General features: G+C 36.4%; 1 pseudogene; it reads left to right on the top strand.

Moving 5' to 3' along the window:
• The first annotated feature begins 36,873 nt into the window (after positions 1-36,873).
• LOC131401044 (CKLF-like MARVEL transmembrane domain-containing protein 3) lies at positions 36,874-64,475 on the top strand (annotated as a pseudogene).
• The last annotated feature ends 7,614 nt before the right edge of the window (positions 64,476-72,089 follow it).

Below are 72,089 nucleotides of genomic sequence, written 5' to 3'. Positions count from 1 at the left end.
AATGCATTGCACAGGCTTCTATCCCAGGCCTGGTGTAACTTTGGAGCCCTGTTGTGTTCCTGGTGGGCTGCACTAGGAAATGAGACCCAGTTACTTCTGCACTTGGATTCCCCCAAATGTATCTGTTGATGTTGGTGGTGGTGGTGGTGGTGAGGGTGGTGGTGGTATTTCTTGCAACGTTTCTTTCTTTGAGGAACACACTCATGTCTAATATCCTTGCTTCTCGGTCACCTTACATCCTCTATCCAGTCCATGAAAATATTATCTAGACTCAGAGATGGGGAAAATGGCTTAGATGTTTCACTTTCTTTTACAAATATATTTTCAATGCCTGAACTTCACGTTTTGAAAAATCAGGATTTTGACTATTTCCGTAAGGGTATAAGCATGGGACACTGTCCCTATTGTCTGGTTAGGGATAGTGGGGCAGGGTTTCAGCATAACAAAAAGTATTTTAGGGAAAAATATTGGTTAATATCTCAAAATATTGTCCCATCATGTAGAAATTAAGAGAATATTGTCCCATCATGTAGAAATTAAGAGATGACTTATTTTCAAGAGCCCAAGGGACCCATCTGAAAATACTTTATGTTCAGGTTGAAATTGAAACGCTGATTGGCTTATGTCTTAGCTTGACTACATTGTTAAGCTTGCTTCTGTTAAGAAAAATGCTCTTTTTTTCACAGGTGATTCACTCCCCTACAAAAGTAGCTGAAACATCAAGGAGGGGAAGAATTGAGAGAGAGAATTTTGGTTTCTTCTTAGAAACAATGATTTTCACCAAAAACTTTTCTCCCAAGTGATTGGAAATTTAAATATTGTTTTATTTCATTTAACATTATTATTTCCACAAATAGCCAAATAGAAACTTAAAAAAAATCCTGGGGTTATGTGAACAAAATTAAAATAAAAAACTTGAGGGCCGGCCCCATGGCCTAGTGGTTAAGTTTGGAGTGCTTTGCTTTGGCAGCCCGGGTTTGATTCCTGGGCATGGGCCTACACACTCATCAGCCATGCTATGGTGGTGACCCACATACAAATTGGAGGAAGATTGACACAGGTGTTAGCTCAGGGCAAATCTTCCTCAGCAAAAACTTGAAACTTGGATGGTAATTGGAAGTTTATGTGTAGAATGTATTTTTTCACCTGATCTTAGAAATTATCGGGAAAGTGTAGGTACTGGGTTAAGCAACCAACGAAATGAAAACACTTCTGATATTGCAAAAATGCATTCAAAGTAAACAGAAAATACATAAGACTTTTGTCACTCTACTTTCATTGGATTATTGTCCAGCACTGAGATTTTCCACTAAGTGGGGAAAATGAGTGGGGATTTGTATGTAAAACTCAAAAGATTCTTGGAAAGTGACTTGTAGCTATAGATCTTGTTGACTTGGTAGGCAATTTTAGTCTAGATGAGGTATGAAAAGAGATCAATGTAAACAGATATATGCAATGCCAAAATATCTGTGTTTTCAGAAAGGAACATTTCCCTTTGGTTTGTTATTTTAAGTTTTTCATCTAAATTTGTCACTTAGCTAAGAGTTTGAGTCCTTTTAAGGTGCCACAAAACAGTAATTTTGTAATTACTTTTGTACATTTGTAAATTTAGAATATTTTAAATACACTATTCTTCTTAAACACCTGCATGCTACAATTGATTTAGTAATATCAATTTTTAAGTAAGATATAACATTTACATTTGGTGACAATTTGAGGAATGTGTTCATATATATTTAGCTGAAATGGTTATATGCAAGTGGATAAAGCACTTTTATTTGTGGATTGAATGGGAAGGTGGAAAAGAAGGCTAATAACCACATGTGAAAAATATTAGTCTGCAACACTGATCATTTTCTTCAATATCCAATCATGTTTACATGCATTTTGGGAAAAATGTAAAAGTTTAATACAGATCTTCCTTGACTTACGATGAGATTACATCCTGATAAACTCATTAAGTTGAAAGTATCTAAGTCAAAAATGCATTTAATATGCCTAACCTACCAAACATCGTAGCTTAGCCTAGACTACCTTATGCGTGCTCAGAACACTTACATTAGCCTACAGTTGGGAAAATCATCTAACACAAAGCCTATTGTATAATAATTTGAAGTATGGTTTCTATTGAGCTCATATCACTTTTGCACCATCGTAAAGTCGAACCATCGTAAAGTCGAACCATTGTTAAGTCAGGAACCAGCTTATTTAAAATTATTGAAGTACAATATTTTTCTCATTGTAAAGGTGAAATAATTGGTTTCTCCAGTAATGGTTTGAATTGTTACCTTTTCAACTAATTTCAGTTGGCAATTTCTTAGTGCTGATTGGATGAGAAAAGTTAATCTACATTCTAGGAATATGTAGGAGCAGGGCTGTTGACCTGTAGAAGTTAAATGGAAGCAGGAGAAGGCAATAAACAACCAGGATTTTTACATTTGATATTAAAAAATGTGTGGTTTATTTTTGATAAACTTGTAAGTAATAAAAGTGAGACATTTATTATTAAAAATTGATTTTATTTATTTTTTATTTTTTTATTTTTTTTAATTTTTTGTTTATTGCAGTAACATTGGCTTATAACATTGTAAAAATTTCAGGTGTACATCATTATACTTCTATTTCTGCATAGATTACATCATGTTCACCACCCAAATACTAATTAAAACCCATCACCACACACATGTACCGAATTATCCCTTTCACCCTCCTCCCTCCCCCCTTCCCCTCTGGTAACCACCAATCCAATCTCTGTCCCTATGTGTTTGTTTATTGTTGTTATTATTAAAAATTGAGTGAGAGGAAGTACAAGAAGATAAAACACAAAATCAACCATATTCTCACTTCCCAAGGAAAGCAATCATTGCTATTTTGGCATATTTGGTCAGGCATCTTTCTATGTGAAATTAATTTTTTCTCTCTTTATTTTCTTATTTGTTTATTTAGCTAGATAATGCTATTATTTATAACTTCTTATCCTTTTTATTTACTATCACTCACCTACTTTATCAGAGACTCACTCTAAATGGTTACACAATATCCCATTATATGGACGTGTCATGATTTATCAAAAAATTCCACTAAGGTCAGATGTTTAGATTATTTTTATTTCTTTACTATCTTAATTCAGCTGACCATTTGTTGCGTTTCCTTTGGACAACTTCTAGGACTTGAAATTATTAGATCAAATGATATTAACTTTTTTTAAAAAAAAGATCTTCATAATGTTGATATTTTTACCTCTTCCCATGAATCATGAATGTTCTTAATAGCATCTAGAATAGTGACTCTTTTCCAGAAAGTTTTCAATTTGCTTTGTCCAGATCCATCAGAGGAATTACTGTCTATGGGAACTATAGCCTTACAAAATGTATTTCTTAAGTAGTAAGACTTGAAATTCAAAATGACTCCTTGATCCATGGGCTACAGAATGGATGTTGTGTTAGTAGGCATGAAAATGACATTACTCTTGTTAGATCAGAGCTCTTGGGTGACCAAGTACTTTGTCAGTGGGCAGTAATATTTTGAAAGGAATCTTTTTTTCTGAGCAGTAGGTCTCAACAGTGGGCTTAAAATGGTCAGTAAACCATGTTGTAAACAGATGTGCTGTCATCCAGGCTTTATTGTTTCATTTATGGAGCACAGGCAGAGTAGATTTAGCATAATTCCTAAGGGCCCTCAGATTTTCAGAATGGTAAATGAGCATTGGCTTCAACTGAAAGTCAACGGCTGCATTAGCCCCAAACAAGACTCAGCCTGTCCTTTGAAGCTCTGAATCCAGGCATTGACTTCTCCTCTCTAGCTATGAAAGGCCTAGATGGCATCTTCTAATAGAAGACTGTTTCGTCTACATCGAAAATCTGTTGTGTAGTATAGCCAGCTTCATTAATTATCTTAGCTAGGTCTCCTGGATAACTTGCTGCAGCTTCTACATCAGCACTTGCTGCTTCATCTTGCACTCTTATGTTATGGAAACAGCTTCTTTCCTTAAACCTCATGAACCAACCTCTGCTAGCTTCAGACTTTTCTTCTGCAGCTTCCTCACCTCTCTCAGCCTTCACAGAATTGAAGAGAGTTAGGGCCTTGCTCTGGATTAGGCTTTGGCCTTAGGGAATGTCGTGGCTGGTTTGATCTTCTATCCAGACCACTAAAACTTTCTCCATATCAGCAATAAGGCTGTTTCCTTTTCTTTTCATTCGTGTGTTCCTTGGAGTAGCACTTTGAATTTCTTTTAAGAACTTTTCCTTTGCATTCACACCTTGGCTAATTGTTTGGCACAAGAGGCCTAGCTTTTGGCTTATCTCAGCTTTCGACATGCCTTCCTCACTAAGCTTAATTATTTCTAGCTTTTGATTTAAAGTGAGAGATGTGTGACTCTTCCTTTCACTTGAACACTTTAGAGGCCATTGTAGGGTTATTAACTGGCCTAATTTCCATATTGTTGTGTCTCAGGGAATAGGGAGGCCTGAGGAGAGGGAGAGAGATGGGGGAATGGCCAGTGAGGGGAGTAGTCAGAACACACACAACATTTATTGATTAAGTTTGCCATTTTATATGGGCGCAGTCCATGGTGCCCCAAAACAATTACGATAGTAACATCAAAGATCACTGACCACAGATCACCATAACAAATATAATAATAATGAAAAAGTTTGAAATATTGCAAGAATTATGAAAATGTGACACAGAGACACGAAGTGAGCAAATGCCCTTGGAAAAATGGTGCTGGTAGACTTGCTCGACTCGGGGTTGCCACAAACCTTCAATTTGTTAAAAAATGCAGTATCTGTGAAGTGCAATAAAGCAAAGCTCAATAAAACAATGTATACCTGTAGAATATTTTATTCTAAACCCTCAATTTTTATTTCCACATTCTGTCTAATGTATCAGACAGACAATATGATGTTTTTGTTTTACAATTCCTCGATAGGGGAATCACAACACATTTACATTTCTGTGTTGGTTCCTTTCATTTAACAAAACTTTCTAGTTTTTAATTAATAATGTTGACTTTCACATAAATTTTTAAAAGCAGTCTAATTGCTTTAGCTTAATGTTGTTTGCATGAGTTTTGGTAATAACACAATTAGTTATACCAGTGATTTATCTCCTGAATCATCTGAAAAAGTAATTTGTATATTTTCTTTATATTTATATACAATTGGGGAGTTTAATATTTATGAAAATAATGATTGACTGTTGGTTTTTCCAGTTTCTTTTAAAAACCTTAGGCTTTGCAGTTATCAGTGGTGCAGTTCTGAGATGCGAAGTCATAAACTTACCTTCTCTCCTCTTTAGTAGTCTGACTATTTTGCATACAGCCATAGGAAGCAGCCTGAAACCTCTAATCGAAAGCAAAGGTTACACCACAGGGGTGCAATATCTCTAATTTGTCTTGGAATGATGCAGTAGCTTCCCTTGACTGCTGTGATTAAATTCATTCTAGTTTGTTCAGTTGATGAGAATAGCATATCTTAACCCATAGAAGATATTCCCTTTTTTATGGCCCCATGACTCTGAGCAGATTAGCATCATTATCAAGAAATAATATTTAGTGAATGAATGCATGTGAGTGGCACTAGGCTAGGATCCCTACAAATCAAGTGACAAGAGCATAAAGAACATATTCCTTGACCTTCAGCTTATGACTTTCCAATACACAGCAGTTGCTCAAGCATGTATATAAATACATTAAATATGCACCACAAAACTAAAGGACAACCTGAAATTAAGGGGCAACAAAAAGATTTTGTCCTTGCCACTCAACTGGAGACAAAGTTAGTCAACATCGTGAAAAGATGCAAAGCCGGTAGTGATAGATACATTACCCCTGTTTGGTGGGTTTAATGATTATTTTCACACTTTTTTGCACTTGTAATTCTAAGGTGGTGAGTCAATTAAAAGAATGGTTTCTTTCTAGGGGCTGGCCTGGTGTCATAGCAGTTAAGTTCGCATGCTCCACTTTGGCAGTCTGGAGTTCGCAGGTTCGGATCCCGGGCGCAGACCTATGTACCGCTTAGCAAGCCATGCTGTGGCAGCGTCCCATATAAAGTAGAGGAAGATGGGCATGGATGTTAGCCCAGGGCCAGTCTTCCTCAGCAAAAAAAGAGGATTGGCAACAGATGTTAGCTCAGGGCTAATCTTCCTCAAAAAAAAAAAAAAGAATGATTTCTTATTAGAATTTTAAAGCTAGTGTATTCCGTGGTAGTAGACTGAGGAGAAAAAGTATACAAGACATGAGTTCCAAGGTGTGTTGGTGGAGTTTAGAGTTGTAAGAGTGGAGTGTAGTTCCGTAGACAATTGACCAAGCTATGGTACCATGTGGACCTGGTTCAAATTCTGGCAACATCACTCTCAGTTTTAGGACTTTGGGCAAATTATTCAAATTTTCCTTCAGACCTCTCATCTTTAAAATGTGTTGATAAATATCACTGTCTTCTTGAAAGTGTTTTGGTGAATTTTAAATGAGATAATGTATGTAAAGTGCCAGGCGCATAGTAAGGATTCAGTAAAGATACCTATGATGAGCTTTAATTATACAATTTATTGATTATTAGTTATTATATTGATTAATTAATTATATATTTTCATGCCACTCAACTGTCACCTGACATCTCTCCCTTGTTTTCTAATTACCTAATTGGGAATCATTAGGTTGAATGTGTATAGAATTGTCACTGGGTCTGCTGTGTTCCCTGGATGGTGTGTCTGCAAAGGTTGAATCACTAAAGAAAGTCTCTTGAGCTGAGTCACTTCCCTATATGCCCCTGCTAAATTCTGGACCAAGAATCTCATGGCTTTTCCTAGCCCTGTCTCTCTTCCCACACCTGCATTACCAAGAATGCAATGCCCTCTTTTATTCCTAACTCCCTGGTTTTACATATGAGGATTGGTATAGTCAGGGTGCAGATGACAAAGGGATGGTCATACCCAGAGGATACAAATGCAGATCGGGGGAGATTCCAAGAGAAGGAAGAAATCTAGGTAGGCGAGCAGTTGCTGAGGCAATAACTCAGAAGGAGACAAGTGCAGCCTCTAGCAGGTGAGGAAACACAAAATCAGGGGTGAAATAAGGAACAATTGGTCAGAGTAAAGTACTCTATACCGAGGATTCCAGTAGCAGGTAATAGGAGAACCAGCCATCGGCATTGGATTCGAGATTTTACTCTAGACTTTGAAAGGCATTGACGAAGCAACAGAGGGCTTTGGAACAAAAACACGATGGTTACAATTAAGCTATCAGCTGAGTTTCATTTATCCATCCAAACATGCAAACAACCTCTGCTGATCACCTTCAAGAGGTGGCCAGGCACTGAACCACCACCAAATGGTGGAATTAAAGCAGTGAACAAGACAGACAACGTCTTTGCCCTCTTTGTGGAACTTAATTCTAAAGACTTTGGTTAAGGTTCCCAGTCTTAGAGGTGGGAGTACATTGAGTACAACGAGTAAAGCTGTATCATAAAATGAGGGCAAGAGTCTAGTTTAAGCAATGGGCTGCTGGACCAGTAGCAATTTGGCCTTGACCTCAACTTACAAATATAAAGGAGTGAGGAACTTCAAATTCCTTCAGGTTGGGGCCAAGGTTAGTCCTGGAGTAGGGGATAGTGGGGACAGTGGGGACAGTGTGTTTAAGTAGCTTTATATGCAATGGTCAAAGACAAACAGATACAAGGAGTACAGCAGGTCACAACCAAAAAACTATGTAGTTCTCTTATTTCCTTCTTTATTAGATATGCTGAATTTCTCTCAAGTGCCTCTACAGAAAAGTAATATTGGAAATATCATGAAAATGGATAACTTTTTGAGAGTATCAATTTAAGATACAATGGAGGCTATTTTCCAACAGCAAATTTAATTTGTAAAAGCTAGTAGCATATTAACTGTAGAATGGTGATTTTTAAAAGGAAATTTTCATAGTTAAAGTAAAAATTGTTGAAATGGTGCCAGCTAGTATCAGGAATTATGCTTTAGAAATGCACAAGAAAGAGGCAATTACTGGTGTCCAAATAAGAGATGACAGTAATAGAAAATTCAGATTTCAGTGTATTGTAAATTTAATAAATAAGTTATAAAATTGCCATTCTGACTAAAATTGATTTTTGACATCAAACTTCAAGCGTGGTATATATAATGTAAGAACAACTTTCTAAGTAGAATTATCCTTTTAGATTTGTTCAGATCCCCTCAGTTCTTTAATTTGTTTGACTGAGACAGTGTGGGTAGGTTCACATTGCAGGAGACTCAATTTATGTGCTAACTTGAGGACTACACGATCCTGTTTATTCTTTACAACAAGCATGTTTATTAAAAGTATTATGATGGAATATGTTTAGTTTTAAGACACAATGCAGAAAACCCTGCAGGTAAGCGAAACTCTTTGGAGCTTAGCTTAGAAGCAGGAAGGTTTGCGTGTTAGGAAAGCTGCATACATGCTTACTTTTCGTTCTTTGAGCTTAGCTCAGTGGTTCCTATACTTTGGTGTGCAGGAGATGACTGTATAGGATTTAAAATCCAACCATGTATATAATATGGGTGATATAGGGATTTTCCAGGCTCATTCTGACCATATTTTATTTTTACTATTCATGCTGCCTTTGAAAAATAATTACAGTGCAAGATTCCATTCAACTCTCTATGGATGGAAAAAAATGTTTGATTATAGTGTAACTGAGTCTCATCTACAGAGGGAATACATTTACACATATGGCTGTCCAGATGCTTAAATATCGCTATACTAATAATAGAATCATTAATGTATTTATATTATGAAAATAGTAGAAAACAATACTGGAATGTAACATAAACTTAAATGACATTTGAAAGAATATGAGAAATTCATCTTACCCATTAAATTCAGACCCAAAACTTGTTCTCTGTTTCCATTGTGATATTCACAAGTTTTTGGGAACGTGTGTCAGTCAGGGTCCAATTAACAGAGAGATATCACTCCAGTTATTTCAACAGAAGAGAATTTAACATAAGGAATTGTGACTTAGGTATTGGAAAACCAAACAGAGGTAGCAACTGTACAAAGTAGCTAGCACTCCTAGCACTGAGAAAACAAAGAGAAACGGCTGGAATTACTAAAACTTAGCAGCTTAGAGGATTTGGACTTTACTGTGCCGGAACTCAGACCTCCAAGGAGGTGTCACTGATTGGCTGGTGCTGCTGTCTCTGGGATAAGAGAAGGGGCCCAATAGGACTGAGTCCCAGACCTCTGCCAGCCAGTTGCTGCTGGTATTTCTACCGCAGAGGTGCAATGAAGCTGATTCTGTAAGTATTGGGGGAAAAAAAAAAAAACTCAAGCTGGATTTAACAGCTGTTACTGAAAATGAGTACTGCTGTAGGCATGAAGAAGCAAATCGGGGGTACTGCTAATCGGAACAGTGAGTCCACAGGAAGTGAGTAGGAATGAGTAAGTCCTTTCTCCCCCCAGTCTTCCTATAATGCTCCCTATTGCCAGATGCTAACAGGTAGTCAGCCAGCAAAGTGGAAATATGGCTTGCAGAGTCAGCCTCAGCATTACAAAGCAGAGTATAAAAGGGTGAGTGGGTGTGAATCTGAGGAAAAAAAATAAATAACCAGCACAGATGGTAATATTTCTCTGATAAGAAATTAGGAAAAGAAAGTAATTAAAATATTACTAAATTAGTAATTATTAAATAATTAGTAATAATTAAAATATTTTCACTGAATTTCAAGGATTAAAAAACGAACAAGCACAATGTTTAAAATAGGGCAACATGTAAACGTCTCGTATTTCCATTAAAGTGTGATTTTCATTATAGCTCCTTCACTTTTGCAAAATTAATTTGCTCTCTTGAAAAAGTATTTTTCAAAGATGTGAATTATGACCTAATAAGTAATAATTACTGCCTACTATTGAATATTTGGACATTGTAGAACTGACATTATACAATATTTAACATTTTCCACTGAGAGTGCTCAAGACGTCCTTGCTAGTGATGATATAGGATATTTATTTATTACTTTTACAAGAGCAATAGTATAAATATTGAACATCAAATTGTTTTAAAGATAGTATTGTCCTAACATTTAATATTTAACTTATTCATAAATGGACTCAGAAATAGTGATTATGTTCTCTCTACCAAAAAACAACTCAGTTCAGAATGCTTCAAGAACTATTTGGAATGTTAACTTCAAAATACTATAGAGCCAAGGTAAAGCCAGTGAGATAAAATTCCTTTTGCTTCAATTGTATTATTTAGAACTAGCTTCAAAGAAGAAGAGTTTTAGTAAGTGCACAGAGTGTCTAATAGGCTCTCTTAGCTCATACAGTTCAAAGAAGTAGACTGACAGTGGCGTCTACCATTCCTAGCTGTACTTATTCTAATTTGTTTTGCCAATTTCCTTCATGATTTCAGCTTTATACCAGTTTGTATTCATAAGTAATTCACTCTAAGATCTTTAGCTTTTTGAAAAAAAATTGCTTAGAACTATCAGATTTCAGGGTTGAAAGGAATGTTAGTTTATTTAACTCAACCAAATTTGACTGGGATTCTACCATGTACCTAGCACCCTTGAGTTAGAAGGAGATGACATTTGAATGGGAAAAATATATATGTAAAAATCAATTGCAAGACTATGTAATATGTACTACTACAGGGGTCTGTACAATGTGCTGTGGGGACAGAAGGAGGAAGAGACCACCTTTGCTTGGCCTAGGATGAGTTAGAGTTTGAATTGACATTGACTTTGGCCTTGAAAATAAAAGGATTTTGCATGCTAACATGGGTATGACAGGGCATTCAGGTCTAGCTGTCTCCACACATTTGTCAAACTCTTGTTATATGCAGACAATCTGTTAGATGCTGAAAATACTAAGCTGAAAAAGACATGTTTTTGCCCTGTTGGAGTTTTCAGCCTATTGGCTGATAAGGCAAATGCCAGGTAGTGTGAAGTCATGAACCAGTTGTGGTCAGGAACCAGTGAGTACTTTGGTATGACTATAGTGTAGATTTTAGGGGATTGGCAAGAATTTGAAGAAGAAGCAGGAAAGATGGACTGGTGATAGACATGGACGGACGATATGCCACTCAATTGAGATGAATGATTTTTTTGTTTTTTTGGTGAGGAAGATTGTCGCTGAGCTAACATATGTGCCAATCTTCCTCTATTTTGTATGTGGGATGCCACAACAGCCTGGCTTGATGATGATGGTGTGTAGGTCTGCATCCAGGATCCAAACCCATGAACCCCGGGCCGCCAAAGTGGAGTGTACAAACTTAACCACTGTGCCACTTGGCAGCAATGAATGTGTTTTAAAAAATAAAACGATATATTTAGATTTACTTTTTGCATTTGGGAAGACACAGTATGTAGTGTGGAATGTGGATGGGGAGAATACAGGTGAGAAGGTCACCTATGAGGCTAATGTCTGTTCAGACAGGAGAAGAGGAATGCCTAAACAAAGGTATTGATTGCTGGGATACATGCAAGAGCATACTGACATTCTTTCTATCTTTCTGTAGATGTGGAAATGAAGCCCTCTAAGAGTTAAATGGCAAGATGACATTGCTATTTGGTAGTGGAAACAGAAATAGGAACTAGGGTCTTGATTTCCAGTCGAGCATTCCTTTGATGGTGCCACACTTCTTGTCCAGCCTGTTGAACTGGAAAAGATTATTCATACAAGGAATTAAGAAACCAAAAATAAAGCAAAGATGAAAACACTGAGTTTCATCAAATCATAATTTTCTTTCTAAATATGGAAAACATATCAATTTATAGTAAATTAAAATGTGAGAGGCTCTTTAAACCCACTGCCATTCATTCATTCTTTCATTCAATAAATATTTGTTGAATGAACTTCTATCAGTTGTTACTAACTGGTATCAATAAAAGAGATTAGTAATGACTATCTTTACATAGGAATTTCATATAAGGGGAAGCAAGAAAAGTGATAATAATTTTGGGAGGGCAGCAGAGGTTGTCTAACTTTTTGGTAAGCTCATAGTTAAACTGGTGAATTACAAACTGTCATGAGGGTCATGTGTCCATATGTAAATGGTGACCCTACCTCCCCCAATATTCTTTCTTTGTCACCACATTTTCCCCCAGGCCCAAGATAAGTCTGCCACAGTCACTGGCATTAAGGTATATTCTTTCTACCCTCATGCTCCTCTGATCTTAAAATTTTTACCAAGAGGAAGGTAACCGACTTTCAGTTATCCCTCTGGCTACAGGAAGTATAGGGAGAATAGCTGTAAGATGTGCAGGCGTTAAGAGACTTGATACACATGGATAACATGACATAAGGGATAGATTCAGGAGTTTATATCAAATACAAATATTGCAGATTTATCCTGCCTCTGCCTCACCGCTTTTCTTTCATTATTAGAGATGAAAACTAGCTTTTGATATTAAATTATTTAAAAAGCAATAAGATTCTATCATCTAATCGAACCATTGGTGTGATAACTCAAAACTTTATTAGAGATTTCCTAGAGTAATGGATAGAGATACTCATGTTTGTTTTGTGATCCCGCTCCAGGAAAACCATAATATGCTCTGTAATACTATTTTAGTAATTTATTGTCTGAATGGATTATAACACTAATAAAAATCTCCATAGAGCTACAGTTGTGCACCCTAACATTTTGTTGAAGTTAAAGATTCACTTAATCCTTTTAACATGGCATTATTAAAAACATAATGCAATAAATCTCATAATTAAATCCTATTACTAAAATGATTTATTTCTTGATCATTTTTAGTGTATTGCTATTAAATGTGCTATTAAGTTCAAAAGTCTAATTAAATTGAACCCAAGCTTACTTTAATTATCTCACATTCATTAAGTATCCTATTTAAATTATGGGCCAGTAATGATAGCTTTTTTAAACACACTTTCACCAATCATATAAAATAAACGCTACATTTATCACATGGGAAAATGTCATTTTGGAAGCTTTTACTCCTCTAGTCAAATGTTCTTTCTATATCAAAATGGCCCCATCTCTGATCATCATGGATGAAAGCAAAGCCAGAGAAGGAAGTAGGTAAGTTGAAGGGTGACTTCAAATCATGGACAATAGGAAGAACATTATTGCTTATTTACACAAAGATCGTTCACAAGGTTCACAAAGATGGTGGGAGGTGGGTGATTCTATCTCCCTGGTAGCATTTGGAAATATGTGTAGGCATTTTTTTGGGTTGTCACAATGATTGGATGTGAGGAAATGCTATGTATATCTAGTGAGGAGAGTGAGGTATGTTAAATATCCTGCCATGTAAAGTATAGTCTTGCACAAAAAAATCCCTTTGAAAATACTGAAAGTGACTCATGGAGAAATGCTGAGCCTACTTAGAGAGGAAACAGTAGAGATATGACATAGAATTTACGTCTTCTCTGTCCCCGATAGATATTCTTTTTCATTATCCTCAGGTAATACACAGAAGGTATTAGCCAAGAAAAAGAATAGTAAACTATTAAGGAAAATTGAATTCAAGGAGGAGGCGAGGAGGAGAAAGTCATACAGCTGGGAGCTCAATAGTAGAGAGTGAGTGCTGGATGCCTTACAGGAACGGACTGTTTCTAAGTGTGAGAGCAGGAAGGGGAAGCTGGTTGCCTTAGTAAATTCCCATCACCACTCGCTGGTGTGTTCTACCCCATTACTGTATGTCTAGTGTGTTGAAATAGAAATCTGATGCCATTATTACTATAATTGAGGGAATGCCTATTTCAGATTGGGTTTTCCTGAAGCCCGTCTGGAAATGAGGATTTGCACGTAAGTCATTTATTAAGGAAATGCTCCCAGGGATGACAGGTAAGCAAGCAAAGGAAGCGGAACAGCACTAGGGAAGAAGTCATGCAAGAGGCAGTTGCAGGCAAAGTCCCAGCCTCAGGCTGATCCAGTGGGAATGCTCTGGGCCTAAATTATGCTTCAGAGTTTGTTCCAACTTGAAGTAGAGGAGCTGGGCTTTTGTATTCCCGTACTAGTCAGTTATGGGCTTAAGATTACCCTCAGGTAACATAAGCACCAGGGCACTGCCAGTTCTCTGGTCTTTTGGGCAAAGCAGCTTTAAAAGACTGAAGACAGTCATCCAAAGAAATGCAGGTGCACATTCTGGAAAAGCAAAACCCACAAAAGCCAGGGATGGGCACACAGAAATGTTAGTGGAATCTTAGTGGACTCGGATAAAGAACCCATAGTTTTTTTGCTATAACCTTTAAACTTCTAACTTTCGGAAGATTACATTCACCCAAACAAAGCTGAGGTCATTATCTGAATAATTAATTTTAAAATATCTCTAATTGTACTATAGCTACAGTTAAAAGAGAAAAATATATTTCCTAATATAAACAGGACTGATTCAGAATTACAACTTTATTAAAGACGCTGTTTGTTCAAATGTTATTGTACTTCTTAGTTTTACATTTTTCTATGACAAAATAGTTTTCCAAAGAGGATATTTAATCGTATGTGCAAATGAGCTGTAAATGGTAACCACAGGGCTCTCAGGCAAGGGATCTTTTAAATTTTGAGTTCCTCTCAGTCAGACATATTAATCCATTTGAATTTCCCAACTAGGGATGTCGGAAGTGTAGTTGAGTTGATTATAGTTTGTAATGATATTTCTCTGCTTACATCTGGCTGCAAGAATCTCCTAAGACTGATTCTACAGCGGAACAATCGCTAGAGGGGAAATGGACGCTGTGATTACCAAATATCACCATTATCTACTGGCATCCCCTTGTATTTCTCTTAGTTGAAGCTTCTATGGCATTTATGTGTATCTTAATTATTAGATTTTAATTGGCAATGTTATTGATTATAAATCATTTTGACAGAAAGCACCTTTAATCTTAAAGTTTAAATGTACCTAGAGGCTACTAAGAGATGCCTGTGTTCAATGAAAACATTAAAGTAATAGTGTAAGTGGTTGAAATGTGTCCCATTTGGTACAAATTAGTTTCCCTCATGGTACAGCTCAGTCAAAAAAATGAATGTAGCTGAAAATTGATCAACTGTTCAACAGCTTCAAATTCAACAAATGTGTATTGAGCATTCACTGTGTGCAATATACAGTGGTAATTGTAGTAGGGGATAAAAAGTTAAAATAATAACTGATTTCTGCCAGCTGGGAGTTCATAATATAATGGGGACACACACACACACACACACACACACACACACACACACACACACTAACTTTAGTTCAAGTAAGATAATGATCATTCCTAAATCAAAGACATGAACAAATGATTGAGGGAACACAAGAGCAGGGGAGATCAATTTTTTCTGGAGTCGGTGGTGAAGAAAGGGTAAGGCAACTGGGCATTGAGGAAGAATTCATTGAAACAGCCTTGAAGAAGGGTGTTGGGGGAGAGGAAGGATACTAAAGATAGAAGACAAAAATGGAATCTGCAGGGTAAGAAAGAGGAAGAACCAGTGGGCAACTGTGGTTGGAATAATTATAAGCAGGGTTTAGGAATATTACTCTAGTTTTACTGTACAGACTGAATTGGATAGTGATCAGGGTTTGGGAACTATAAGTGGGAAGACCATTTTAGAGTTTATTATATTTGACATTTCGGATCTAGAGTCAATAGGGCTTAGCACTGATGCAATTCAAGGATGTGAAAGAATGAGTTGAAAATGACTCATGTTTCATGGCTGAAAAATCTGGAAGATGGTGGTGTCATTGGATAAGATTGGAAATATAGATGAGGAGCAGGTTTGTGAGGCTCTGAGAGGTAGTGAGTTGTATTTGGGATATATTGGATTTGATGTGTTGACAGGACTTCCAAGCACAGATTTACAACAGTCTCTGGCAAACATATATCCTAATCTGAGGAGGGAGGTCAATGTGTAAATCTGATGGATGTGGCATTGAAAGAGTAACACAAGTAAGACGCCAAAATTAAAGATCATGAATTTGGAGTGATCCAGATGGAATTGAAGCCATTGGCAGATGAGATGGCAAAAGGATATTGCACATAGTTAAAAGAAAAAGAGGGGCCAGCCCCGTGGCTTAGCGGTTAAGTGCGCACACTCCACTACTGGCGACCAGGGTTCGGATCCCGGGCGCGCACCGACGCACCGCTTCTCCAGCCATGCTGGGGCCGCGTCCCACATACAGCAACTAGGAGGATGTGCAACTATGACGTACAACTATCTACTGGGGCTTTGGGGAGAAAAAGGAGAAAACAAAGGAGGAGGATTGGCAATAGATGTCAGCTCAGAGCCAGTCTTCCTCAGCAAAAAGAGGAGGATTAGCATAGATGTTAGCTCAGGGCTGATCTTCCTCACAAAAAAGAAAAGAAAAGAAGTATGATGATTACTAAAAAAAAAAAAAAAAAGGGGACCCAGAACCAAATCTTGAGAAGAGTTTACATTTAAAATATGGGCAGATAAAGAGAAGCCAACAAAGAAGTGTTCAGGAAAGTAGCAGGAAAATTGTAAAGAAACAGCAAAAAGGTTCCACAAACAGCAAAAAGGGAAATAGTTTTCAGGAAGTAGGTGACTGCATTCACCAAAGGAAGTGATTAATAGAAATTAAATAAGGGCTGAGAAAAGGTCAATTGGTTTTCTGATTGTGTTGAACAGTTTTAAAAGAACAATTTCAGTAGAGTTGTAGATCATAAACTATAAATTCATGCATTCCTTCATCCAATAGTTATTCAATCTTGTTTTGTGCTTACACCTAAGCCTGGCACTGGATTAAAGTGAGATTAGAAGTAAACTGGAAGAGATAAGCAAAAACTTCTCTCTGAGAAGAAGGGAAGAGAGCCCAGAAAATTGCCATGGAAGCACTTTTGAGGGAGTTTCTTATAAGCAGGTTGAAAGCATCCTGAGATTTCAGCGGGGAAACTGGCGGAAAGGAAGGAAAAGCAGATTAGGCATGACAGGGCCTGGGGAAATTCAAACATGGCTAAGAGAAGTTTGAATACTTGGAGACAGGGTAATCTGTTAAGTAGAAACATAGGCAACAGTAAGTTGGGGAACCAGGAGAAGAGTCCATACAGAGAGGCAAACATCAGGGTCTCAGTCAAGAGGACTGAGGGCAATGTCTTCATTCCAGAGGGACCCTGGAGTACTTTTCTGGTTTTGCATCGCTATGTAACAAAATACTTCAAGTTTAGTGGGTTAAAATAATTATTTTATCTCAAGATTTCGTGGATCAGAAATTTGGCAGAGTTCAGCTCGTTGATTCTTCTACTCCATGTGGTGTTAATTGACATCAGTTGGTTGTCTTCAGCTAGTGGATGGGCTGGTCTGGAGGGTCCAAGATAGCTTCACTCCCAAGTATAGTGCCATTGTGAGGATGGCTGAAAGGCTGAGCTCAGCAGGAACTGTCAACCAGAGCACTAAGACATGGCTTTTTCAGCATGATGGCTTCAGAGTAGTCCCTTTTCATACATGGCAGTTTAGGGCTTCCAGAGAGAGTGTTCCAAGAAGCCCAGGAGGAAGCTAAAGGCTACTGTTAATGACCTTGGAAGACCCTTAACATCACATTTCTTGCATCCTACTAGTCAGGCAAGTTGCTAAGACCAGTCAGGCTTCAAGGGGAGGAGAGTTAGATGCTGCCTCTTGATGGAAGAAGTGTCAGAGAATTTTGTGGCTGTCTCGAGTCCGTTACTGCTGCTGTGAATAATTTCCTCTTCCTATTATAGTTCCCTCAGTATTAAGAAATAAGGATCTTGCAGGAGGAGTAAGTATAAGTGACTCTAGCTGTGAGGGGCAGAAAAAGGAAGCACCTGACACAAATAAGCCGGGAGAGAAGGAAGAGTTGCAGTTTTAGGAAGGAAAGAGATAGAGCTTGGCAGGATATAATCGATGATAGAGAGTTCAAGGCTCACTCTGACCATTTATTCCTCTACATTTTCTAAGTTCAAATTTTATGTCAGAAAACAGTTTACTTGGGGGTGCCTTCGTTTAGCTCCCTGTAAAAATGAACTCTGTTGTAATCCTCCACCCTCAGCAATGGGTGAAGGATGATTTAAGAGAAAGACACATGAAGAGCTTATCTGCTCTTTTTTTTTTTTGTGCCAGGAAAGATTCGCCTGAGCTAACATCTATTGCCAATCTTCCTCTCTTTTTTTTTTTTTTTCTCCTCCCCAAAGCCCAAGTACATAGTTGTGTATAGTTATAAGTCCTTCTAGTTCTTCTGCGTGAGCCGCCACCACAGCATGGCTACTGACAGACAAGTGGTGTGGTTCCACGCCCAGGAACCAAACCTGGGCCACTGAAGTGGAGCACACTCAACTTTAACGACTAGGCCATCAAGGCTGGCTCTTATCTACTCTTTTTTGAAACAGTATCTGAAGATAATTTCTGTTAAGTTTTATTTGTTATTCATTTTCAAATTGGCTGTGAAAGCTGATATAAGTGAAGAATAGACTAAGGCCTTGCAACTTGAATTGTGGTCTGCAGTCCAGCAGAATCAGCATCACCTGAGATTTTGTTTGAAATGCAGATTTTCAGGCCTCACCTAGACCTAGAATCAGATTCTGCACTTGAACAACATTCTCAGATGTTTCCTGTGCAAACTAATGAGAAACTCTAGTCTAAAGGCTATTTGATTATTCAGATCATCACAATGGACTCAGGCTACGTTCCTCTGGATTTATTTGCCTTATAGCAGTTCAAATATTTTTTGTATTTATTATAAAAACTGCCATAGATTATATCATTTATTAATATTAATTAATTCTACCTTGGCAAAGACCTCAATGATACGTTTATTTCATAGGTAAGACCAGTAAAAAAGATTAGATAATTTGTCTTATGGATAAATAATTGTCCTTTCTACCAATACTATTTCCCAAGTCATGTTGAAAAGATTAAGTCTCTGGGATATTAATAGGTACTATGTGAAAAAGAGTTTCATGGTCACATCTTTATGGAAATACTAATCATTGTTTTGGCTATACTAATTAAATATCTTTATACAGGGGATTCTCAAAGAAAGCCTAGAATTTGCAGCATGTCTTAGTGTGTTTGGGCTACATAAAGGGAATACCATAGACTGGGTGGCTTATAAACAACAGAATTTTATTTCTCACAGTTCTAGAGGCTGAGAAGTCCAAGATCAAGGCACCTGCAGATTCAGTGTCTGGTGAGAGCCCACTTCCTGGTTCATAGATAGCCATCTTCTTGCCATATCCTCACATGGTGGAAGGACGAGGGATCTTTTTGGGGTCTCTTCCCATTCACGAGGGCTCTACACTTATAACCTAATCACCTCCCAGAGGCCTCATCTTCCAATACCATAACATTGGGGATCAGGATTTCAACATATGAACCAAGGAAAGACACAAACATTCAATCCATAACACAGCATATTCCTAAATTACTTGAATAATGAGCAAATTTTTTTTAAACAAAGGATATCTCAGGATATTTCTCCATGGAACGTACTTAAAAAATATGCTTCCCTAGATTAAGAAAGTGACATAAACCATTGTTTGCCTTGTTTTCTGGATACCACAGAACACAGAGCCTGGTCTGGAGCCTAATTCCTGTAGCTTTCTTCAGCCAGGAGTTTGCCCTATAGATTTACTATCTCTTATTATCTATTTTTTGATTTCATGATAATCATGTGTTATATTTGAGCTTCATATGCTTATTTTTCATTGTAAGGACCTCAAATCCATTGTGAAGTTTGGGAAGGCACAGATCATAACTAAACACAATATATAATAGTAATAATAATGACGACATCAACAACAACAATAATTGGTGACATTTATTGAGTACTTACTTTATACCAGGCTCTGTGCTAAGTGCTTTATGTGGATGACTGACTCCACATAACCACCCTGTGAGGTATGTACTCTTATCTCCGTTTTTCAGGGGGGCAAATGGAGGATCAATAAAGTTAGGTGACTTTCCCAAAATCATAGTGCTAGAGAGTTAAGAGAGTCACAGATCTAGACTAAGATTTGAATGCACTAAATAAAGACTCTAGAGCTGGAACTTCCTTTTTTTAACTTATTTAAGTTCTTCTTGTGCTTTCAAGTTTAGATCACAACTCCTGAGGAGTATACACACCTAGCAAATTTTAAAGCAATCACTTTTAAGGCCTTTGAATAACACTTCTCGATTTACAAATTAATATACCACATGAAGTATTTCACATAGCATCCATAAATTCAATAAATGGCTCTTTGCATTTTAGGGACTGAATCTCAATTGTTTGACAAAACCTCTCAAGCAATATTAAGTTGAAGAAAAATTACATAGAACAGAGTTATCTTATACAACCCATATTAGCATCCTTAATACAAAAGCCTGTTAGTTTTCCATCGCTGAAGAACTGAAAAATAAACAAAGATAGGGAGAAGCCGAGATGATTTCTCAACCCTTCTTGTACCACAGATCCCTTCAGCAAGCTGGTGAATCCTGTGGACCCCTTCTCAGAATATTGTTTTTAAATATGTAATATGAAGTACATAGGTTTACAAAGAAAACTAATTATATTGAAACACAATTATCAAATTTTAAATAAATGTGTGGTATACTAATAGATATGATTCTTTTTTAATGCATTAATTAACAAGATGTAGGAGAGGGTTTAAAGGCCATTGTCATTTCCAAATAGTGATGAGTGTAGGCAACATATGGAGATGTTTGCAACAAGTGTTATGTGATATAAAAAAATCTATGATTATTATTTGTGGCAAAATATCATGTATTTCTAATAATGTTTAATTGCCTGAAATCATAAAGAAAGAGATGATAAATTTTGTTAGATATTACAGAAATAAAGATGGAATTTTTTCTTATCCAAGTTCAGGGACTCCTTGAATTCATGAATTTCCTTCCCTTGCCCCTATGGCCCTCAGGTTGAGAACCTCTCAGATTTCAGTGCTAGGATGAAGTTCCTTTCCTTTTATTTGATAACAACTATATAACATGCTATGATTTCATTTCTATCTCTACTTTTAGGAGGCCCAAGCATAAGTGTTTGCTAATTTGTGGTAGCTTATACAGTTGTATTATGTTTGCATTTTTTCTCCTAGCCTTCTTTAGACACTAGACACAGAATAGGAGAATGTGAGTGCTGAGAATGTCCTTAGAGAATAACCAGTTTAACCCACTTCGTTTTCATATAAGGAGTGAATGTTCAGAAAGGTGCCTTAATGTACTCAAGGTTATACAATCAGTGAAAGAACTGAGCCTAGAATAGAGTTTCTCCAAATGTAAGCCACTTTACACCTGCATCAGAATCACCTGGCACCCTGCATTTTTAACAGGCTCCTCCAGGTGGTTCTAATACATATTAAAGTCTGAGAAACAGAGGCCTGAGTCCAGAATGTCTAGTTTTGGAAGCTGGTTCTTTCCCACTAAAGCATACTGCCTGATATATATAAATGAGGAGGGAAGGGAATGAATTAAAATCACAGAGAGGCTTGTAGCCAGTAATTCCAAAAGCCCATATTTAGGGACTGGTTTTCAAAAGGTGGAGGGGTACTCATAGCCATGAAATTAGAAGGAAACAGGAAAGAGTACATAATGGAATGTCATGTGCCCTAAGGACCCAGAGGGCACGGTTATCTGACCACTTCAGCAATTATACAGAACTTGAAAAGGAAACTAAAAGAATGGGAGACTGGATGAAATCAAGACTGAAAATTGATAAGGCAAGTATGATGAAGAGTTGCGAGAGACAGGGAGATTCGACTGATGGTGAAGTCATAGCTACCACTAAAGCAAGTTAAGCGTTTAAAAGGAATGAGTTGAAGCACTGGAGTCTCCCCATTGCCTCTCTTGCCCTCCTTTATATCTTCTCACTACAACCAGAGGAATCTTTTTAAAATGCAAATTAGATCATATCCTTTGTCTACTTAAATCCCATCAAAGCCTTTCCTTTGCATTTAGAATATCATCTATACCATGGCTTACTCCTTATCCCTCTTTGGCCACTAACTTCATTTAATGCCATTCTCCCTATTTCCCCTTGTGCATGCTATTCTCTCTATCTCAGCAATTACTATCTAATAGTAATTCTAAGTAACTACTATCTAATAGTAATTCTATTCCCACCGCTTTTCTTTAAGAGTCTGGCTCTTTCTCATTTTTCAGATCTTACTTTGAATGTCACCTCTTCAGAAAGGACTTCTTATCTATGTAGCTTGGCCCTGTAATTCTCTTTCAGATAACTCTCTTTTTGCCTTGGCATTTGAAATTTTATAATCTGTAATCATTTATTTGTTTGTTTCTTGTTCATCTCCCTAGGGAGACAGTAAGCTCCAGAAATGTAGAAACTAAATCATTATTCACTCAAACCTCATGTGATGCCTGTCATATTGTAGATACTCAATAAATATTTGTTGAATTTTAAAATGGGGTGAGAATGTTCAAAAATAGTAGACTGTGGTTAGAGGGAGTAATTTGCTGTTGGTGATCCATGAGGCAGAATAATTCAATGGGGATGAGGAGGCATGAACTGGCTATGTGAATGGATGCAAAGTGATGATTAAAGCCATTGGAACTTAGCGGGTCAAAGAGCTATGAGGTGAAGACATTAGTATTATAATAGTCAACAGCATGTTGGTCATGATGGCATGTCAACCTCTAAGTTTCAAGGGGCCTATGTCACGCCCAATTATCAGTAGTGACAGATCTATAGTTATCCTCACTGGGGGTCTTCTGCTGATAGAATTAACTCATGCTGTCTGTTCTTGCCTGTTGGCCTCTCTGCCCAAATTACCACCAGAGATGATTGGGATCTTTTCAAGCCCTCAGCTATCATGTCCTTTCCTATGTCCTTTTCATACCAATTTAGGGATGCCTCAAGTGCCCAGGAGCATCCCGTCAGTCTCACCTGCTTTGACACCTGACTCATCCATTGCCTATTCTACTGCACTGGTGCTATAGAGATGGGATGGGAGGGACTCTCTGAGTGGCTTCAACCTCCCAGGCCACAACCTAGAAAACCAGGCACAGGTCTTCTCAGCTCTGGGATTCTCCCTGCCATATCTATGGTTTCTGGGACTTCATCTCAGAATAGGAGTGGCATGATGCAGTCCCTTCTCAGAAAGTCACAATAATGGCTATTTTTCTTACTCACCATTTATCCATTTCAGTCCTGTCTTTTTTCCAGCTGTTAAACTTTATCTCCTTTGGGATGAGGCAAACTGCTTCCATATCATCATGCAGTTTTCCCAACTCTTTTATTTATAGGATAGATAATGTCATTGGTACTCAATATACTGAGGATTTTGCAATGCATATCTCTGGTCTTCACCATAGATTTCAGATGCTTACTTAGAAACACAATATTTAAGCCTAGGTGTCTTTTTCTTTACATTTTCACAGTAACAAACTTACACGTGCACATACATAGCTTCGAAGAATGGGAGAAAGCACCAGCTAATTTGTCAAAATATTAGCCTGCCACAAGATCTTAAATATAAGGGATATCTTTGTTTGTTCAGGCTGCTATACTGCTATAACAAAATACCAGAGACTGGCTGGCTTATAAACAGCAGACATTTATTTCTCACAGTTCTGAAGGCTGGAAGTCCAAGATCAGGGTGCCAGCATGGCCAGGTTCTGGTGAAGATTGCAGACTGAAGATTACCGACTTCCTGTTGTATTCCCACATGGTGGATGGGGCTGGGGAGCTCTGTGGGGCCTCTTTTATAAAAGCACTAATCCCCATCATGAGGGCCCCACCCTCATGACTTAAGCACCTCCCAATGGCCCCACCTCCTAACACCATTACATTGGGCATTAAAATGTCAACATATGAATTTTAGGGCACACAAACATTCAAACGATATTAAGGCAGAAAAGGAGGCAAGCCTTTAACCTGTTATGATTGCAGTTAAATGAAAATAAAGATTAATTTCTAAGTAAGAAGAGCTTGTCATGGAGTAATCAAGACTGAGGGCATAAAGGTAACTGTTCAAAATACTTTAGGGTTTCAGAAGACACTGGGGAAAAAGGAGGTGGACTGATGGTGAGAGTGAGAGGAAAAATGGACCAAGATAGAGGAATAAGAATATGGAAAAAGATTGCAGATTGGAGGAGGGTGGTTTTATCTAGGGCTGGGATTGAAGTTTACAGCAAGGAAGCAAGGGAAGGGCATCTTAATAATGCTAGGATATGGTATGAAAAATCTTCAAAACATCAAATGAGCACACAAACAAAAAACATTGGGGCTGGACTTCATTGTTGATTAGATTCTGGTTCCAACTGGCAATTTTGTTCAATGTGGTGCCGTATATACTGTTATGACAGTTTCATCCCAGGTGTGCATGTGAGCTATTGACAAGCTGTGTCATTTGTTACTGCCAATAGGTTTTGTAAAAGTGGGGTGTTATGTTTCTGCATCATTTTGTTTTGTTTTTCATTTTGATTACTGTTGACATGTGTTGCCTGTTCTATATCAGTTGAACAAGTATTTATCCTTGAAACTTCAGAATTGTTATTATTCTTCTTCAACCAATTCATGGTGGATCACGCAGAAAAATACAAGAAGATTGCAGCACTTTACCATGGCTATTTTTCTCATATTAAACCCAGCTGGTTTTTAAACATTAATTTGTGGTCAAATTGGTTTTAGTCGCTAAAGAATACATTAAGGAAGGGGAAGTCCATTTTAATAATCATGTATATTTTTAAGTGCCTCTAAGGAGTTGTTAAGATTGGTTATGAGAAGGTTGTTGGTAGCAGTTGAAGTGTTATTACACAGGATGATGCTTGTTTTGTGAAGTAAAGCAGATAACAACATTTAGTGTTCTGTATTATTTTTTCCACACATGCATTAATGACTCAATTCCTGTTGATCTATTTCTTCATGGATTGCCCACACAATTATATTATGGATAAAATAGGAAATGGGCAGAATTACCAAAGGTTGATGAACGTAAATATCAAAGAATAGGCTTTTGATAAATTAGTTTCTAAATCCTTGTTCTCAAAACAACCATACCCTGCTGAGTATATTTCATAAAATGAGGAAGTCAGGATAATTCCCAGTGCTACAGGATAATAGATACCCAGGAGCTTGAGTATGATTTACAAACTGGCAAATTGACTAGATTTGAAGAGCCATCTCTTCCACCCTCTTTGATTTAGACGTGGGCACATTTTAGCTTCTGGCCCTCATAGTGCAGTCCAAGAAAAACATGACTGTGAGCCCTTAATGGGACCATAGTTGGGAGGATGCCAACACAAGAGAGTCTATTTTTAATAGAATATGCAGGCCGGCTTCACCATGATGCCTTTTTTTTTTTTTCCAAAATAAATTTTTAAAGATTTCATTTAATTATGCAGGGCAATGTTTATCATAGGAGGTTCAATAAAATCAACAAACAAAAAATTAGAGAGTCGTGTAGGGATGAAGTTATAGCCTACAGGGTCAGAGAGAATGGATTTGAATCTGAGTTTAAATACCCAGGTGAATTTACTTAAGACTTCTTAATTTCCTCATTTCTAAATAGGTGGGAACAATATCTTCCTCACTAATTCTTTCTAATATCAAACAGAATAAGTGTGACACTGTTCATAAAATTCTTATTAATCTATCTCAGTTTAATTAAGAAACACTCAAAAACAACACTTGGGTTGATGAAGGAGGAGAACAGGGCATCAAGGAGGAAGGATGGGAGGAAGAGAAAGAGAAAGACTAGAACGATAAGATAATTCAAGTTTGAAAAAAATGTGCTTATATAGGAATAGAAAAAAGTCTCTGCAAAAATATACCAACATGTTGACACTAGTTTAGTGGCGAGATTATACTTTTTTTCCTTTGTATTATTTTTCTGTGTATCATTTTTTTCCTCATAAAGTACATCTACTGGTTTTAAAATCAGAAGAAACCATTTTTAAAACCAAGCAATTAAAATTAACATATTTTCCATTTTAAGTTTACTTTTAAACCTCCATCTCAGATCTTACAGTCATAAGTTCAGTAAAAGATTGCTAATGCATTCCCGGTAATATTTAAATTTAGGAGGCCAAGAGATAGGTCATTCAACTAGGTGAGTGAGCACTAGCCTTTGAAAAAGTTGATAAGCATTTGGTATTCTTTAAAAAAAATCTGGTAATCATTCTATCTTTAAACCAAGATAATTTAAATTTCCTTTTTGCTTAATAATATTTTTCGCAAAGTTGCTGTTTAATGAAATAAAACATTTTGCAGTGTTTTATAATTAGCAAATGTTTGGTGTTCATAAAGATGAATTACTTAATTAGGCACCTTTTACAGCTAAGTCATGTAACAGTAGAAAATTCCTGGTAAAAACTTCTCTTCAGAAAATTATTAAAGTAATTTTTCCTATTTTGGAAATAAACAGTTGCCTATTAAGATTTTATAATTAATTTACAGGACAATTTAAAATTTTTCTCCTGAGCTTTGTGAGGAAAAAATGTCAAACCTAACTACTTCCCTTTGGCTCTTATTTAGCTTAATTTATTTAAAAATGTATTATTTTAGAAACACTAACTGAAAGTGACAGTTTAATTCATAGAGAATTCTTTTTGATTCACTATTTTTGCATTGAAAATGTCTGAATGAAAAGCCACTAGAAATTCGGGCTTATAATGAAGAAACTTAGATAAACAGGAATTTTTATCTAAAGTGACAACAGAGTAAAAAATCTAGCAAATAGGAGAATAAAAAAGTCTATCTTTTCTTGTTTTAACTTCTCATAAGATCCAAGTGAACTTCAAATGAACATGTTGAGCAAGAAATACAATATTTGTTGTATTTACAACATATAACTACCACAGAAGAGTTAAAAAACCACATTTTATGAAAAGTAGCTTTAGAAATCTTTTAAGGTTGACACTATTATAGTTTTTTTATTGTTCCATGAGAACAATAAAATAATGAGAATTAAAAATAATAGGCCTTGGTTAATTTCTTTTTGCAAGATGGAATTGGAGGAGCTATGTAGAGTATATCGACTGTGCTCTTTTCCAGATAATCCACTGAGTCAAATCTCTAGATCAATGACTTTTTGCCCCTATACAATTTCAGCAGTAAAATAATGTTTTCTAGCTTGAAGTTCTTTTTTCACAAAAATTCCAAGGGCTTTTTAAAAAATATTTCATAAATAATTTATGTCTTTATAATACAGTTTAATATTTCAACATCTTTCTCCTGTGTAGAAACAAACATTCATACATGGACATGTATCAGTTAGCTATTGCTGTGTAATGAGCCACCTTGAAACTCGCTAGGTTAAAACAACAACCATTTATTATTCTTTCAAATTTTCAGATCAGCCAGGCAGTTCTTCAGCTCTCTGCTGTGACTATTTATGTGTCTCTAGTTAGCTGTGGGTTGACTAGGTGGCTTTGCTGATATTGGCTGAGCTCTCTCACATGTCTGGCTGTCAGACAGTCTGGGATGACCTCATATGGGACTATGGGGGCAACTTGGCTCTGCTTCACGTGTCTCATCTTCTAGCTATCTGGCTCAGGCATGTTCTTATGGTGAAGGTGGAAGCATGAACAAGACAGCAGAAGTGTTCAAGCCGTTGTGAGGCCTACATTTGGAAGTGGAATACCATCATTTCCACTGTATTTTATTGGCCAAAGCAAGGCAATCACCAACCCAGATTCCAGAAGCAGGGGAATAGACACCACCTCTTCAAGAGAGGAGCAGCAAAGTCACATTGCAAAGGGCATGGATTCAGGGAAAATGAAATATTTGGCCCAGTTTTACAGTTAATCTACCATAGATGGTGACCTCTGCTTCCGCAAAAACAGGTGCAGATGGAAAGGTAGATAACTGCTTAGGATTTTACAGAGCTATTTACAATTTAGAGCAGTTGCTCCTGAACAACATGGCTCGCTTGCCAAGTAAGATTTCCGCACAAGAATAGTTCTCTCAAATTCTTAAGACCCCACAATTAGCCTCTAAACAATGCCAATATTGATCTTTCCTAAACAATATTAACTACCTTAAAACATCAGTCTAAATATTAATGTGAAAAATATGGTAAAAACTTCAAAATTAGATACCATGTCCAAAAGAATGAAAACAAAAGACCATCAAACATTTGTCCAAACTCCTTTGGGCAACAAACCAAGTCCTCTCTGCTGCGGTCTCTCACACATCTCAGATCTCACTATCTCCCATCCCTCTGTGTACCCTGTGTCCCAAGAACTAATGTATCACAGTTTCTTGAACAGTTTATGCAATTGAAGTGATCTAATCCTTGGCATCTGGAGTGTCCCTCTGCTTGGCATTCTCTTCCTCTTTCCACATCTACCTGTTGATTTCCTTTTCAACCTTGTAAATTCAGTTCAAGGATTTCTGCTTTTTCATTCTCTCAAGTGAAGAAGACATCTCTCTTGTTTGTGCTGGCACCATACTTCCGACACCACTATTGACAGGATTATAATACAGTGCTATAATTATATTTGCTTAAATGCATGCCTCCTTCCTAGTCTGTGACTAAAACTGTGGAAACAATGGCACTATCTTTTTTATCTTTTATCTTCCTGATTATTCCCAGTGCCTGGCACAATGTAAAGCATTTGAATAATATCTATTAAATTTAGTTGAATAATTTAACTACCCCCCTCTTTTGACACATGGGGAAAATAAGTAAATTACTAAATACTTTATCAAAGTTCACACAGTTGGGAAAAGCTAGAACTACAATTAAATAAAGGCCTATTTGGCCCCAGATGCTATATTCTTTAACATGAAACCACATGAATCTTCCATGGAAGACTTTCAATAAGTAACTGGCGTTTGAGTGGATCTCTCAAGAAATGGCTGTACTAAATGCAAGAGTAAAATTTTCCCTTCTATTTATTACTATCTCATTTAATCCTCATCAACTTTAGGGATTATATTAAATTTTGATTTATAGCAGTCTAGGTTCTTGGTGTGGGGGATTGCTTTAGTAGTTTTACTTTATTCACATTAAAAAGCCAGATTTTCCATATACCTTAGAGTGAATTCTGTATTTTAAAAATTTGCTTTGGTCTCTAGAGCAGTATTTACAAGATTTTTTGAGGAACTCACTGCCTGGCATCCTGAAGAAATTAATAGAATCCTCCAAAAGAGTGATATAATAATAGAAATTTAGGACATCAAAGAATTTTCCTTATGTACATATGTAGAATTGTCACTGTGTTATTATCCTGCAATTACTAATTCAACCTAAAATTGGAAGCAGTTTTGTTTATAGGCTAGATAACTGTATCTGAACTTCAGAATCCTCTGGGGAAAGAAAAATAATAAATTAGTTAAATTATCCTTACTTTATTGAAAGAGATTACAAAAATTCACAAGTGAAATTTATCTAACCTTGACCCTGAATGGCGTATGATCAAAGAAGCCCAGCTCAAACAGCAGTTACAAAGTAGAGGATGGTTAAGAAATCTAACGATAGATTGCCCAAATTTGGGTTTGCATCTAACACTTTTTCACTGTGCGACCTTAGTCAAGTTACGTATGTTCTCTGTGCCTCAGTTTTGTTATCTGTAAAATTGGAATGATTTTAATTGATTGTTGTGAGAATTAATTTAAATAATCCATGTACAGGGCACAGAATTGTGGCTAACATAAACTAAGCACTCAATGTTTACTTTTCATGACTTTCTAGAATATGAGGTTGAATCATAGGAAATTGCCAATATTCAACCATATTTGACTGCAGAATTAAAATTTTCATATGGTTCAAACTATTAGAAGGAAATAGAGGTACAGAAGTGACAGAAACTCTTATTTAAATATCCTATTCCTTGTGACTTTTGTCCTATCTGTGTGTCTCCTCTTCCCTTGATTTGGCACTGCCCATAGGCAGATCCTGCTCGTAGGCACGGAAGAAGGCAGAATGAATAGTCCTAGGCTGACTTCCTAGTAGGTAGGGCCAGGAAACGATTAGGAAGTGGCTGTGTCTTGTCACATAATTGTCCACACACAATTGCACTGCAGTATAATTCAGAAATTATAAGCATGTTAATTTTATAAATAAATTTTACATTTATTAATTAAAAGCATCTTCAGATTTCTTTTGGCCATAAAGTCTCCTCCTACTGGATCTAAACAAGCCTGAAGAGCTTCTCCCTCTACATTTTGCCTGGAGCTAAGTGCTAATAGTTGGCATTTCTCTAGTGAGCGTGCCCATTGTGTCACAGTATTTTTTTTTTCTCTTTGAAGAATCAGAGTATTATTTAGATGCTCTGAGATTAAGTGCTTCATCTTGCAAACCTTATACTGTGCTTTTTCTGTGACAAAAGACACTATTGGGATAGAATATAACCAACCTCCATTTCCATCACTGGCTGTCTCAACCTTAAATCCCATACCTATGTGATTCAATAGATAAATTGAATTTAACTTTCAGAATTTTAAATTTATAGGGGGTATTTAACGGTGGTATATGAGAATTAGCTGCAATCATAGTTTGTAAGGTTTTCACATATTTTAAAATAATGGATTGCAAATTATATTAAGGTTATATCTAGAAATGTAAGATAGAAAATTATATACCATAATTTTACTAATTTTTGTTGTAGAATACCTGGTAATTGAATTAGTACTGACTTATCTAAACTGCAGATGAGAAAACTCAGGCCTAGGTTAAGAATTCAGTTTTATTATATAAAGCATGTTAAAGATGGGCCTTATCAGACAACAAAACATGCTGACTTTTGGTTAAGTGCACTTTACTTTGGGGTTTATAATAGACCATTTACAGATAATGAGTTGATTTCCATTAACTATTGTTGTGGCTCCTGTTGAAAGTTCTAATGTGCAATCTGGTTGAATCTTTTCTTGTGTACTTAATAGTATAACATACACATTGGGTCCTAGTGATTATGTTTTATAAAGACTTACTGCCAAATAACATTTATATCTGGGGAGATTGTAAAACTATTATATTATCTAACTTAGCTCCTGAGCACTTCTTAGCTCCAAGGAATAACTTGGATTTTTCTTGATTATCTTTGTAGCCCAGATTTTAGTGCTGTTCCTGGCATATAGAAGTCTCTAAAAGTATTTGATGCTAAGGAATAATGAATAGTATATGTTAATTTTCATCTGTTAAAGCCCATGAAACATTCCAGTTCCTTGATACCCCTATTGTAGAAGAGGAAATGTCCTAGTGATACATTTGGCTCTTTGAAATGACATTACCAGTGATAGAAATAATATAGGAGGCTTGGGGAGGAGCACTTGGGCCTTCATTTATTTCCTGATGTGGGCATCCCTGACATTAATCCCTTGGATCAAAGGGAGTTTGTTTCCCTGTCTAGGGTGTTGAACGTCTTTGCTTTATCCCTCTGGGTCCACTCTCCACCTTTCTCTTCCCTGGGAGGCTGACCTCTGTGGACTATATCAGCAGACTCCCTTGCCCTCTGGCTTCCAGTTGGATTTGGCTAATGGGAGCATTTACAGGAGATGAGAGGGAGGGAGGGAGGAAAGAAAGATCAGGGCATTTATTCACTGAAGGATGGTTGCATTCATCACCCAAATATCAAAGCTCCTTTCAGGTGACCCACTCAGCTCTCTCTTTGTTCAGGGACCAGTAACCACTCTTTCTCTTCATTCCTATGAGTCTAGAAGTGATAACAGCCCTTCTCTGTTACCAGTTCTGGTGGTTTCTTTAATACCCTGCCCTCGTCTTTATAAACTGTTCCTTATTTAACTCCCCTCAAGTTACCCAAGTCCTGCTAGGACCCTGGGACCCTCAAAGGAGAGTCCTAGTCCCCACCTCCAGGTGATGATATTTAACAGGAAGAAGGAAGGAGGGAATGTAATTAGAATTTATGGACTGTTTTCTATGCCAGGCAACATGCTGAACACCTTATATTTATTAACCCATTTAATCTCCATACTAATACTTTGAAGTTGGTCCCTTCTGTTACGTTGAGGTGAAAATTACAAGGAGAATTGTGGAAAATATGGATTATTTGGCTTAAACATTTTGGAATAAATTCACGATAGCTAACACTTATTGAATGTATCTTAGAACAAAGCACTGTTCTGAGTGCATTTAAATCTTCATAGCACCACCACAAGCTAGGTAGTAGTACATCCTCGTTTACAGATGAAAAAGGTAAGGGACAGAGGGGTTAAGTTACTTGCTCAATATGACACAGCTAAAATATGGCAGAGCTGGGATTTAATCCAAGAAATTCTGGGTATAGAGAAAAAGTTCTTATTCACTGTATTACACCACTTCATTGTGCTTGGAAAAACATATTTCATCGATGCGACTATTTTTTCTTTCCAAATTTTCTCTGCTTAAACCTGAGGTCTTTCAGACATCAGTTTCCTAAAAGGAAATACTAAACTAGCACTATCCTTGTGTTTTTAAGAGACTCCTTTCAAGGCAAAATTAATCTATGGTACTAAAAGTCAGTGTAGTGGTCATCTTTGAAGGGGCTATTACACAGAAGGGGGTGTGAGTGTGAGGAAGCTCCTAGGATGCTGGTCATATTCTGTTTCTCCATCTGAGTGCGGATAAATCTGAATGTGTTCAGTTTGTGAAGATTCATTGAGCTAACACTTAAGATATGTGTACTTTCCTATACGTATATTATACCTCCATAAAATTCTCTTATAAAATACTTTTTACAACCCATACTTAAGGAAACAATCAATGAAAACTGCCTATGTATACTACAGTGGGTTGCATTATTTTTATGGGAGCTGGTCAGCAGCATTCACCAATAAGTTTTGAATCAATTTTGCCCCCCTTTTTGGTGTTTCCATTGCTTTTGGTGTTTCTAGTATCTAAAGCTTTGTAATCACTGGGAAGTATCCTGACTTTCTGAGCAACAGATGTCCAGAGGCTGACCTTTCTGTAACAAGAAGGCCATGCTAAATTATTCCTGTGCTCTTCACCTCTTATTGGAACGTTGTATCGATCTCTGTATTTTCAGGTTAAAAGATGGACACAGCTCTGAAGAGTCAGAAGCTTTTAAATATTTTCACTAATGCATTTCTGCCCCTTTCGCAATTTTTTTCACTTTGACTTTTATTCACTTTGTTTATGCCACTTACCAATCAACCTGAGTTTCTTTTTGAACATTGTCTGTATAAAGATATAAAGAAATACAGAATTTCTTTATATCATACTGACAATGATCTGAAAGGATTATTGTTTCCTTGTATGGTCCATTCATCTCTCGTTATTTGGGTTAGCAAAGAAGAAGACAATATCTAAGTGAATGCAGGAAACTGCTGAGTAATATCAAAAGTACACTTTTTAAAGAAAATATTAGTGATGAAAGGGATTGAGGACAGAGAGCGAAAGGGTCATAGGGCTCAAAGAGGGTTTAATGTTTTGTGTGCTTTACAAAATAATTTTCATACACTTGAAAAGAAAGCAACTAAAGATAGGGAATTTTAAGGAAATATTACTGTTTTCAGGACATAAATGTCACTTGCAACAAAAGGTAGATGTAGACGATGAAGAGGGAGGAAAACAAAAGAAGATTTAATTAAAAGTGACCAAAAGAACAAGAATGAAAAGAAAAGGCTTGAAGCCTCTGAATATTTCCCCTGTGCCATCCACATTTACCGATATTAGTAATTGAATACGGAGTGACATCTTCCCTTTTGACCTTCACTCTTACAGAGGTACCAAACTAAGAAGAAACAGAACACACTGTATGCGAGCTCTGCACTTTCTAGTAGATTCAATAATGTACCGTAATTGTATTTAGATCTAGAATCTGGCAAAAGAAAGAGAAGTGAAAGAATAATAGAATAAAACAGAAAAATCATCCTATATTTATTGAGTGCCTACCATTTGCCAAGTCTGTACAACACACCTACACTGTTTCATTTAAACCTCAGAGAAGTACTCTGAAGTGGTATTATTTCAATCTCCATTTTACTGATGAGTAAATGGTGCCTCAGAAAGGCCAAGTCACTTGCCCGAGATAGCACAGCTAGTGACTAGGAGGCTTGAGTTCAAAAGTCAGCTATTTTTGCTTCTGAAACATGTGCTACTTTTGCTACATCATATCTGTAATGCTAGGGAATAAGGAGTTGAATCTAGGAAAGAAATGAAAACCATCCATGAGAAATTTGATATTTTGCTTTCCCTGGGGTATTCCTACTACAGGAGGAATAAGACTGAGCACCTGAAGATCCATGAAGTTACAGGCTAAACATGGTACATTTCATTGAGCATCACTTTAATTAGCCCATAGGAGGGAGAATTTCACTCTGAAGTACTTGAAATTACTTTTAAATTAGAACAAACATACAGTAAGAGAGGAAGGCAAAATCTCCATGAATTCTTAACATAAAACATATGCTCTTCTACAAATTTTGAACCTGCAGAAATCACTGTAATTTATACTGCCAAACTCTGGGGTAAATTCATTCAATCTCATCTGCTGGAAGGATGCTTTGGTAGAACATTCTTAGAAGCACTTTATTAGAGAACGTGGTGGATATAAAAAATATAAATTGGATTTCAATTGTGATAGTTTAATATATCATTGATTGTATGAGTTTTGAAAATTATATACGATACCAGGAACTGTCTTTTTCTCTATCATCTCACTGCTTTCTAGGTACTCCAACTAAGTGTGCCTGGAGGCCTCTGACTAGCCTACAGTCCTTCACTGTCTCTCCATTTGGTTTGATTCCAGTTTAAAAGGGAGAATTATAAAATACCCTGGTCTCTGTGTATAAGTTTGGATCAAAGCAAGATCCTGTTTGCCTTGTTGACTTTTGTCAAGACTCCTTGCCCAAAAGCACAAGCTTTCTATAGTCCTTGTGTCTTGGATGCTAGATGATTCCTATGGCCTTGGGGTTCATGCTTTATTCTGTGCCCCAAGACTTACCCCTTTCCCAGTCTCTGGTCTTCTTCTTGAATGAATATTTTGCCACCCACAGCCTTTCTGGTTTGATAGACTTTATTAATAATATCTATCTAGATAAATTTTTTTCATAAGAACAAGTATCTCTGTCAGCTAACTATATTTTATTTTCTTCAAAACTTGTCACATTTCAGTGTGCAATGTTCTTTTGGTAGATAAGTTTAGAAGGCACACACTTCTCAAATGCATCTGTAAAATTTTGCTCCTGGAAAAAAATATCCAACATTTTCAAGGCATTCTAGACCTTCAACCAATTTGAAAATAAAACCTTAATATTACCACCAAAATGCCAAGTTATTCCAAGTTATATATGAGGTTCTTGACAGAATTATTATTAAGTGTACATTCATTTTCTTTACTTATTAGTAGAAAACTTTCCTTAAAGTTTATAAAAGTTACACTCTTGTTTTAAGATTTACTTGTACATTATGTTAGTAAAGTTGCTTTTTAAAAATCCCAACATCTTAGCGTTTTATGTTGTTTTCTTTTTGTCCTGAAATTTTTAAACAGAACTATTTGAGTAGAAATTCAAAAGAATAACGTGTAGTTATCTTTGTCAAAGTACATAGTATGTGTCTTGATTCCCAACGCTGGGCATAGAGGGGATGGTGGACTTCTTACAGGAGTCAGTGTTCTTATTAAGTGAAACACCTGGCATTGACAGGACTTATCATTAACATGGCTATCTGGCTGTAGGGAGAGCCTGAATTCTATGTCTTCAATCTTAGAAGCTTCAGGGATGTCTGCCTGGAAACCAGGGCTCTACCTGATTTTCTTGACCTGTGTAAGATTTAAAGTTTGGTGTGTGATCAAAGGAGTGGATGAGAAGAGTCCAATCACCAGAAGGCTAATGTTAGACCCATCACCTGACATTTTGGGGACAGTATTTCCGGATCCCCAGGCTATGGGATTTCCAACAGTTATGTGCTCCTGGGTCCCTTTTACTGCTTCTGTGTAGTATTACCTTTTAGGAATATTTGTTTTCCCTGCTCGACTCAAAGATCCACGAGGGCTGGGGTCATGTCCATTGATTTACTAGTGTATATTCCAGCACCTAGCTCAGGTTTATTGGTGCTCAGTAAACATCTGTCACTGATACATTAGGGCTTTCTAGATAACTTGGGTGATGAAAGACTTGTGAATGATTTCATATGAAGGGACTGTAGGCTTTAAGCCAGAAAAAGAAAATATTTGGGGGCATGACAGAAGAAATAAAACATTTGAAAGATAATCAAATGGAAGGAGGAAAAGGCCAAGGAAGCAACGCGATAAAATAGAAAGAACGAGGCCCCCAGGAGTGAGACAGATCTCGGCCAAAATCTTGGCTTTACCACCTTCTAGTTTTGTGACAAAGGACCACATGTTCAACCTCTTCCTCTTATCTGTAAGATAAATATATTAATGCTAACCTCACAGAAATATCACAGAGATTATAAGATCCACTCATTTAGTAGAGTGTTGCTAATGAGGAGTTACTCCAAAAATGTTAGGTGTTATTAGTGGAGATTATTTTTCCTCAGTATGATTCTCAAGTAAAGAACTGAAAAATATAGATGAAAAGCTTTCACCAGCCTATTTCAACTCAGTTTAAGTCAGATCTTTCTAAATTCCAATATGAGAATGGGTCATTCTGAGGCAGCATGGAAAATGTATATGCAGAAAAAGTGTGTTTTATGGGTGAAGGATGGTGAGCAATCCATTATTATGTATTATATTTCGAAGTAGACAAAACAGTTAAATTTTATGCACCTACCCAGGGCAAATTGCATGTGGTCTTTGTTTCTTTGTGTGTTTACTTCTCTCTGTACACCCAACTGCCCGATAATTTAAACTTTTTTTCTCTCATTCATAGAATCAGCATTCAAAAAGTTGAGTTAATTAGATCAATTAGGCTACAGATCTTCAACTCTGTTTAAAAAAAAAAAAACTTAAGTAGATATGACCTGATGATGATGTATTGGTTTTTGTTTTTTACTTAAAAGTTCTCTTTTCATCCATCACCCTTGGCAAATTAAGAATTAGATACATTAAATATTCTTAAAAGTAGCTTTAAATTTTAAAACGCATAATCATGGAAATGGATCACTGGAAGCGTGCTTTGTTTAATTGGGTATATTTTGTATTTCAGTTTGGGAAGCAGCACATAGAGAACCTCTTCAGTGACCTGCAGGATGGGAGACGCCTCCTAGACCTTCTCGAAGGCCTGACAGGGCAAAAACTGGTATGTGACTTATAAAGTTCATATTAACCTTAGTAGAATTTCAGACCAGAAACAAACTCAGCATGGTTTTATGAAATCTAGTAAAATTCACTAATTTGCTAATTACTGATTTAACCCGAAATACACGACCTATTCCTGAATAAAACAATCTCGCAATATTATTTTCTTTTTGGCATATTTCTACCACATGCAGAACAAGAAGGTGAAATTTTTCAGTAATATAATTTACATTAATTAATAGATATTTGATTTTAATATTTGGTATCTTCATTTTTGGATGTATTTTTATAAAGGTTTTTAAACATAATGACTTTTTAAGTTTAATTTTATTTTTTATTGTGGTAAGAACTCAATATGAGATATAGAAAATCAGGAGTTGCTGTTCAACAGGTATAAAGTTTCAACTATGCAACATGAATAAATTGCTGAGATCTGCTGTATAACATTGTGCCTATAGTTAACAAGACTTTACTGGGCACTTAAAAATTTATTAAGAGGGTAGATCTCATTTTAGGAGTAAATACGGTGGCATCATAATGGTGGAATTTTTAAAACTCTACAACTGAATAAATGAGTTAATCCTTATATTGTAATAAACTATGCAAATATTAGTTTAAAAATTATAGGACAAGATATGACTTTTGGGATTGAAAGAGAGGGTTAGAGAACCAAAGATGATTGAGGTTTTGAGCTTCAGTGGCTAAGACAATTAAGGTAATAGTCACAGAAATAGTTTCCTCTAACTCTATTGGGCATTACCATGTAATTTTGCTAGGCTCAAATCTCTTTTAAACTTTCCTAAAAAGTGTGGAAATTAACTCACTTTTCTATCTTACCAGCAAATGTCCTTACTCATGCTGATGTTTCTCTCGGTGGTCATGCAGTAATTCCCAAATGGACTGTAGAATGAAGGAGAGAGTAACCAAAATAGCTTTTGTGAAGAAAAAAAAAAAATGCTATCATTATTCTTGAGGACCGGTGGATTCATGTTAAGAAATTCCTATAACAAAAACAATTTGTCCAAAGCACTTAAATTCATTATTTTTAAGGCCTCACAGCCCATGTTCATTTAAAATCTTCAAACTTAGAAGTGAAATGTATAAATTGTTTCATTTCTAGTAGATTGTCTCTCTCTACTGGGCAGTAAACATTGTTTCATTTTGTTTTCAGCCAAAAGAAAAAGGATCCACAAGAGTTCATGCCCTGAACAATGTCAACAAGGCACTGCGAGTCTTGCAGAAAAATAATGTAAGTGGAGACCTGGACAGAGTCTGGATACCGTGAGATAGCATGCTTCAAGTTTGAGTGAAGGCTTTGGCCCGGAATGCAAGGAAAGCATCTCAAGTTCTCTTGTAAATCAAAGCAGTTACTTTTCAGAGCACGTGTTCTAGTTCATGTGCCTCTGCTTGTGGTTAATGTGATTCAGGAAGTAAATGCATGCAGCCACTGGGGGCAGGGAAAGGCATGACCCAGACCTGATAGGCCACTCTGTTATTTTCAGATTTTACTTTATGCAGTTATATTTGGTGGACAAATTAAGTTCTGTGGTGAACTCAGTTCCTTATAGCAATGTTTCTGTGCAACACATGGCTTTTACTAGGCTGAGTATTATTTTTTATGTATAAAGTATGTTCAAACATGATGATAAAGTTTGTTTGAATTAAGCCAACATTTATTAGACACTACATCCAAGTATGAAAGTTACACAGAAAAATCACTATTTCAACTCAGGGTAAGAGTTGCAAATTTGTTTTCTATTCCTATGTTTGATTCAGTTTAACTAGATGAAAATATATGTGTGGTATTAGAAACAGTCAACAATCATGCCTAAACAAGTATGTAGATTAAAGGAGTTCTTGTCTCCTCAGAGTGACTTTGAGATGCCTCCCCTCTATCATCACATTGGAGGCAGTTCTCCTTTCTTATTAACTTCGGACAATCTTTCTAATCGACCAATACATTTACCAGGCACTTTTAGTAGCTTCCTAATTACATTACATCTCTCTCTCAAGGATAAATTCAAATAAATTGATCACATACTCTTAAAATAACCATAATCAGTGATAGATTAGTAATAATGTATACTCCCCCCAATCGCTCAGCTCATCTGGCAGGGAGAGGACATCACATGGGAAATGGAAGTGAAGGCTGTGCAGCAACTGGTTGATTTTATGAATTTCAGGTTATTGTCATATTTAACCTATGAAAATTGTTCTACAGAAACATATATTTTTATGATTTTCTGAGGTGATTAACTATATTTTCAAATTTTCAGCAGCCAGAATAAGATAGTCTATGGAAGGTTTGCCTCATTATTAATCTGATAGAACCTTTTGAAAGATCAGTATCATATAAATTAAGAAAATTGTTTAAAAATATTGGGAACTTACACAAAATGTCTTTTTAAGTATCAATTCCTCATATTCAATTGTGAAATATAAAATCAAGGAAAATAGCAGAAAATTCCAAGAATTACTAGATTCAATCTATTTGATATAGTTGATCTCTTCCCACTAAGAAAATGTCATATTAAAAAATAGGCTGTTGGGGCTGGCCCCGTGGCTTAGCGGTTAAGTGCACGCGCTCCCCTGCTGGCAGCCCGGGTTCGGATCCTGGGCGCGCACCGACACACCGCATCTCCGGCCATGCTGAGGCCGCGTCCCACATACAGCAACTAGAAGGAAGTGCAGCTATGACATACAACTATCTACTGGGGCTTTGGGGGAAAAAATAAATAAAATTATAAAAAAAAAAAATAGGCTGTTGGATCTCCTCTAAAATAGTGGCTTAATGTAGCCATAGATTTGGTTTGACAAGAGCTTTGTTTCTTCACATACTGATTACAGATTATGAATTTGTGGGGTTTCCTATACATATTATAATTATTAATTTCACAGTTTTTAATATAGGAACAGAAGACATTCTGGCAATAAAGCAAAGAAACTATAAAAGAAAATCTCTGTGACTTTGGGATAACCAAATATTTCTTAGATGTGAAACCAAAGGCATGATTCAAAAAGAGAAAAATTAACTTGAGTGTCATCAAAATTTATGAATTGTTCCTATGTTCTGGATATGAGTCCTTTGTTTGTTTTAGGTATTGCAAATATAATTTCCTTCTCTGTTGATTACATTTTTACTCACTTAATGGTGTATTTTGATAAAGAGAATGTCTTCATTTTGATGAAGGTCATTTCTATAGACTTTAACTTTATAATTTTGTGTCCTGTTTAAGAAATATTTGCCTGCCCAAAGCCATTATGATATTACATTTTGTTGTTATCTATTTAAGCTCTAATATTTTACCATTTGAATTTGGATCTATATTTCACCTGGAACTGATTATTGTATATGATGCAAGGAATGGGTTAAGATTCAGTTTCTTTTTTTCATTTGGAATCTAATTGACACAACACCATTTATTAAAAACAATGTTGCTTACCCTTTGCTCTCCAGTACTAAGTATGTCATAAAAATTTGTCAATACATACGTGGTTCTATTTCTGGACTTCAGTTCACTTTCACTGTTCTATTTGTCTATACATGCACAAATATTATGCCATGTGGATTACTGCAGTTTTATAATACATCTTGGTATCTGGTGAACTAGGTTCTCCCACTTTTTTCTTGTTCAATATTTTCCTACCTATATCAACCCTTTGTATTTCTATGTTCATTTTACAATCATCTTTTTAATTTCCATGTAAATCTTGTTTCAAATCTGATCAACATTAGGTTAAGTCTACAGATCAATTTGGGAAGAACTGACACCTTTACACTATTGAGTATATCAGTTTCTCCTATGATTTTCTTCTTCTATAGTTTAATTTTTTTTTAATTTTAGGTTTTAAAGAATGAGAAAAAAAATCCAAAAGGAAAAATGGGCAACAAACTTGAACAAGAACTTCACAAAAGAGAATGTTCAGAAGTTCAAGAATAATATTAACAAGTGTTCAACCTCAGCAGTAATTAGGGAGATTTAAATTAAAACTGCAATGAAATACCAATACAAACTCACAGAAATGGCTGAAATTAGAAAGACTTATAATGCCAACTGTACATGAGAGTATGGAATAACTTGAATTCTCACAACTAACTGGTGGAAATGTAATTCGGATAACCATTGAAAATAGTTTGGCATTATATACTAAATATGATGAAAATGCACAATTTTATGACCCAATTTTATTCTTTGGCATATAACCGAAATACATTTCTACGTTTGCCAAATACACGCACATACACACACACATATGAGAAAGTTCATAGCAGCTTAATTTGTAATAGCCAAAACTAGAATGAAAATGAACAAATAATAGCTACACACAATACACAAGATGGATCAATTTCATGAAGGAGATCTGTGCAAAAGAAGTGAGACACAAAAATATACCTACTATAATTTCTTTTAATAAAGTTTCAAAAACAGACAAAATACTTCCATGAGTTTAAAAGTCAGAAAAGTGGTTAGATTTTGGAATGCATGAGGGAGTCTTTGGATGTGTTGAAGATATTCCATGTTTTGACCTGGTAACTGTTACATGGGTGCATTTGCTTTGAGAAAATTTATCAAGCTGTACACTTACGTACACTTTTCTGTATGTACACTTTGGTTCAATTTTTTAAACAAGTTAAAAAAGAGGAACTTATGAAGGGAAAGCAAACCTGATCTTACAACCTCCCAAACTCCAAACGATGGCCATATTTTTATCAATCTGACCATAGACCCTGCATTTTATCATAAAATTATTTAATGAGATGTGATAAGTGAGTATACAAAATTAGAATGTGATTAATACAATATATGGATCTTTTCCCAGAAGGTCATATTTCCTACTGAAAATGGAAAACCTTGAGAACCTTCCAATGTTTTAGAAGGGAAGGACCACAAAATGGGGGTTGAATTTAAGAAGGATCCCTTCAAGAGCAGATCTCCACAGTGCCCCCATTTGAGCCAGGGCCTTAATGGGGAATGGCATAAAACTGAGGTCTCTGTATTAAAAGACAAAATCTCAAGTAAAACATTCTCAAGCGGAAACCAAAATCCAGAGTGAAATAGACTTTACCTGAGTTAGCCCCAGGCCAAAAGACATAGAATACAAATGATCACAAGTAAATTTATTATCATTTTATATTTCTCCATTATTTTATAATAAAAGAAAGTACGAAAGAAATGGAAACTATTCCAAGGGATATGTTTATTAATGTCCGATTATTACCATAAAGAATAAATACACAATTAAAGAGAATATTTAAGAGCAGGATGCTTTTTCTAAAGATGGGCTTGGGTGTTCTATATCAGATGAATAAATGACTCTGGGGCAGGATATACATAAATCAGCATATTAAATAAAATAGTAGATAGGACTATTTCAAATTTCCTTTTAAAAATCACAAATTCTTAAATTAGAATGAACTATAGGAGGCATTGATTGGTGATTTTGAGTAATCATATTTTAAACAGAATAACGTTAGTATATTTACATTCAGCACGTTATTTACTGAGTGTCTACTATATGTCAGGTTGTATTCTAGGTGGTAGGGGCACTGCAGTCAGTGACTGGAACAACATAATCCATTATGTCGTGGAGTTTACAGTCACATTATCAGAGGGCATTAAATATATACAATATATGATGTGATGGCTAAGTGAATGAAGAAGAGATAAACAGAATAGGAGGTGTGGGATGACCTTTTGGTTAAGTTGTCATATGGGTAGAGACTGGAAGGAAGTGAGGGAGGGAGCCAGGGGATTATCTATAGGAAAATGGTCCAGGCAGAGGGATAAAAAGACCTTGAGAAGAAAAAGCATTTGGAAATAGGACTCAGTAGGTGGAGAGGACTGAGTGTGGAAAAAAATATAGTAGAGAAGAGGATAAAAGAGATAGCAGAGTGGGGCTGGGAAGGGGAAAACATGAGGAGCCATGGTTTGGGTTTGACGTTAGTTCTGAATGAGATGACAACGACTAAAGATAAAAGGGCTATTATAAATTAAACCAGTAATAAAACAAGTTCTTTTAAAAATCAGAGATAGAAATACTAATTACAAAGAAACTTAAAAGTGTTTAAAAATATCATTTTTATCCAAGAAAGTTATAATCAATAATTAAAACAATACAACTAGCTGCATAACAGAAGTATTGCTAAAACCACAAAGAAAAAATGATGGAAATATATGTTTATTCAGAGCCTTTAGTTTGGCATTGTCAGATTACAACACATTTAGCAGCAAAAATAATTGAGAATATGTATAACATAAATAAACTGTAGATTCAATAGTGATTTTCTACCCATTGACACTCCAAAGCACAGATAATTCTATAAAATATTTGTGCATTATGTACAAACCTGCTCTCTCATAAAGTTGGATTTGGAAGAAAAATAGTAGTTTATAATTTCATTTAAATGAACCAAATCCAAATCTGAGCTCTCAAACAAGGATACAGAAAATTCTAACTCATTGTTAGGAATGTTCTTCTCTATCCCTAGGGAAAGGCCAGAGATCAGTAGACTTATGTGATGCCTTTCATATGCAGGGAAAACACCTTTTGTCTTTAGTCCCTTGAAGTATCCACTGATATAGTCACAATGATAGCCCAAGTCATCTTGTGGAGATAAGTGTAATGTTAATGTTCCTGGTATAAAACAGAAAGCTTATGCAAAGACAAAGTTGAAGAGACTGTAATGGAGGGAATATATACAGAAATGTGGGCAGGATTAAAGGAACTAACCATGAATGGTGAAGCACCCAACGACTAACATGAATTAATAGCCTTTACTACCCCTAAACCTAAAGAGACAAGGGGAGAGAGCTGTTGCCTTAAACCGATGAAAGCTCTAACCTTGGGAGAAGGTCCACTAGACAACAACTGCCACCATAGGTACCTAAAAAATGAGTTACTCTCAAATTATGGCCTGCTGGGGAAGTTGGGAGAAGACTGATACCTAAGTCTCTTTATCCAGTCCTCTAATATTCTGCCAACGCTACTGCTACTCATTGGTTGAACCCAACCAGAAGCCAGATGGTAAGAGATCCCAGGTGATGGAATCTTCTCATACTAGATGGGTCATGTCAACCAAAGAAGGGGTGAAGAACGTGAGAGGGGGAGCAAACAGAGAAAACCCAGCATTCCAGGTGTCTCTATTTTTTTTTCTGGTCAAAAGGGGGCTTGGGAATCTCTACATTGACATCCCTAATGTTGGCTAGGACCCAACCTTGCTGGGTGTACCAGGAAGCCATTTACTTTTGAGGCCATGCCATTTCCTCCATCTGCGGACAGGAAGTGGATGTGGTTTCTGGCTAGTTTTGGAACCAGCTAATATCACACTCCTTCCCATGCTTCTGGCGAACACCAGAGTCAGAAAAGGAAGACAGACTAAGAGTCACTTCTAACTTCTGTCCTGCTGTACAAACTTACTAAAGGCATGGAAGATAAATACATAAAAAATGTTCCTACCATATGTATAAAAAAATAGATAATATATTACAATGCAGTGAAAATGTCATTAAGCACATAAAAGAAGAACTTTTATAGTACATACTTTTTGATAATAATAACACTAGAAATTATTAATACTTTAAAAAATTCAATTTGATTAATTTAAAATGTATAAGAAACCAAGAATAAAATCCACATATGTGTAGGAAAAAGTATTCCAGGAGAAAACCCATGAGAAATGGCCTCAGTTCTACCCTGAGGTTTAATTTTTGTCTTTGCTTTTATCTTCACTAAAAAAAAAAAAACAACAAAAAAAGATCAATTAATTCAAGCTTTCAACCATATTGTTACAAAAAGAAAAAATGCTCTAAGGGAAGTAGGAAATAAAAGATAAATGAAGAAATAAATGAGTTAGAAAGAAGAAACACTAGATAAATTTAAGAGCTTAGTTCTTTGTAATAAAATAATAAAATAGACTAATCTCTTATAAGCTTAAGAAAAAGAGGAGAAAAAAAGCAAATGTATGCAATTTAAACATAGAAAGAAAATATTAATCATAAGTACAAGAGATATAGAAACCAAAAATGGAATCTACATAGAACTATATGTTGATTATAAAAAATCAATTAAATTGGATTATATCCTATTTAAAATCATAAATTACAAGAATTAACACAATGGAATATAGAGTACCTTAGTCAATAACCAAGAGAACTTAAGAAATCATAAAACAAAACAAAACAAACCTTTCACAAAGGCTTCTGAGTCCAATGGAATCAGTGGTAAGTTCATTCAAGCTTTTAAGAAACTGATAAATGCTAATAGAAAATCATGCTAATAGAAAACCAATTCTACACATCTATCCACAAACCTAATTTTTAAAATCACTCTAAAAAAATTAGCTCTCGTTATGAAATGGGTATTGGAAGCTTCCTTTTGAGAGGATGCTCTGTGGCAGTTTCAAGATGTTCTTAGGTCAAGTTAATTTTGTCTTCTTCCTTCTTAGAGTCTCGTCTATTTTGGCCTATTCCTCTGCCATAAATGACTAGTTTTAGCACATTCCCTAGTTCTGAACTAGCAACTCAATTTGACCCTGTGCCTCAGTTTCATTTCCTTTCTCTGTCCTGACTTTTTTTAATTTTTTTTTTTTTGGTGAGGAAGATTAGCCCTGAGCTAACATCTGTTGCCAATCCTCTTCTTTTTGCTGAGGAAGATTGGCCCTGGGCTAACATGCGTGCCCATCTTCCTCTACTTTATATGTGGGACGCCTGCCACAGCATGGCTTGATAAGCACTGCGTAGGTCCGTGCCCGTGATCTGAACCTGCAAACCCTGGGCCGCCAAAGCGGAGCACGTGGACCCAACCACTACGCCACCAGGCCAGCCCCAGTCTCTGTCCTGACTTTCAACCTGCTATCCTCACTCAAATGCCACTCAACAGCTTAGCTCTGTAGAGCTCGGACGCCACATTTATGTTCTGATTTGCATCCTCTGTGGTGGCAGTTTTAGCATGAAGTTATCCCTGCTATCAATAATTTATTTTCAAAAACCACTTATTGAGAAGAAAGTACTTCTAAGTGCAATGATACCTTTATTACAATATTTGCTGAGAGCGAAACTCATTTGTAATAAAGTTAGTCGTAGTTTAAAAAAGCAAACAAAAGAAAGTACAAAATCCCGTGAAACGGGATAAACCAAATGGTTATGCTTATCTACACACCTGCTCAAGATAAAATCATATCACAGCTTCCATTTATTTGTGACCTGTTGAAGGTAGGTAGGTAGAGCAAATCGCAGGTAATATGGAAACATCTCTCATATTGCCATTCTATCATTCCTTTACCCTTCTCCGCTCTTGATTGTGGGTAGTCTCCTTCATCAGGCATCTGAATTCAGTTCAGGTCTTTAACCTCATCTTCTCTCAAATGAAAAGAGCTATTTAATGGGTCATTTAAACTTGTTTATTGATGTATTTTTTCTTAGATATAACTAAGTTCCAGTCAATGAGTTTCCTCTACCAGAGAGTTGCATTTTAATCATTTTATGTCTAGTTGAATAATGCTTGATTTTTTCCACTGGTAAAGAAATTTAGCCAGTAAAAATCTGGTAGGGAGATTTAACTGTCTGTGGTGTTTTCAACTACCCTCCGGATACATTATGATACCTGTCTTTCATTTATTGGTTGATCTCAGTTTGTTTCCTCTTCTTCCACCCCCAAATTTCCATGTTTATATTTTATGAATCCCAATGCCTTTTTGAAGTCATAGAATGCACTCCATCATTCTTTTCAAGATTACAAGATATGTCGTGTTGAAATATATCCTGGCTATATACCAGGACTTTACTGATTTAATATGATTTAATATTAGCTGACACAGTTGTAGATCTCATAATTATGTTCAGTACGCCACTCTCATCAATTGTCTATGACAAAGTGGCAAATTTTTACCAACTAACTTCAAATGTAGAAAGTGAGATTGCACAAAGCAAATAAGATCATTATTATACATTATTAAACCACAAATCCAAAGTGAGTGTTTAAAAAGCCTAGGGTGAAAATTCAAATGTCAGTTATGTTCAAATATTCACTTAATCACATCATTGAAAACTGTTACTGAATTAGATTGAGTGGTTGACAAATGTCACTGATCTGAAAAATGATACAGTGTTCATTCTTCCTGGCATATGATCTTAGATAAAAAGGATTCTGAAGTGTTCTTTAAAACCAGTATTTTATGTGCCCTTTAAGTATTCAGAGACTTAAATAGCAATATAATATATATTTTGGAGTATGTCAGAACATAATATCTTTGACTGAATATAAACTGCTTCCATTTATTACTCATAAAATCCAGTGTTCAGATATAAATTCCAAATTTTAAGTTAATTTATGTTAGACAAGTATTTTCTTACACTAAATTTTCAATCCAACAATAGGCCTGTAATATGTCTGCACCTTATATATATTCATTCCACGGATCCAGAGGAAGTATATCCTTTTAACCCTGTCACTCACTAACTGCAGGATATTTGCCAAATGATTTCATGACTTTGGTTCTACTTTGTCATCTGTGAAATGTACTAATAGAAATGGTTGTACTTATTTCAAAATATTCTTCTATGGAATATAAAAATATACACAAGCATAGCTTGTTATCTTTAAATTTATATTCAGATGCAACGTGAAATTATTACTCTTAAAATGAAGCTAGTTCTCATTTAAAATAATTTCATAAGGTAAATTGGTTATCCTTCCCCGCAGTGCGTTTCTTACATCAAGGGAAAACAGTATTTTTTTCTTGCATATGAAACTTAAAATTGAGGTAGCCATTTAGCTATGCTTTGTACACATTGATATCTTTTGGGATAATAATTATATGGGTACAAATTGTATTATAATTAAAATTTTTTTATTATAATGAATGTCATGTAACTTAAAATTTTTTATTGTTGCTATTGCCAAGATTTTTCTTTAAATCAATAACATGGCTCAAGATTAGAAAACGCGGCTATATTGGGTTCTTGTTGTCATTAAAGTGGCATTCCATATTGCCAGGTATAAAATACATAGCATTTATAAAAATTCCAGTTAATTAATATTCTACTGAAAGTATATAAATCTTTTATTCTAGGTTTTAAAATTATTACTGAAGACAGTGTCCATTTTCTCAAATGATGCCCTCTAATATATAATATTTCATGTAAGAAACTTTGCTTAGTTTAGTTATGAGAGGCACTTTGCCAAAAAGTTTAGTTCTGCATTTACTGTTCAGTGAGACTACCTGCATTGAAACTTCTTTTTGATATATTTGTTTTGATTTTCTTTCACCCCTTTAATTTTTATATTTTCTTAACACGGGATTTTTAAAAATTAACTGCTTCACATCTTTATTGTCAAAGACGCAGTGTATAAGCAAGTAAAAACACAGTTCCATTAAAAAGAATTACCTTGCAATATATGATTATAATCGTAAATACATCCAAAATATAGAGAAATTTTAACTTATTGCACTAGTCTTTACGCAGTTTGATAAAATAGTCCATGTTTTAGTCAATCTCTGTCTTCAATACTTAATGTGTGGCATACAGTGGATGATGAAAATATTTAATGATTGACTAAATATATAAAGATTAATCATTGAAGGTAAGGATAGTTTCTTCATAGTGAGTACCCAGAACTAAGTCTTATGATGTTTTCTTTGTCAAAATGTGCTTTTAAAAAGTATTTTCCAGTGTAAATGTCTATATTTGTATAAAATAAAAAAATGATCTTTAGAATATAAAGATATGAGAGGGAATAAAGAAAACCTACCAGTGGAGAGCCAAGTCTACAATGGCCATTGCAGTACACCCTTTAGGTTGTATATATTGAACTATTCATCATTTAATAATAAAAGATTCAATACATGTGCCTCTCAATGGAAAAAAATAGGTATGATTTATGCCCATAAATCTTAAAATTTTATATAAATCTTAAACGCAGTGTAAAAGCACTTGCTGCAAGGCAGTGAAACTACTTTGCTTTTTCTGCATTTTTGATCTTTTAAATGCATTATATTTGAAAGGATTATAGAAATACTTGAGGAGTTTCTTTTGAATATGGAGAAGTCTCTTTAGCTTTGACTACATGATGGCAGATGTTTTATAAAAGGCACTTAACACATTTGAAAAGCAAATCCTATTTGTCTAGAATGGTGGAAGGAAATTCTCAGTTATAAACAATTTATGAAAAAGAGATGTATGAAAGAACCAAATAAATAGAAGGTAGAAGTATGTGTATGAGGCCTGAGTATCAGGAGGAGTCTTTATATGATAAATTCCAATGCATGCCATGTCCCTAACCGTCAGTTATTGTTTAAGAATCTGGTTAAGGAAATCCACTCAAACTTTTCAAGATGATATTTCATGGTTCCTTTCATAATCTTGTCATTCCATGTGAAGTTATTCTCTAAGATTTAATTTGCAGCATTTTTCAGTTAAACTCATATCCCAGGACTGATGAGTAAAAGGCTGACTTACCCTTATGCCTACTTTTCCCTAATTCAAAAAGTGCTCAGATTGTATTCTGCATATTAAGGAACAAAAGTGACTCCTTCTTAGGATAAATCTCGAAATCTGAAATGACCTGGAAGAACCACATCCTTTGAAACAAATGTCGGGAACCTCCTAGCCCTAACCTAGTTTCGGTTGGCTGAATGATACAGGTTGTGTATCTGTAGCTATGTGCCTGTAGCTATCATATGCCCTTCTCAGTGGTTGTATGAAAAGGCAAGAGGTGGCAGATGTCATTTATTGGAAAGATGGTGGTTCCCTATTGAATGAGATATTACTTGCTACAACATCCAAGTTGGACCTGCAAATGCTTAATTTACCAACTAAAACTGGAAAAGTTTATCCACCTTCCTGCCACTACTAAAAATTTAAAAAGCATGAAAAAATTTGTCAGAGGTTTATTCCTCAGAACTGTCAGAGATATCATAGAAATATCACTCTCCTGTTTTTATTTTTATTTTTTCTTCTCTCTTTCCTTCTGCTCTGCCCTAAGAACTTCCATTTTCATTGTTTGACCTGGTTATTGCAATTAATTTTCATGTTAAATGTTCCTCATTCTAAAGTCAGTGTGTACCATTTTATGTTTGATGAACTTATTCTTCTGTTTTTCTTTCTGTAAGGCTAATTAAAAATAATATAAACTTGTCCAGGTCAGTAATCTCCTTTCACTAAACCATTACATTTCAGGTTTGCTTTAAATCTTATGGTTTTCTTAAGTATTCTTAAATCTTAAATATATTAATATAATATATATAAATCCTTTTACTATAACCACCATGGGATATCTAAATTTAGCTTGTAGAAAATATTCTTGACAATGCTAGATTGCATCCATGCCCTGAAAGAACCGGAGAGAAAACAAAACCTGGGGTCAACCAAACATTGCTCTCTTGAATAAGCAATGGAAAAGAACTGCTCCTCATAGCCCAGTGGTTAGCCAACTCATTTAGGAGGTGGAGCAGTAGGAAGTAACAGTGCTCTCTGAAATATATTAATCATAGAATTACAAAATATATATTTTTGTAAAAAATCAGATATTTTAGTCCAAGTACTAGTGTGGGGACAGAATAGGAATTCCCTTCAATTCGTGTCCTCACACTATAGAATGGATAACAATAGACGACTTTATTCCAAAAGCAATTCATTATGTTTCCTGGGTGCATTTTTTGCAGCCTACTCATCCTGACTCAAGGAATGTTTTCTTAAGAAAACACATTTAAATATTCTGCTGGAGCCACAGTAAGGTTCCATTATGTCAAAGAAAATAGTGAGAATTTTCTAACCTCCAAAATTACTTTCATATAAAGCATCTTCCACAGATAACGCTGCAAAACTCTGTGCCAGGATCTAACATTACTTTATGAGTAAAGTCTCAGGCCAGTTTGCAGGAACTCGTAAAGCCAATCTTCATGTGTAGGTGAATTGGTTTCTGCAAAATTTCAATGCATGCTATTTAATTTTCACACACAATATCAATTTTCACACCTATTCATTTGATATCAGATGCTTTCATTCTGCAAAACAGGAAAACATAACTTTGGGCGTCCTTAGTGACCTCAGTATTGAATTTCCTGCTATCTAGTGCTTGTCACAATGCTGACACACACACACACACACACACACACACACACACAGTGAGTCCATTTATTAACATGTATGTCATATAAATGTTTTTTGTTTTGCTTACTAGACAGACACATAATTACTCATTTAACATAGATATTAACATACTGTAATTTTCGTTTTCCCTTTTCATAGTTATTTAGAAATTAGATTGAGAATCCTTGAAAGGTATAATTCCAGAGCATCTATTAGAAAAAAATACATAAAAAAGAGAGAAGCCATTGTATAACTTGGTGATGATTGGTTAAGAGTAGCTAGTAATGATTTAAAAAAACAATATCAGTCATAGCCACATGGTAAGAAATACGGCATTATAACAACACCAAGCATATGAGAATTTAGAGTCAAAATGGGCTAGACTGTCAATATGAGGCATTCAATAGTAATATAAAGACCATGAACAACACCCTTCAGGCATGACAAAATACCCCGCCCATTCTATAGTCTTAGTGATTGTTAATTATTGTTATTTCTTATAGTCCTTGGTAGTTTGAAGAAGAGATGTACATCAAGAGACAAAACATAACCAAAACAAATAATATATCTTGTCTACATGGTGGTGTGCAGTATTTATTATTGAGAGAGCTTATTAAGGCACTTCATGAAGAATTCTCTAGATTTAATTAATGAATTATCTTTCATGTCTAGACCTGTTTTTAAATCTGACCTTGTGGAAGCTTCATGTATCTTTGATACTCTCTTTCTCTCTTGGTAAAATGTACATAAACTAGTAACTATCTCATACTTTTACAGTGATGATGATGTGGGTAGAATGAAATATGTATTCAGAGAGAACTTTATAGCCTTTATTTTTTTAAAAAATAGAAATAAAAGAATTAAGAGGTTACTAAAAAAATAATGAGAAGTGAATTCACAATAGAAAACTAAAAACAATAGGTTGAATACATTCAAAAGCTGGCTCTTTGAATAGACTAACAAAATAGAAAACCTCTTCTAATCATAACAAAAGAAAATAAGAAAATGGGAAATAGACAAGATTAGTAATGAGAAAGGATGTATAACCACAGATACAGAAGAAACTAAGAGGATACTGCAAGCAATTTTGTAAAATTAATTTTGAAAAATCCAGGACATGGATGATTTCCTAGTATGATACAAATGACTAAAATTGACATAAGAATGGCAGAAAATTAAACTAGACTAATTACTTCAGAAAACATTGGTAAGTTATTAGAGGCCCACCATTGAAAAATATACCAGGATTCTTCACATATGAACTTAACCTAATCTTTAAAGAATAAATAATTTCTATATTTTAAGGTATTCCAGAGTACATAAAAAGATAGAACTCTACAATTCCTCTTGTAAGGTCAGAATAACCTTAGTACCAGAAGTCAATAAACATAAAATTAAATAATAAATGTATAGGACAATCTCACTTTTGAATATAAATTTAAAACTCTATTATGTTAAACTATATGAAATTGATTATAACCATATCTCACACCTGGTAAGTACTCAGTAAATGTTAGCTGTTAGTTGCAAAGAGCTCTTAAAATTAAGTAGGAAAAGAAAAGTACCCTATAGAAAACTGAGCAAAGCGTATTAACAGACAATTCACAGATGAAATTGTAATGGTCAGTCATACCAAAAGATTTTCCAAATGGACTAGGAATCATGGAAATAAATTAACAATGCAGTATCTTTTTATTCATCAGACAGGCAAAATGAAAAAGCAGAAACATGGATTGCTGGTAAGGGAAGAGCCTACTCTTATGTATTAGCTGGTTAAAATAGTAAATGCTAAATCCTTTTTATAAAGAAATACCTACTAAAATTAAAAGTATATATACCCTGTATCTAGTAGATACATTCCTGGGAATAGATATTATAACAATAGAAGCATCAGTATCTGAGGATGTATATACAAGATGTCCATTCCAGCATTGTATAAAGTGGCAAATCAAAACAAAACAAATATCACAACCCTAGAAATAAAGTGAATGTCTACTAACAGGGGACTGGCTAAATGATGATACATCCAAACTATGAACTATTATGCCACTGTTAAAATAAATGAATAAAAGGGATTATTGTTTGGTAAAAGCAATATTCAATAGAATCTGAATAATACGTCATTTTTTTGTAGATTATAAAACCCCATAGATTTGTGTCTATATGATATCACACATGTACACTCACACATATAATGATCATATAAATAGGGAGAAAATATGAAAGGATTTTTTTAGGTCAGATTAGGAAAAAAGGGGAAGAAAGAGGGGCAAGCAAAATGGAAAAGAAAACTTGTCTAAAGAAAAATAAGACAGAGGCATGTATGAGATATCATTCATACATTTGTGTAAAATAATATATTTGTGTGGCCATACGTATAAAAAATAAAATATTTCTAAAAAGAACAAAAATGAGATTATATATGCACGCACACATGCATATACACAGAAAACAGCGCAAAGATTTAAACAGCATATAGTTTACCACTCAAAAAATGATTTGATGATGGTTGTGTTTCTTACAACCCATCTACAGGATGAAAAAATACCCACTATGGCAACACAACTTGGTCAATTATGGACTTTTAGAAAGGAATGATGATTGGTACTAATTGTAGTGTGATAAGAGTAACCCTCTAAGGCACACACAATAGAGAATATATGAGTGAAACACCACTTATAAACTGTGCTATTTACATATTGGGCCATAAACAGAGGTGGTCCCTGCTCTATTGGTTCTGATGGTATAGTGAGTAACATTAGCAATAAAAAAGTAAAATATAATTGCACATCAACAGAAAGTTACGTAAATTGGATTGCATTGTTGTAACCATCTACAGAATATCTCCACAAAACTAAGATTTAATACTATGCTCTTATTTTGTTTATTGAAGGTTGACAAAAGAATTGGCCATATGATTTTTACTGCATCACTTGTAAAGTTGTAATTAAAGATACAGTATATTATTATAAAATGTACATTTCTTAGAGTTCAGAATTGTAAAAAGCTTTGTTGTCCCTGACAAAAAATTTAAGCTTCCTTGTATTACTTTATGAGACATCGATAATTGATCTTCACTACTTTTTTTTCAGTGCCTATAAGAATTAGCCAAGATATGTTCAACTTTTTTGGTACTATTGTTTCTCTACTTCATAAAGCCCTCACCCCTCCCTACTATTCAGTTCCTTGCATTCCTTGAATTTTAAGACTTCATAATCCTGCTTCAGATTGTTTAAAAACTTCACCCCATGCCACACTGTCCCTGAGTACAACACTTCTAATTCTCAATCAGAGATTAACCTCTATGCTGCTTTCTTTCTCTATAAATTTGACTATTCTAGGTACCTGGTATAAGTGTAATCATATAATATTTGTCATTTTGTGTCTGGCTAATTTTACTTAGCATAATGTTTTCAAGGTTCATCAATGTTGTAGCATGTATCAGAATTTCCTTCCTTTTTAAGGCTGAAAAATATGCCATTGTATGAATATGCCACATTTTGTTTATCCATTTGTCTGTCAATGGACATTTGGGTTGTTTCCAGCTTTTGGCTATTGTGACTAATGCTGCTATAAACATTGGTGTATAAAGATCTAAGTCCCTGCTTTCAATTCTTTTGGGTATATGCCTAGAAGTGGAATTCCTGGATCCTACCTAATTTTAATTAGTTTTTATTATGGGGCCTGCTATTAGCGTATGAGCTTTTTGACATTAGGGGTTCTCCTTTACTCTTTATTCAGAGCTGAGCACAGTACCTGAACATAATGGAGATTGGATCTTAGGAGGGATTTTATGGGATAAGGAAATGGAGGAACCATTTTCCTGCTCACACAGTGATAAGGTTTATGAGAGTGGATAGGGGCTGCTGCTATCTCAGGGCTTGTTGCTTGCTCTGAGTCTCCCCAGGATGATCCCTATGGCAAGTCCAAACATAACTACCAGCAATGATTCCCCTAGTGTGTCTATTTCCTAAAAATCACATCTTCTCCATTTAAATAATTGAGTTTTCAACAGTGTATGGTCTGATTATCACTCTCACTACAATTAAGTTCCAGAAAGCAGGAACATTTTTTCCATTTGTGCTCTAAGTACATTAGTGCCTGACGGCCAAAATGTATTTGCTGAATGAATGAATTAATGGATCAATTGATAAATTTATAGTGGCTTTTCCATATGGAGGAGCTCCTCCCTCTACTGCCACATGAGGAATCCCCAAATGAAATGTAGATCATGGTGCCTTCTTGTTCTAGAATTATTAATCTCCCCTGGGATCTCTATTTTTCCTTCCTTAATAAATTCTAGAAACCTGTTGCATTCTACTTTGTATAACTAAAATGAAAATATTATAGCAAATTATCTGCATATGTAGGACAAATTAATGTGAATGCCTAATAATTTTAAATATTCAAATTAACTACAGCATACTGAATTAGGGAGAATTTGCATGGGATACTCCTGAAATTCCTCTGTCCAACGAAAAGCATCTGCATTGCAGAAATAAGTAGACGTAACGTCTTATAATGGCAGTATCACCTTGACTTTCCTACACCCAAGAAAGTCAAAGTCTTTCATGTTAACCCGCTTTCAGGACTTCTGTTTATCTACTCCTCAATAGAGCCTTACTGAAATGTCCATTTACATGCAACTTCAGGCCAACTTATCTGTAATGTCCATATGATACCATCCTCACATCTAATCTATTACATAGCTCAGTAATATCCTCTACTATAAATTATGTGTGGAATTAAACTGTGGACTTGTATCTTGATCTTTTATCCTTATTCAGATTATTCTACATTTTTTCTGTATCATTTATTTGTTTTAAGCCAACGCACCAACAATTATCATCTAGTTTGGATACAAAAATAAATTTAGGGGGCCGGCCCGGTGGCGCAAGCGGTTAAGTGCGCGCGCTCCGCTGCGGCGGCCCGGGGTTCGCTGGTTCGGATCCCAGGCGCGCACCGAAGTACTGCTTGGTAAGCCATGCTGTGGCGGCGTCCCATATAAAGTGGAGGAAGATGGGCACCGATGTTGGCCCAGGGCCGTCTTCCTCGGCCAGGAAAAGAGGAGGATTGGCGGATGTTAGCTCAGGGCTGATCTCCTCACAAAAAAAAAAATAAAAAAAAAATAAAATAAATAAATAAATAAATAAATTTAAGTATTTGATTATCCATTGAACTTACAAATAAGTTTATGTGGGGAGTAACTGGGAGTGATTTGGCAATTAGACCACAGGGTAGTCTTTTTATTGTTTTCACCTGGATTTCCCAGGTTCATATTTTCAAGTTGTAATTAATAAAATTTAGAAAATTAAGATGAATGATAAGGAATATATTTTAGCATTAAGTGAGAGAATGGTGAACCCATCTTACTGGAGGAAGAGACAAGTGAGAAAGATAGATCAGAGTGAAACTCAGTCCGGTAAGGGTGTAGAGCCTGAGAGAATGAAAGCTTTAACCAAAATGAGTCTTGGCTATGTAGTGAAGATATCTAGGGGAGAATTGATGGGGACCTCTTTCAGGTCACTGCCCCCAGGACAAGACAAAAATGGCAGGATCCTTGAGGCAGCCAAAAGAAAATACAACCCAAGGGATCAATGAGCCAAGGATAGTAAATAGGAAGAGAAAACTGAGTTACTTCTCAACCCTCAACACTTGCTCTGACAGTTTCTCCCCCATTGTGTACACCTTGATCTGAAGTTGCCTGTTTGCTTTACTGTGGTATTTTCTCCTTTTAAAATATCTCTGGATGCTCATTTTTTAGTTAGCCTTTTCATTTTGAGATAATTATAAATTCACACGTAGTTGTAAACAATAATACAGAGATCCTGCGTACCCTTTACCCAGCTTTACCCAAATGGTGACATACTGTAAAACTATAGTGTGATGTCACCGTAGACATCAACACAAGCCACCAATACTATTCATATTTCTCCAGTTTTACTTATACTTGTGTACATTATCACATGTGAACGTTTGTGTATCCATCATCAGAGTCAGATGTAGAACAGATCCACCACCACAAGGATCCCCTGTATTGCCCTTTTCTAACCACATCCACCTACCCCATCCATCCCTCCCCAGTCCCTAATCTCTGGTAATTGCTGCTCTGTTCTCCGCTTGTATAATTTTATCTTTTCAAAACTGTTATATAAATAGAATCATACTGTATGTAACCCTTTGAAATTGGCTTTGTTTTTTCACTCAGCATAATTCCCATGAGATTAACCCAAGTTGTTTTGTGATCAAGAGTCTGTTCCTTTTCATTGCAGAGTGGCATTCCATGGTATGGATGTAATACAGTTTGTTTAAGCATTCACCCTTGAAGGGCACTGGGTTGTCACCAGTTTTTGTTTGTTTACAAATAAAGCTTGTATGAACGCTTGTGTATAGGGTTTTGTATAAATATAAGTTTTCATTTCTTTGGAATAAATGCCCAAGAGTCCAATTGTTGGATTGTATGGTAAGTGCATGTTCAGTTTGGTAAGAAACTGTCAAAATGTTTTCCAGAGTGGCTGTACTGTTTACACTTGCTCCAGCAATGTGTGAGTGATCCATTTTATCCATATCCTCATCAGCATTTGATGTTGTCACTATTTTGTTTTATTTTAGCCATTATGATAAATGCGTCGTGCTGGCTCACTGTGGTTATAATTGGCATTTCTCTAATGGCTAGTAATGTTGAATATCTTTTCATGTGCTCATTTGTCTGATGCTTATGTCTAACCTGACTCCCCCTAAAAATATTAGGAGCATGAAGGACAGGAGATGGGATTTGCCTTGAAAAATGAAATCCTGCCAGATTTTGGTCCCCAAACCCAGTCCTGGATAGAGAAAAGAGAGGTGGCCATTAGCTCCATTGTTTATTAGAATTCTAATGTGTGCTTCTAAAGCAAGGGCATTTTAGTCAAATACAGGCACCCCTAATTATAATAGCACTCCTCTGAGCTAGATGAAAGGACTTTTATGTATTAGGAAGCACATCTTAATTTTAGGCATCCTTTATGAGTTATCATTGTTATACATTGTATTTGGAGATACTTTGAATGGCCTCTTTAATCTGCAGTAATCTATTTATATACTAAAAGTACATTCATTTCCTATCTCTTTGTAAATGTGTTTGGGGGGCACTTGTTTGTTACAGAAAGTGCATTTTCAAATATATTTTGTTTCATTTTTAGATTATTTTTAAAAAGCTGTAGTGCTGCTTAGGCTCTGAAAATAGCTAAATGCAATTACCTTCGCATTTTGTTTTCTTTCCAAATAGACATTTTGTCTCCTTCCTTCAGATGTTTTCCCTTTATCTTTAACAGGTTGATTTAGTGAATATCGGAAGCACTGACATAGTAGATGGAAATCATAAACTGACTCTTGGTTTGATTTGGAATATAATCCTCCACTGGCAGGTAAGAATCCTGATGAATATTTCCTTTTTGGGTAACGTGTTGCTGATTCTTCCTTTCATTTTTACCCTTGACCTGCAAAATAAACATGCACATCTCCGAGTGCTACCTGTAAAATTGGCACAACTAACGTCACCTGCGATGTGAAGGATCAGCAGATTATAAAACAGGCTCTAGTACATTTGCAGGAATATTTTTCTAAATTTTATTTCACTGGGTACAGATGGGGCAAAAAAGACAAATCTCCTCAATAGGTTAATAAAAATATTTTTCACAAATATGTGTCCTCTATAACTCACCTATAGGAGAATCTACATAGTTTTGTAAAAAGAAAGGTATTTTTGCTGTCAATCACATTACAAAATGAATGAGACTTGGTGAATCTTGTGTATTCTCAATGTAAACTAATGCCAATAAAAGATTAGTGGGATATGATTATCTGTATATGTGTTATACACACAAACTCATTTCTTATTCTGATTTGGAAATTGCATTTTTTTTCTGAACCACTTCAGCATACTCTCTCAATGCCTATATGTATTGGACCCCTGGAAAACAGATCAAAGGTCATTTGGTTTAGTGAAAAAAGTATACGTTTTTTTAGTCAGACCAACATGAGCTTAAATTTCAACTCTCTCATTTACAATCTTAGTGATATTGGGTGTAATGCCATCCTTTTCTGGGCCATAATTCCCTCACTGTCAAAATAGAGAAAATAAAAATTAATATGTATATTTCTTGTCAGGATCAAATGAGAGAATATCCGTAAAGCACTCAGTACAGTGCTCCAATTTCATTAGAGGTGTATCATACGAATAACTTTGATTGCTTAGAATTTTCCACTCATATGTTAAGAATTTGGAGGATAACTGAGATGTCTGTTCTTTTTACTAGCAGAGATTACTGTTTTATAAAACAGCTTTTTTGAGATGTAATTTATACATCATAAATTTACCCGTTCCAAGTGTAAAATTCAAAGTATACCAAACTGGTTTAGTTCTGTTGCCCAGTGCTTCTCAAACTATTTTGAAGAAGGAACGTTCCTCCCCGACCACCGCCCCCCCGCAATTCACCAAAGATTTTAGGATATTTACAGATGGTTGTACAACCATTACAGCAATCTAATTTTAGCACATTTCCACCACCCTAAAAATAAATATCATGTCCATTTACAGTCACTCCCCACTCCCACCCCCAACCCTAGGCAACTATTATCTTTTTGGATATTTCCTATCAATGGAATCATATAATATGTGTTCTTTTATAGCTGGCTTCTTTCACTGAACATAATCTTTGAGGTTCATCTGTCTTGCAGCAGGTATCACTACTTCATTTAGTAGGGTTGACTTTTAACTTGAATTGTAGATTGGTCCTGCTCAGAGTCAGACAGCGTTTAGACCAGAGGTGTACCTATTTAACTCAGCAGCCATATTGTTCTCCCAATTGACCCCCATATCTTTTTATTCTAAATACTTTGAACAAGCTCAATCCTATTTCACAGCAATATGGGAAGAGAGAGAGAATAACCATAGCCGCTGACAACAGAGAATAGCTCATAAGAGCCTCAAATGAGCCCAAGATTCCCAATTCTGGGCCTTTTTCATATAGTGATGGTGTCAAATAGAACCAGCAAGGCAACGTACGGCCCCCCACCGAACTGGTTTACTTCTGTTGCTCAGTACTTCTCCAACTATCTTGAGGAAAAAACAGTTTTTTCCCCTTCTCTATTACATGTAAATTACAATATAACTGAAGCATTACAAAAATGAAATAAAATTACACACAAAATCCAAGCCTCTCTTTTTTTTTTTTTAACAGTTTTATTTATTTATTTTTGTGTGTGTGAGGAAGATCAGCCATGAGCTAACATTCATGCCAATCCTCCTCTTTTTGCTGAGGAAGACTGGCTCTGAGCTAACATCTATTGGCAATCTTCCTCCTTTTTTTTTTTTCCCCCCCAAAGCCCCAGTAGATAGTTGTATGTCATAGTTGCACATCCTTCTAGTTGCTGTATGTGGGACGCGGCCTCAGCACGGCCGGAGAAGCGGTGCGTCGGTGTGCGCCCGGGATCCGAACCCTGGCCGCCAGTAGCCAAGGGCACGCACCCAACCGCTAAGCCACGGGGCCGGCCCAAGCCTCCTTTTTATCATTAAATTCAACAGTCATAAATAGGACTTTGTAAAATTGCTACAGAAGTTTCTAATGGACTATCAGCTGTTGTGTTTATCTTATGGCCTGGTCATATATGGTTCATAGAGGGACCCCGGCTTGCAGCAAACACTGAGTTGCGCAGATGTTGGTCATGGCAAAGCTAGCAGGAGAACTTAGGCATGCACAGAGCCCCCAAAGTCTATTTTAATCATATTTATCATCCAAACTGCCTCTCATATGATCTCACCCTTTTTTATCTCCTCAAAACTGTTTCCAACTCCATCTCAACACGCCACAACATAGAGTTTCAAAACTACTCTGTCTGATATTTTCCTCATTTGCTTGTGAGCTTGCTCATTTCTTATTATTAGCACGTGGAGGGGCTTTCCCACTCGGGAATACCAGAAGGAAAGTTTGTATAGTCTTTCCTGGTCTGAGACCTCTCTTATAGTCAGTCTGTTGTTTTCCATCTGTGTCCTTGAATCACCATATCCTTGTGACTGCAAGGATGTAGACTCTTCCCAGCTTCTGCCTCCTTATCTTATTTCTCTCTTCTATCACACTGCCCTGTGCTCCTAAAACTAATAAACACATTTTAAAAAAATTCCTCCTGCTCAGTAATCCTCATCATAATCCAATGTATCCCAAAAGATATTTTCACCAAGAGTACATATTTGCCTTCCTATGAAATAGTCAAAGAAGCCTTTGAATCTCAGCAAAGATTACAGGACGCTCTGGCCAACCTAATATACTTTCCAGATCTATCAGATTAAGAATGGCATTAAGAGATGGAAAGATATGACTCTTTTGTTCCAGTGCCACATACTGTGTTATTAATAGTGCTGCTGTGGAGGACTTCTCTTTGAACTTGTAAAAACTCAGGAATGCCAACCCTATCTCCCCTGTCACTGTTTTGCCAGTTTCCACTTAAATGAAATTGTTAGCCTGAAAAATAATGCCTATATTGAGAAATAAGCAGCTTTGAGCAAAATTGTGAAGTAGAAAACGTGTGTTTGGCATCTTTTTCTGCCTTCTTTTTTAAGTGAAAACCATCCTCTTTAGGGTGGTCAACTCGGTTCTGGTAACCAGCTGGAGATAAAAACATATCCTGCTAACAGTGGTGTGCTATCAGAGGTCAGGTCCCCACCTTTGTTGGCTAACTCAGAGGAAATACTCAATTCCAGGGCTACTTCACACTGGAATGTTTGTTATTTATTATTTGCACATCATACAAGAGAAAGATGGTTTTTGCGCTGCTGAAAGCCCTTACTATAAGCTCCTGCCTACGTAGTGCCTTTGCTGCAAGACACTTCTTCCTCTGGTCTTCTGCAGGCCTTTCACACACTGCTCTCCTTTCCTTGTGGAAGACTATTCCTACCCCTCTTCACTCCTACCCATCTGCTGCAATTCCTGTTAGTCACAGGATGGATCCTGGGAAATAGACTTTGAGTTTAGCAGGTGGGATGTTAATTAAGGCATGCCTTTGGAACCAATGCCTGTGGAAGGGAGAGGCTAACTGGAGTGAGCAGAAGAACTAGAGCTGTGATGCACACCCAACAGCAGCCTTATTCAACCCCATGGGGAACTTGGAGCTAGAATGAGCCTTTAGAGTTGTCCTGAGTGGGGCCGACATGGCTGAGTCTTTATACCATTTCCCTTCATCAGTCACTAGATGTGGGCTGCCCTAGGAAGAGCGTGACCTTAAGTGACGTGACTCTGCAACTCAGGTAGTCCCTGAGGGGACTCACAGCTGAAGGCTGCCTGATGACAGCTGGAGCAACAAGCTCTTCCCTGAAGGAGAATCTTGTGGTGCATCTCCATGTCCATCACGGCTTTTTTGCCCAGTTAACTCCTAGTCATCTTTTAAATCACTGCTCAAAGACATTTCAATTTTTTCCTTTTAAAAACAGATGTATAGCTGTATGTACACACACAGACACACACACACTTATTTAAATTGATTCTTTCTCTCTTAGGAACAGTAAGACCTGAGGGTGGGAAATTTTTCTGCTTAAAGACTAACCTTAGGACCAGCTCAGTGCCTGACTGAAGGTTGATTCTTAATCAAGATTTCTTGGTAACTGTCTTTTATGTAGGAGAAGAAGAACTGATTAGCTCACATTGCCCTTTGTTTATTTTTTCTCCGCACCCAAGTAGAGGCAATAGCAATGAGGCCAAGGCTGATAAGCTGAATTAGTGACATAATGATGCTAAAGGAGTTTTGGATTGAATACTGTGTTGTCCTATAACATTATGTGCATAGAGGGCAGTCTGGCCAAGCATTTCACAAATGAATCCCATTCATCATGGGAGGGTTGTCTGATCAGTGCAAATCCATCACCACCCCTGAGCTGGTATCTGCTGACTCCAGCCCTGGTTCAGCACAGCACGCAAAGTACACATCCTGCGATCGCTGTACGTGGAGCTGGTGCACTTTGTGCCTTGAGAGTATGATAAGAAAAATTATATATATTACATAACTATTTGGCCTGTTTATTCACTGAATAGCTGACTAAATAAGCAGGTCAGGAAGGAATTAAGAAAACTGGATAATCCACCCCTAAATAACAGATTCAGCTACCAAGGGATGGTGACAAATATATGCGATGATTTCACACCTTCAAATCCTTATCGAGTTTACAAAGCATCCTCTCAAATCCTTTTCAAGTATTTTAAAGTTAGATTTAATAGTCGATCCTAAAATTTGCATTGAATCTTTCATAAAACGATGACTAACATTGGAGATGTTAAAATATGTATTTTCCCCAAAGGCATTTGTTCACTTCTACATGGATGAAAAAGCAAAATAAAATGTATTTAGAATACACAATAAATATTCATCATCTGATCAAATGTTGGTAGTATATGAACCTTCTACTTCCCAAAAGGAAAGCCCTTGGTGGTAAAAACTAATCACATTTACTTATATACTTCCCTCAAGTATATGAAAAGGGGCCTGACTCATATTAAAGAAGTCGCCTAGTAATTATTCCTTTACTATGTAGACTCTTTTATAATGAGGTGTCACTGCATTCTTGAAACCTAGAAAAAAAATGTTTAGAATGGATTTCTGCATCCGATTAGTTAGAAGAAGAAAACTTGAAAATACAGCAACCTGCTGAATGGCATTTGCACATGCGCAAAGCCTAGGAGAGAATCAAACGTACAGAAACCAATTAATAAAAATAAAACCAAGAGTCTGGCCTTTTTGTCTTTCCACACAGTCTGGGTTTCTGCTGCTGTCCTGGGCGCGGGGGGAGAGGAAGCGAGGCGAAGCCTCGGCTCAGTGGCCCCCAGGCCCCCGAGCCCGCTGGCCGCTTCCGGCGCTGCGCGGCCGTGCCCTGGGTCCGCGCCCTCCGGTCGGCGCGCCTGCCTCTGCTCGCTCAAAGGCCGCCTCCTGCTGGCGGAGTCGGGCCTCTGCTTCATCACCTTTGCGCTGTGGCGTCCTCAGCATCCGCCTTCCTCAGGGCGCCCCTGCTGGAGTTCCGGCTGGCCCTCTACTTCCTCTTTGCTGGTGCCATGCAGCTGAGGGACAAGTGGCAGGGCTTGTGCTGGCCCTGATGGGCTTCCTACGCTGGGTCACAGCGGCTTTCATCTACTTCGCTGTCTCCATCGCCGCTGTCGCCAAATACCTGGACGGGGCTTCCAAAGCAACAGAGGTGTTGGGCTTTTTTGCCACCATCGTATTTGCAGTTGACTTCTACCTGATCTTCAAAGACGTGGCCAAATTCCTCAAACAAGGGAACTCTGCAGACGAGTCTACAGCCGTCAAGGCGAAAGAAGAGCATTCAGACTCCAATCCAGACTAAGGCCTGGCCGTGCCCCCGCAACCCGGAGCCACACGGGCCTTCACTCTTGCACATTCTTACTGGGCTGGCCGGAGCAGGGCCAGGGGACCGTGTGTTGGGAGGGAGGCTGTGACTTCTCAAGGAGCAGCAGAGGGAGCTGTGACGGAGCAGGCCTCCTCCCAGCCCCAAGGTGACGTTCCTGAGCCCCGCACACAAGACGGCACCCCTTGGCTTAGCAGTATCTAACCTCTTGAATGTTCCACCCCTTTTCCCCATGTCTGTTCCACAGACCTTAAGCCTTTAACCTCCCTGCCAAAAACAAGCACAAGGGGACAAAGCCAATAGAGCCTTATTACCCCCGTCACAGGAAGCGCTTCATGCTATGGGGGAAGGGGGAGGAACAAGTAAGACAGAACCCACCACAGGGCCAGCCTGCCAGGCTCCAGTGGTTTTTGTCTGTATTTGGTGCCCCTGTGCATGCCAGGCACTTTGTCGAGAATGATCCTACCAAGATGCTTTTGTTTGAGGAGCAGTAGTTCCCTCTTCATTCTTGAGGCAGAGCGAAAACGGACCTTTGCCCTATCATCTAGGGGAGAGTGGGTCTCGGTGTCCATAACTGACACCTCACACTCTTGGAAACCACATCTTCTTTGAGTGACATGACTATTCTGGGTCTAAGACTGTTTCAAAGAAAAGCTCATAGACTGGCTTACCAGGTCCAATAGATTGAGGGTACCAAACTGTGAATAACAGTGACAGTGTCCAGGGTAGCTGGGCAGGCCCAATCAAACCCTTTCTTTCCCTGGGGGCCTGCGAGCAGGCGAGAAGTCCTTGGATGGCTCAGGACAATATGCTTCTAAACACCAGAGCTGATCTCCTGACCGCCTCACAGAGGTGAGATGTACCTTCTGTGTTCACCTAAGGACCTATGCTGTGTATGCGTCTTCAATGGGATTCTGTAACTTTATATAATTTTTTTTATGCAAAAGCAGCTTCTTAAATGGCATTTCCTGTGACCCAAGAGGCCTCATAAATGAGCCAGACTTCTGGACCCATATTTTGGGCATTTGTAACCTTTATTCTTCTTTTGCATGTGAATCTCTTACCCTGAAAAAAGCCATAATGGATTAAACCAGACTGACTACAAAAAAAAAGAAAAAACAAAACCAAAGGTGACAAATCCGCAGCTTTCAGTGATAAATACTCCTTTCCTTTCTTTTGTTGATTTTTTGTTCTTTATTTTAAATAGGCAAACTCATTTCTATAGTCTTTTTTTCATTTCAGGCAGTAAACATAATTTGCATTATTTTAAGATACAGTATAAACCTGGGGTTTTATCTTACTATCGTTTGCCCTTTGATTCTTACAACAACCTTCTATATATAGTTAAGGAAACAGAGACATAAAAAAGTTGCCCAATTAACACAATTCATTAATAGCAAAGGCAAAATTTGAACCTAGGCTTTAAAAAAAGTAAGCACATTCTTTAAGCCACTGTGCCATTCTTCCTATGCTAAAACCACTAATCTACTTTAAGTCCTTGGTTAACAACAAGTCTAATGTTTTGTGCACTCTCTTCTCTAGCATATCCATTGGAAGTTAGAAGATGAGCTATTCTAAAAACACAAAATTAATAGTTTAACACAGCAGAATCTAGAAGTGATATTAAACATATTCAGTAAATGGTATATCACAGATACCAACCAATCAGAATAGACTCCTAACTAATTAGAATGGACTCATTCCTGGTAGAATCTATTTCTTATTACTGATTGACCCTAAAGTTCTCATTATTTATTACTGAATATTAGGACATTCAAATTTAAGTTTGTGTGGTTCTTGTTCAGGGAATACATTTTCTTATAAAAATTTCTTTCCATACATAGGTCAAAAATGTAATGAAAAATATCATGGCTGGATTGCAACAAACCAACAGTGAAAAGATTCTCCTGAGCTGGGTCCGACAATCAACTCGTAATTATCCACAGGTTAATGTCATTAACTTCACCACCAGCTGGTCTGATGGTCTGGCTTTGAATGCCCTCATCCACAGACATAGGTAAGGAGACTACTGAGACATTGAATAATTTTTGTAAGTATTGATTTAGAGACTAATATTTTTTTCTGCAATGTGATTCCAGCTCATTTCCCACTATGCAACATGTTATGTATATTGACCATATTGATCTAACCATCCATTGGAATGCACTGAATAATATTTATTCTATTTTTTATGTGATATATCATTTAGTTGTTGAAATATTAAAATTATCCAAGCATGAATGTGATTATGGTGGAGGGAGGAGATCAACATATTTGAAATTAGGGCTCTGCCAGCAAAATCAAGGTTATATTCTAACTTTGCTAAGAACAGAGTTGGTCTTTCTGTACAAATAATGTGTTGTTATGAGCCAAAACTATATAGCTAAAAATGGTTCCAAATCTCATGTGAGTGGCTGTAGTAAAATTAATTACCATCAGCAGATTAATAATGTGAAAAAGTAACATTTCTCTTGTCAGATACACACTTAGATAGCAAATACCATTAGGCTCTGTATAATTTTTTTTTGTATTTCGGGGTTAAAAGAGGCTCTGAGCATCTTAGCAACCAAGGCAAAGAGCAGACCACAATTAATTCTATGACAGTGCTCCGAATATCAAGAGACAATTGCTCTGGAACAGCAAAGCAATTGCTATAAAGCTTGAGAGAGAGTTCTTCTGTGGATCTTCATAAGAAGAACTCAGTATGATATAGTGAACCAAATGTCCTTAACTACATTCCATACACTATTATACTTGCTAATGAAATAGATGTTTGCATTTTCTTGTATAAAGAAGCTAAGTAAATGAATTAATAACAGTTCAAGAAAAAGCAAAACAACATGGTAATACATATATTTAACGCATTCACATATATTATAGATAATATATAAATATATATTATATGTATAATACATTTACTTTAAGGAATATCTACTTGGGTTTTCCTATTACCCATCTCTTTTCCCCAGTCTAATCCCCAGGGTCAAATACATTGCTTTATTAACTGAGTTTGAAATGCCACTGGACTGCATCTTCTTCCCTGATTTTCAATGCAGCTTATCTTTTCTCACTTTGATCTTTCTTTTCTTGACGAGTCTACCATTTTCCTATGCCAATCTTGCTTCTAGAAAAGTCCAAAGTATAAATTTTCTTCATGGTAAAGCTCAATCCAAGAGCAAATGCTCTCTAAAGAAGCATTTTTGTCAGGCGTCTTACTCCAGCTGGGTTTAATTAACCCCATCCAGACTGAGTTTCCAGGTGAATGACTCAGCAACCTGATTTTCCAAAGGAGGCAGGCTCCCACTCAATCTGCATGTTAAGCAATGTTAACACGTTGTTTTGCATGAGTATGACACGAAGAAAAATATTCCATGGCTTCAATACAGCCAGATGAGAAGGGATAGAGATGTTCATTCTGCATTATAAGTCAGCGCTCATTTATGCAGCCCCATGCTTCACAGGAAGGGTCTGAGCATATTGATCTTGCTGTTCATGTACACATTTGCAGATGAACAGAAATATCGAGGATCAGGTTATGAGGTCCCTGTTGGCTCTTTACCATTTTCTTTTCAAGTGGAAGACTTCAATCCTGCAAGCGTGTTCACACACATTTGTTAACATTCTATTTTATGATTTCTGAATATATTTGTAATACAGTAAACATATCCAGATTGCCCTGCCGCATCTGTCCATGACCCACTCTTTCTCTCTCAAAATATCTTCATTTATGTATTTTTCTGTCATGTTGAATGAATCATCAGCAGCTACCTTTTTATACATAACATGGTTACTTTTCAAGAGGTTTTTCACAGTTGATAATGCTCTTTCATGAATCATCTCCCTCTTCTTTTTGTCTTTGACAGCTGTTCATATTGTTTATCTAAAGAAAAGAAATGGTTTAACTTGCTGTTCCAAGGTGATTGTCATTGGTACACTTAGGAATGTCATGAGGTGTCCTGATTTCAATAATTGGGTGACTAAGCTATGTAGAACAAAGGCAGGGCCGGCCCCGTGGCTTAGCGGTTAAGCGTGCGCCCCGCTGCTGGTGGCCCGGGGTTCCGATGCCGGGCGCGCACCGATGCACCGCTTCTCTGGCCATGCTGAGTCCGTGTCCCACATACAGCAACTAGAAGGATGTGCAACTATGACATACAACTATCTACTGGGGCTTTGGGGGGAAAAAAAGGAGGATGATTGCCAATAGATGTTAGCTCAGAGCCGGTCTTCCTCAGCAAAAAGAGGAGGATTAGCATGGATGTTAGCTCAGGGCTGATCTTCCTCACAAATAAAAAAAAAAAAAAGAACAAAGGCATGCACTTAGTATAGAGAATAGGGATTGACAAAGAGTCTTGCCAAAGGTTAGGATATTAGTGGCTTTATACCTATTTAAGGCTAAATTTTATCTTAATATGTAGGAAATTAGAAGCATTATATTAAAACACAAAGTCCACTACAGTACAGTTAAAAAGAAGCCAGATTACGTTTGTGTGGAAAACCAAATGGTAATTGATTAGAAATATACTCAAAATATGCAGATAAGTTGTAATAACTATAAAGTTACAATGAAATTTTCTTCCTAATTTCTTATTTTATTACCATAGAAATAATACATCATGTGGTTTAAAAAAAATGTCATACACCAGAGAGTGGGGCAAAGGAAATAAAGAGACAAAATGTGACTTCATGAGTCCAACCCCAGCCCATCACACTCCACTTCCTAGAAGTAATCATTGTTCGCAACTTCTTTTATTCTTTCTGATGGTTTTCATAATTATATATTTCTAATTTTCTGATTAATTGATTTCTGAAAGTAGATGGATTTACTCCTTAATATTACCTTTCATCTCCATTTATTTCCTAATTTGATTACTATATTATAATCATTTTATTCTTATAATTGTTGCCTGTATTACTTTAAATGATAGTGGTGCACCTTTTTTCATCAAGTTTAGATGAAATCTGTTGACTGCCTGATATGAAGGATGAGGAAATCATCATACTTCCTCCTCTTCTCTCCTCTCCACCTTCCATTTTGTTATTAGATTATTATTCTTGCATCAGGAATGTTTGTAACATTTATATCTTCTCTGTGAGTATAGGTGTTCTTGGCTTGAGTCTATAAATTGAAAATGCATTAGTGTTATTTTATGAATATAATTAACCTTAGAACAAAGTAATAGAAGTTAATGTTTTTAAGCAATTATTATTTTGTAGGCACTGTTCTAAGTAAAATATTCCATCTATTTCTCATGACATAGATACTATCATTATCCTCATCTGACAAATTGGGAGACTGAGGCACAGAGAGGTTATGTGATTTGCCTAAGACCATTTGGCTAATATGTGGTAGAGTCCGGATTTGAATTTATAGAGGACTTTGCTTATCTACTAGGCTATGTTGTCTCATTCGATATGTCAGTTTTCTCAAAGGACTGGTGATCCTTGGTTGCGTGTTCTTATTTATGAGTTATAGTCTAGGTTAGCATGGGAGAGTATGTGGCTCTCCTCTGCAGTTGGTTTAGTTTCACAATTTTTTATGCATTTTAAAAATCATAATTATTTAAAATGTTAATTAATGATGGATTTTAGTGATTTAAAACAATTAGATTAATTTTAATGCTAGAAGAGACCTCAAGCCATTCAGAACAATGTTTTAAATGAAAACATTGAAGCTTAAATAGATTACATGACTTAGATAACTCCTTACCCAGGTGATTAGTTAGTGGCCAAGGAGAAGGGAAAGAGGATGAAGGGAAAAGGGTTAGAATGTGGAAGCAATTCTCTTCTTTTTCATCACACTCATTTAACCTTTTTACTGTACTGTAGGTGATAAAACTAGTTTCCTGCACTCTCCGCCCTGTACTCTTTTCCACTCCCATTGCTGAGAGATGAAGAAATGAAGATGGGGCAGAGGTGCATAGTGAAATTAAAACTTCCCCAAATAGCCTAGAATTTAATTTTTATTTCTTATATTCTTTCCACTAATAGAAGCAGCTCCCAATTTATACATATTTTAGGTTCTAAAAGATTGTTAGCTGTTTTGGGTAACTTGGGGTATATAGGGGAACTTAGATTTCCTAAGAAGTGCACACAATTCTGGTGAATTAATCAGGGTAAGAGCAAGTAAATAAAAGGAAATGAGAATCAAATGAGAAACGAAATTGTACCTTTATTTTGAATTACGGTTTTAGAAAATAACAGCTAAGCCCATCCTTGTAACTTTTTCCCTTACAGGGCATGAATTAATTCTTAAGCAGGAGTCCACTGACAGACCCAAATACCCTAAAATTCTATTTAAAGATATGGGCAGGTATTTGTCTGGGTTTCATAGCACTCATCAGATTCTCATAGCACTTGTGAGGGAGTTTCATAGCACTCATCAGATTCTCAAAGGTATCTGTGATCCAGAAAAGGTGAAGAACCACTTAACTAATGGTTTCCAATGTTGTTGGGATAAATTGTAATTGCTTAACAGACAAGGCCTTTTGCAAACTCATCCCAGTACCCCCTCCCAACCATATCTCCCACCACTTGATACTAGAAATTTTCCAGTGGAGCTGGGCCTGTGAAATCTTGACTGACTGAGAGCATGTTCTGCTTTTTCCTTCCCTAAGAACACTGATTCTCTCATATGCGCACAAGTTAGAATTCTATTCTCAAATACTTTTCTTACATCTAAACCCAGACCACCATTTAAGACTCCCTTTAGCCGCAAAAAACTTTCTTGACCTCTTCAGATTTTAGAAAACCTTATATCTTATTATCTGTATTTTTCAGATTTAGAATTTAACTTATGATATATGCATTTCTTTCCTCATTGGATTTAAAATCCGTATAGGATAAGAATTGCCTCTTACAGTCCTTTGTGTTTTCTTGATTATCAAGTAAAATGATATTCATTTAGTATATTCTCCTTCATTCTCTGGTGTAATCAACAAATATTTATCTAGCTTCTCCTATGTGTCAGGCTGAGTTTCTAGAAGTGAAAAAAACTGGCAAAGAAAATTCTATATTCTACATTCTAGTAGGGAAGATGGATAAATAGATAAGATTGATTAAAATATATAATATGTTAAATAGTATTAACAGCTAATGAGAAAAATATAAAGCCATTAAGAGGGATAGGAAATGAGTATGTGTAAGTTTGATTTGGGAGTGAGCAATTTTATTTTATTTTTTATTTTTTTAATTTTATTTATTTATTTTTTCCCCCAAAGCCCCAGTAGATAGTTGTATGTCATAGCTGCACATCCTTCTAGTTGCTGTATGTGGGACGCGGCCTCAGCATGGCCGGAGAAGCGGTGCGTTGGTGCGTGCCCGGGATCCGAACCCGTGCCGCCAGCAGCAGAGCGTGCGCACTTAACCACTAAGCCACGGGGCCAGCCCCGGAGCGAGCAATTTTAGATGGAGAGAGGGCAGGGAAGGACTCACCAATTATGTGACTTTTGAGTAAAGACCCAACGGAAGTGGAGGAGTGAGCCATGTTGATGTCTGGGGGAAGAGAATTCCAGGCAGAGTGAACAGCAAATGCAAATGCGAGAAACTATCTAGCCTATTTGAGGAATATGGAGAGAGGCAAGACATAAAATCAGA

Source organism: Diceros bicornis, chromosome X (assembly GCF_020826845.1).
Source record: "Diceros bicornis minor isolate mBicDic1 chromosome X, mDicBic1.mat.cur, whole genome shotgun sequence".
Classification (NCBI taxonomy): Eukaryota; Metazoa; Chordata; class Mammalia; order Perissodactyla; family Rhinocerotidae; genus Diceros; species Diceros bicornis.
This window is presented reverse-complemented; position numbering and strand designations above follow the sequence as displayed.